The sequence below is a fragment of the Rutidosis leptorrhynchoides genome, chromosome 10 (genome assembly GCF_046630445.1).
Source record: "Rutidosis leptorrhynchoides isolate AG116_Rl617_1_P2 chromosome 10, CSIRO_AGI_Rlap_v1, whole genome shotgun sequence".
NCBI classification, from domain to species: domain Eukaryota; kingdom Viridiplantae; phylum Streptophyta; class Magnoliopsida; order Asterales; family Asteraceae; genus Rutidosis; species Rutidosis leptorrhynchoides.
Genome location: NC_092342.1, coordinates 283,432,378 through 283,493,325, shown reverse-complemented (window position 1 = coordinate 283,493,325; position 60,948 = coordinate 283,432,378). Strand labels below are relative to the sequence as shown.

General features: G+C 37.1%; 2 protein-coding genes across 2 annotated transcripts; both read right to left on the bottom strand.

Moving 5' to 3' along the window:
- Positions 1 to 9,144: 9,144 nt before the first annotated feature.
- LOC139871096 (uncharacterized) lies at positions 9,145 to 10,341 on the bottom strand. The gene has a single exon (XM_071858838.1). The coding sequence runs from the start codon at positions 10,339 to 10,341 to the stop codon at positions 9,145 to 9,147; it is 1,197 nt and encodes a 398-aa protein (XP_071714939.1).
- Positions 10,342 to 11,473: 1,132 nt separating this feature from the next.
- On the bottom strand, positions 11,474 to 28,294 carry LOC139872169 (separase). The gene is made up of 27 exons (XM_071860005.1): positions 27,633 to 28,294; positions 27,146 to 27,323; positions 26,947 to 27,054; positions 26,383 to 26,517; positions 25,911 to 26,284; positions 25,586 to 25,691; positions 25,327 to 25,452; positions 24,807 to 25,100; positions 24,507 to 24,623; positions 23,883 to 24,104; positions 23,668 to 23,778; positions 23,098 to 23,235; positions 22,656 to 23,012; positions 22,116 to 22,205; positions 21,415 to 21,678; positions 21,186 to 21,309; positions 19,663 to 20,394; positions 19,338 to 19,575; positions 17,809 to 17,911; positions 17,175 to 17,372; positions 16,090 to 16,130; positions 15,755 to 15,984; positions 15,436 to 15,682; positions 13,737 to 14,112; positions 12,658 to 12,897; positions 12,357 to 12,444; positions 11,474 to 12,258 (listed from the first exon to the last, which is right to left on the bottom strand). The coding sequence occupies exons 1-27, from the start codon at positions 28,292 to 28,294 to the stop codon at positions 11,741 to 11,743; spliced, it is 6,417 nt and encodes a 2,138-aa protein (XP_071716106.1). The 3' UTR covers positions 11,474 to 11,740.
- Between the last annotated feature and the right edge of the window lie 32,654 nt (positions 28,295 to 60,948).

Here is a 60,948-nt window from a genome sequence, read left to right as displayed (position 1 = left end):
GGGAAAGTATCAAGAGTAGATTCGATAATCAAAAGGAAATATTACTCCCAGCTGCGAGGGAAGAATGGAGAAATCTAAGGTTCCAAGACTTCAAAAAGGTAAGTGAATACAGCTCGGCCATGTTCAAGATCCGTTCAAAGCTCCAATTTTGTGGTCAAGAAATAAGTGATGCTGATATGATGGAGAAAACTTTCTCCACAATGCATTCTGCAAACATAACTGTGCAAGAAAACTTAAGATTACAGAATTATAAAACTTTTTCAAAACTTCAAACTTATCTCTTAGTTGCAGAAGTTAATAAAGAATTACTGATGAAAAATCAAGAATCTCGTCCTACTGGTGCGCTAGCATTTCCTGAAGCTAATGCTATTAACAATAATAATAATAATAATAAAAGAAGAAATGCACATGGACGAGGCCGTGGGCAAGGTCGTGGTCATATTGGCCAAAACCATCATCATGGAAATTACCATAACAATAATAAAAATCATAACTATGTTCGAAATCACCCTTATGGTAATGGTCGTGGTGGTGGTCGTGGTCGTGGACAAAGAAATAATAATCCACAAAATTATAAAATCCAAACACCATACAATCCCACAAATCACAATGTTGAAGAAGGCTCTTCAAAGAATGTTGAAGATTCTTGTTACCGATGTGGTAAAATTGGCCACTGGTCTAAAAACTGCCGAACAAATCAACATACTGTTAATCGGTATCAAGAATCCCTAAAGGGAAAAGGAAAAGAAGCAAACCTTGTGGATGACCTTGATACAAAAATCACTGAGCCAACTTGTGACTACTTTAATGAATAAATTTCTAATATATATATATATATATATATATATATATATATATATATATATATATATATATATATATATATATATATATATATATATATATATATATATATATATATATATATATATATATATATCCTATTATATGTTCCCGTTAAATAAATAATTGTAGATTTTCAATCTACACCACATCTAGTTTACTACATATTTCCTTATTATGTGCTATCGTTTGTAACATGTTTTGAATGTAATATATTGATGAATTATGTACTCATTATTTGTTTCTCATATTTTTTTGAAGTTCATGATGTATACTGCTGGAGTAAAAAATCAGTCAAATGGTGGAGATATTTTTATTGCAGACAGTGGTGCCACTCACACCATACTCAAATCTAAAAAATATTTCACAGACTTGAAAGCAACGGAAGGAACTATACATACTATATCAGGTCCTGTGGACTTAATAAAAGGTTTGGGAAAGGCAAAGTTCATGTTACCAAATGGTACGAATTTTCTGATAAATAGTGCCTTATTTTCTCCCATGTCAAAGAGAAATTTGTTAAGTTTCTCTGACATATACCAAAATGGATATGATTATCAGTCAGTGACAACAGAAAATGAAAAATATTTAAGTATCACTGATAAGAATCGTGTAATTAAAAAACTACCAAGACCTCATTCTGGTTTACATTATATACATATAAATGTACCTGAAATAAATGTGGTAGTTAAAGAAAAATCATGTGATCCTGTAATGATCAGTTTGTGGCATGAGAGATTAGGCCACCCAGACTCAACAATGATGAAAAGAATAATACAAAATACACATGGACATCCATTGACGGATCAAAGGATCCCTCATGATGCACTTATCACATGTACATCATGCTCACTTGGAAAGTTGATAATAAGACCATCACCTCTTAAGGTTGAAAAAGAATCACCAATGTTTCTTGAAAGAATTCAAGGTGATATATGTGGACTAATTCATCCACCATGTGGACCATTTAGATATTTCATGGTTCTAATAGATGCATCTAGTAGATGGTCTCATGTTTGTCTATTATCAAGTCGAAATATGGCATTTGCAAAATTTCTTCCTCAAATTATTAAATTGAGAGCACATTTCCCTGATTATACTATTAAAAGGGTGAGACTAGATAATGCCGGTGAGTTTACATCTAAAGCATTTAATAATTTTTGTATGTCTATTGGGATTGTTGTTGAACATCCTGTTGCCCATGTGCATACACAAAATGGTTTAGCTGAATCATTAATTAAACGACTGCAGCTAATAGCTAGACCATTGATAATGAGAACAAAACTCCCAGTATCTGTATGGGGCCATGCAATATTGCATGCTGCATCATTGATTCACATTAGACCAAGTGCAAGTCATACATATTCTCCCTTGCAACTTGCTTTTGGCCATCAGCCAAATATTTCCCACCTTAGAACATTTGGTTGTGCAGTTTATGTCCCTATCGCACCGCCACAACGCACTAAAATGGGTCCTCAAAGAAGGATGGGAATATATGTTGGATATGAAACATCTTCAATAATAAGATATATTGAACCCATGACGGGTGATGTTTTTACAGCACGTTTTGCTGATTGTCACTTTAATGAAACATTGTTCCCTAGATTAGGGGGAGAAATGAAAAATAAACAAAATGATGTTTCATGATGTGAACCACAATTAATGTATCTTGATCCTCGCACAAAAGAATGCGAGACTGAAGTTCAAAAAATAATGCATATGCAAGAACTTGCGAATAAATTGCCTGATGCATTTACTGATACAAAAAGAGTGACTAAATCATATATACCAGCAGCAAATGCCCCAGCTCGAATTGAAATTCCAAAAGCTGACAATAAAGTCACTCTGGAGTCTTTGCCACGCCAGAAACATGGGAAACCAATTGGTTCCAAAGATAAAAATCCTCGAAAAAGAAAATCAGCTGATAATGAGGTAAAAGAAAGTGTTCAAGAAGAACCACAAATCAATACTCCTTCTGCAGAGGAGACTGATGATGTAAATATGGAAATTGCAATCAATTATGCACACTCAAAAATAATATGGAACCGAAATGAAATGAAAAATCTTGATGAGAAATTTTCATATAATGTTGCATATGACATCATGAATGATGATGATGATCCAGAACCAAAATCTGTCATTGAATGTCAAAATAGACATGACTGGAATCAATGGAAAGGAGCAATACGAGCTGAATTTGAATCGCTCAATAAAAGAAAAGTTTTCGGATCTATTGTTCTCACACCTAAAGATGTGAAACCTGTGGGGTATAGATGGATTTTTGTACGAAAAAGAAATGAGAAAAATGAAGTTACAAGATATAAAGCCAGACTTGTAGCTCAAGGTTTTTTCTCAAAGACCAGGAATTGATTATGAGGAAACTTATTCTCCTGTTATGGATGCAATTACTTTTAGATATTTAATCAGCCTGGCCGTTTCTAAAAATTTAGAAATACATCTCATGGATGTTGTTATTGCTTATCTATATGGATCACTTGATAGTGATATATATATGAAGATATCCGAAGGATTTAAGGTATCAGAAGCATCGAATGAAAAACCCAAGGAAATGTATTCGATTAAATTACAAAGATCTTTATATGGGTTGAAACAATCGGGACGTATGTGGTATAACCGATTGAGTGATTACTTGATAAGCAAAGGGTATACAAATAACCTTATTTGCCCTTGTGTTTTCATTAAGAAAACAACATCCGGATATGTGATCATAGCTGTTTATGTCGATGATCTTAACATCATAGGGACAAATAAAGAGATTAATGAAGCCATTCAACTTCTAAAGAAAGAATTTGAAATGAAAGATCTTGGAAAAACCAAGTATTGCCTTGGTTTGCAAATTGAGCATATGCCTAATGGTCTACTTGTACATCAAACCACTTATACCGAAAAGGTTTTAAAACGTTTCAATATGGACAAGGCAAAAACATTAAGTACTCCTATGGTTGTTAGATCACTCAATGTTGACACTGATCCATTTCGTCCCCGTGAAGAACATGAAGATGTTCTTGGTTCAGAAGTTCTATATCTTAGTGCAATTGGAGCTCTTATGTATCTTACAAATTGTACAAGACATGATATTTCTTTTGCAGTTAATTTGTTAGCAAGATTCAGCTCAGCTCCTACCAAAAGACACTGGAATGGGATCAAACACATATTTCGATACCTTCAAGGAACTACTGATTTAGGATTATTTTATTCTAACAATTCAAAACAAAATTTAGTTGGTTATGCAGATGCAGGTTATTTATCTGATCCACATAATGCTAAATCTCAAACTGGATATGTATTCCTAAATGGAGGTACCGCAATTTCATGGCGTTCTCAAAAACAAACACTTGTTGCAACATCATCAAATCATGCCGAAGTGATTGCATTACATAAAGCTACTCGAGAATGTGTTTGGTTGAGATCAATGACACAACTCATCATTGATTCTTGTGGGATATATCGCGATAAAAGTCCAACAACTATCTATGAAGATAATGCAGCTTGCATAGCACAGATGAAAGAAGGGTATATTAAAAGTGACCGAACAAAACATATACCTCCTAGATTCTTCTCATATACTCAAAACCTCATTAAGGACAACCAGATTGATATGAGATATGTTCAATCTAGTAACAACTCTGCTGATCTTTTCACCAAAGCACTTCCCACTGCTATTTTCAGAAAACACGTTCACAATATTGGCATGAGGCACGCTCAAAAGATGTAACAGCTCAGCAATATCTATTTGAGGGGGAGTCATTTCTATGCTGCACTCTTTTTCCCTTAGCTAAAGTTTTTTCCCACTGGGTTTTCTTTAGCAAGGTTTTTAACGAGGCACTACTAGTTGTTCTCTAATAAAATTGTCATTCAAGGGGGAGTGTTATAGAAATGTCAATATATGTACAGGAAGTAATAAATGTGGATGGCAATTTTTCCACTCTTCAATAGTGAATATTTGTAGTATATATATGTGTCAAAATGTAATCACTGATGGACACACCAATTCTTATATTGCTATTCCTCTCTGCAATTATTCTTTCATACTACAAACAATATATCAAAGCTTAGGCCAAAGGTAATTATAAACTGCTAACTCTTAACAAAATTTATAAGATGTTTATTATTGTAATAATAACTTAATCTGGAAATCTTGTTATCCCATTTGTAAACCTAACTATATTTCAAGGACTCAAAATGTAACATCATAACATAATTGGTGTCATCTTCATCTCTTTCGTTATGTACATACAACAATTTAGATTCAACCAACTTCTTTTAATTTTAAGCAAACTTGATTATAAGTTGTTAGAAAACAATATAATGGAATACTAGTTTAATTCCAAAGAACTCGATTCAATGATTTTAGTCCCGAACCCTCCCGATATTTCCATCGAAACCATAAGTTATATACGAGTTTACGTAAAGATTCTTAAAACAAACGTAAAGATTCGTTTAAGGATTTGTTAACGATATATAATAACTCTATTATATTATGTTAATGGATAGAAAAATACCTCATAAAGGTTAGCAAATTCAACAGGAACAAACACGTGAAATTAAGCTTCGTGTTTTTTTTAGCTTTCTGACCAGACCCTCTGTTGCTCTACTTGTTTATCATTCTTGAGTACTTAATAATTTGGTTTGTGTATATGAAATAACAACCGAAGAGGTCAGTTATGTGTAGCCGTGTATTAAAAGGCGTTTCCATTAAAAGCACATCAATTTGTGACTATTTCTATTCATAACGGAAAGATCAATTATAGCTTAGATGATATGATAACAATAATATATTTACAATGAGTTGTGTAATAATAATAATGGAGTAATAAAATAATAATGAATTAATGATGACTATTATATCAACTACAGTTAAAGTTATCGTATTAGTACTATTAGCTAATTAGTTATATTCAATATTAATACTAATATATTAGTTATACATTTAACTAAAACATATCAAATATTTTTGGGTATTACAGTTTGAGTTTTGAGTTCGTGAAGAACACTCGCTACCTGTTCATCCTTTGATTTTGAGTTATATTGATGTTTTGATCGAAATTAATTCACAAAAAGTTGTTATTCGCCACCTTTAGAGTATATTGCAGCTACTTTTGTGCTTCAATTCATTCGAACTATTAGATTGAAAAATCACAGGTTCATGAAAAACGAACGAAGCATATGCAATTCATAAAAAACAAAAATTATCATGTCAAAATTAGTTAACAGGTAAAAACTATAAAATGTTGATATTAGCCTACTTTTTACAAGTTTGTAAGCGACAGTAGGACACAAATGGGTTTATGGATGACATGGGGACATTTTTGTAAGTATATAGCCAATTTATAGCTTTAACCCTTAATTAAAATCTCTCATTTAATGAAGGGAAAATTAGACGATTTAATAATATATCTTAAATTTAATAAAGAGTCAAATCAGACAGTTTTTCTGGGACGGAAGGAGTATTACTTACGATTGATATAAGGTAATTTTGTAATCGTCTACAACACACTTATTAGCCACATATTGGCTCAACGTGAAGTGACCCAGCCCTTACAAAGATACCCGTTTTACTAAAACGTGTTTTGAACCCTTACACAACACATCCAAGATATAGTTTGACAATATGCATCTAGATTTCGAGTATTTTACTTTCACGTATGACAACATGCACTTTGACATCTTCATTTGACATTATTATGTGTAAGATTAGTTGTAGAACACTTGGTTATAGTTGAAATTGTGTATGATATTTTTTGGGTAGATAGATTTTGTAACTTTTCCTTGTAGAATTTTTTTTTGAACAGCCAAATTTTATAAACTACTCACTCTAGAAAGAAACTAGAAGAGCAACCACAAAAAACTTACAATGGCTTACAAAGCCAATCGTTCTTAGAAATATTACATTTGCTTCTATATCTAATCCAATTAAACGAAAAATTACATATAGAATCAAAAAGATCTGCTTTCTTCATCTTGTTTTCACCAAAAATCACATTGTTCCTGTATCTCCACATAATCCACATATAAACAGCCATAATAATAAACATATGGTCCTTCACTCTTGCCGTAAAATTCCAATTGTTTAACCAAGCCAAAACTTGATTCCAAGAGCAAAAGTGTGGCATATCTACATTAGTCCAAAGTTGCACTCTGGACCACACTTGAGACGCGATCGGACATTCAAACAAGACGTGCTCTGTTGATTCGACGCTGAATCCGCATGAAGGACAATCAATGTGCATAATTTCCAAGCCCTTTTTTGAAAGATTGAGACGAGATGGAAGTTTATTCAACTCCACCCTCCACATAAAAATATTAACTTTGCGAGGAAGGGTGTTAATCCAACGAGTAGAATGGCCATTCGAAGGTAACAAGATATTATCTATCATCATTCTACCATCTTTAACTAAATAACAGCTTTGTTTCGAGATAGTGCAAGCCCACGAATCCATTTGATCCCCCCACACGAAAGAATCGATTACCAACTTTAAATCTTGCAAAAGAGCCTGATGACGACAAGAAGTTAACTCCCGTGACCAGTCCCAAACCCAAACCCCATTGATGAACCTGTCTGCAATAGTACAATCACCATTGATATCAAGAGAAAAAATACGACCAAACCTGGAAGCAAGCGAGCAATCACCAATCCAAATATCTTTCTAAAATTTAGTGTTTGCGCCATTTCCAACCTTTCTCTTGAAGACATTATTGAGAATTATATTTCGAGTATGTAGATCAGACCAAGTAGAAGTGATGGAACCCCATGTACCACGCTTATTATGTCTGATCTGAGCGAATGAATTCTCATCACCATGAATTACCTTGATTACTTTAACCCATAACGCCTTGTTATCAGTCAACAATCGCCACCTCCATTTTAACAATAAAGCCAAGTTGAAAGCTTTTAAGCTCCCCACATTAAGGCCACCTTTAGAATATGGAGCTAGAACTTGTTGCCAATTAATCCACGTCATCTTTCGCCCTTCTTCACCACCTCCCCAAAAAAATCCCCAAAAAAATCTAGAACGTAAACTCTCCAATTTTTTAAGAACACCAACTGGGCATTTATATAATGAAAAAAAATAAATGCCCAAACTACCTAAAACAGATTTGATGAGCGTTAGACGTCCTCCCATAGATAACAAGTTACCTTTCCATCTAGATAATTTTTAAACAAATCGATCTTCCAACACCTTCCAGTTTTTCACTAACTTCATGTTGGCACCAAGAGGTAGCCCTAAATAATTAAGTGGAAAAGCACCAGCCATACAGCCTGTATGTGTAGCCATGATGCGTAATTCCACTTCCATAACACCCACACCATAAACATTGGACTTATCTATGTTAATCTTCAATCCAGAAATATCATGAAACAAAGAGAACAACCTTATAATGTTCTCCATGTCCAAAGTATTCCATTCTGAAACAATCATAACGTCATCGGCGTAGAATAAATGAGACACGATAACCTCCGAATTAGCTATTCGAGCTCCCTGGATGAGACCTGAAGAAACATACTCATGCAATAAAATGTTTAGACCCTCCATGACAATTAAAAATAAAAAAAGACTTAAGGGATCCCCTTGTCGTAAACCCCTTTGAATAGGGAATTCACGAGTAGGACTACCATTAATGATAACTGAAGATCTGGCCGACTTGAGACACATAACAATCCAAGCAATCCAAGTCGAGCCGAAACCTAAACGCATCATCATATAATTCAAAAACTCCCAATTAACAGTATCGAATGCTTTCTCGAAATCTACTTTAAATAACAACATTTTCTTATTATTCTTCTTGTACCACTCTATGATTTCATTAAGAATCAACGGACCGTCTAGAATTTGTCAACCTCTAATAAACGCCGTTTGTTCAGGGCTTATAATTTTATCGTTCACCTTAGCAAGACGAAGAACTAACAACTTAGCAATAATCTTATGAAATGCACCAATTAACGAGATCGGTCTAAAATTGTTTGGGTGCATAGGCTTGGTGCTTTTCGGGATTAGAGTAATAAAGGATGAAGTCGCACCCTTAGACAACGACCGACAATTAAATGCATTATTTACAGCTGATATAATATCAGCCTTCATAATCTCCCAAAAATATTTGATAAAATGAAATGAAAACCCATCGGGCCCTGGTGTTTTCTGACTCCCACATGACCACACCGCCATTTTTATTTCCTGTTCCGTAAACTCAATTTCTAAGCTGACAACATCATCTCTATTCAGTGTAGAAAAAGGAGTTAGATTCGGAAACAGAACATCAGATTGCAGGGATGAAAACTTGTTAGCGAAGAAATAAAAAAAAATGATCTTTAATCTCTTTCGGGTTGGAGTTCCACATACCATCGATGAAGATACCTTTGATTAGATTATGTTTTCGTTGATAATTAACCAAACCATGAAAAAATTGTGAATTTTCATCCCCCTCGATGTCCCACTTGATCCTTGATTTTTGTTGAATATCTAGATCATCCAGTTGAGAAATCTCTTCTACCTCAACGAAACTCTTTGTCCTCTCGTCTAACTCCTCGAGAGAGGCACAAGAGTTTTCCATTTTACATTCGATCTCGTTAATTCTCTCCTTTAACAAGTGAAGACGACTTTTGTCATTTGATCTATTTGCAACAACCCACGCCTTAATCTTTCGTTTTAACCTTTTCATTTTCTCAAATAACCCCATGTTCATATCATGTTCTTTCCAAGCCGTGTCTACGAAATCTTTAAAACCATCTCTGTATAACCATGAGTTGAATACTTTGAACGGGATATGACCGAAATCCTTTCTATCCACTCGAAGAAATAAAGGAATGTGATCCGACCATCCCCTATTAAACGCCTCAACAGATAAATCCGGAATAGAGAGATTAACTTCTTGGGAAACAAAGAATCTATCAAGTGAACTCATCTTCATTCCAGTTTTATTCATCCAAGAATATCTCCGATTGGCAAGCGGTAATTCAACTAGACCTGCATTAGCAATAAAACAATTGAAAAGTGAAGCCCCGACGTGGTTAAAATGAGACCCGAATCTATCCGCCTCTTCTCGAACCTCATTAAAATCACCGAACATGATGTAAGACCCCGTGTGTTGAGATCTAAAATCAACTAAAAAATCCCAAAGATGAGCTTTGTCACGAATGTCTTGAGGGCCATAGACATTGACAAGAAAAAAAGGATCTACCAACCCCGAAACTCTTCCTTTAACGATCACATAATGGTCATCGCACCATATACGCTCCCTACAAAAAAAAGAAGGATCCCATATCGACACTATCCCTCCCGAACGACCTCTCGATAGGGAACAAGCAAAATCAAAAGTCATATTACCCCACATCGTTTTTAAACGGAAAAAATCTAAATGCACCATCTTCGTTTCCTGGAGACCCAAAAACATAACACTATTACGAACGCAAAGGTCTTTGACCCACAATAGTTTTCTCCTCTTTCTACACCCCCGCACATTAAGAGAAAGAATCTTCATTTATCCACGTGATAAGCTCCAATCCTGTCAATCAGATTATGGAAAGCATTCTGACAATCTGAGACATCAACTCCCATTTTCTCACCCAAGTCCATCATCTTTTCAAGTTCGCAAAATATGGATCCACCATGAAATTTATGAAATCCTTTATATTTGTTACTTTCGTCAGTAGCTGAAGGAACTTTTTTTGGTTGAAAGGAGTTCGATCCAGAGTTAAATTCTTTACCACCTACACCTTTTTGAGTATCACAACTTTGGTGAATCCCAACGGAATCGAAAACTGTTTCTTCCACCGCTTCGTTTTGAACAAAAGTATCATTATTCTCTTCTTCATTCAAATCAGAATGAACTTCAAAATTCTCCTTGACCATATCCGAATTAATTGAATTAACTTTACTGTCATTTTCATCATCCTTATCATTACCTTCTTTTTCCTTATCTAGAATCACATTCCAATCTCCAGTTTCATGCACTAATACCGCAAACTGTTTACCTTTCACTATGACCTCAACTTCTTCATTTATCATAGATTTCTGTTTGGCTGCAACACATACTTTACCAACAGACATAGTTGCATCCTTGCCTTTTTCGAAGAACATGAATTTTCCGAATAAACCTGCTACCTTTTTATATGCAATTGTACCCCATGCACATAAAGGAAGGCCAACAATCTCAATCCAACAATCTCAATCCAGACAAATCTCTCATTGGGAATAAAATGTTTGTAAACAGGTCTAACAATAGCATAAAAGTTCTTAAGAAAAACATTTTCCTTGAACTTGGTACAATCCTTAACTGAATCGAAATGTAACCATAATCAAAAACCTCCCACATGATGAATTGACACATTATAAAAGCCTTCTTCTTTACATATTCTATGAAAATTCAACATGGATTCAACTTCTTTCACTTTAATCAAGATAGCTTCCTGAGAATCAGGAAAGGTGACCACATCTTGATCAATTAAAGTAATTTTTTTGTGGATAATACCTGTCGTGCCTTTAGACTGATTACCTCCCGTCGCAGCTTCAGCAAAGTTCAAATTACCAGTATTCCCCGAATCTATCTCCTTGTTTACTGAAGCCTCCTCTTTGTTATAACCAGTGTCGTTTTCCTTGTAGAATGCTCTAAGAACAATCTAAATGTGTAATACATGTAGTTGAAACTAAAATTATCATCCGTAGAAACTTTTTTTTTCTTAAAGAATAACAAATGCAGTGAAAACTTAGACATAACTCATGGTAGCAAACAATGATTCATAAATATACATTTCTTTTGATTTGTTTACGTTTATACTCGCGCATAAATAAAAAATTTGTTCTACAATCTATTGCTCTTGCTACAAATTTGATTTTGCTTCAAATTACAGAACCCGACACCTACACAAAAAAACATCATGTTACAATGTTTTCTTTTTGATACCTGTTGGAACACCATAACATACTGGTGCAGCTCCAATCAGAAATGGGAGTGTGCAAGCTCCACGAGCTTGTCCCATAAATGACCCAATCTTAGGTCTGTGTTTACAACCAGATACAGAAGTATTATTAACCACACTAATTTCAACAGATGTACTTGTAGATGGTTTTCTCTTTGCTTTTCTTTTACCTCCATCTATATTCAACTCTTCTAATTTGTCTGAAATTTCAGTGCATTTTTCACAATCCACCGAGTTAGTTGATCTGACCTTGATCCACGAATCAAGCATTGTTTTGCCAAACCGATCAATATCCTTGTCAGTTACATCCCATAAGTTGGCAATTATGACAGGTGAGCCTGCAAAGAGATAATATAATGGAGCACCTTTTGGGGTGTATGGTCCATTTAGTGATAATGATCCGCTGCTGCAGCCCATAAGGAGAGTAGCTGCACACCTGTCAAGTTTCTGTATCTCGCCACCCGAAATATATTGTATCCCTAAAACAGCATTATAAAAAAATCACAATTACAAGTAAAAAAATATTAATATTGATAAAATTAAGTATGAAAAGATGCAAGTTTTCAAGTAGGCATACCACTTCCATGGCCCAGGTAAATGAACAAGTCATGGTTCTTTAAGGCCATACTCAGCTCATCCACGGAAGGTGAGGTCCCAGTAGTCCCCTGTATACAAGTTTAACTTCAGATTTAGATCTAGATAAACATTCGATGACGAAAAATATCTGCTTTTTATAGTTAATAAGAGAAGTCAAAATGATTGACTCCTTCAGAAGTAGATTGATGTGCCACCTTAAGCAAAGTAATCAGTAGATAATGATAGAGGTTTCTTTTCTAGTCATGGTGACAATAAACAGATTGAAATTTGAAAATACATACCTCTAAATTTTGATCTTTAAACCAGTTACCAAATTCCGCTTCAGTGCTGCAAAGGTCGCCACCTGGATTTAGCAAATAGTAGGCATCAAGCGGATCAATCATAGGGTAAACTGCAGGATCTTTATTAATTTTGTCCTGAAAATGGCAGGATCTGTGATATGTGCATGAAATGCTGGCAACAGAAGGCATGCGATACACCTCCTGGTTTCGTAGTATCGGGAGACTTTCCCAAGGCAGCATCTGCAGGTTCAGCAACAAAGCATGTAACATTTTTATATAATCATGTTACACAAAAGATGAAACATCAATAATTATATAATGAAACATATATGTTCAATCCAGGAATGAACTATATACATTATGTCATATAATGGGTTAATTTTGGGTATACTTCATCCCTCCAAATAATCAAACAGGCAAAACTTAGCTAAGAGAAGAAAAATAATCATGTGGGTTAACCAGGACACACTTGATTAATAAATGACATTAAACCCAGAGTTCTTTTAGATTTAGTTATTACGGAGTATTATTATTATTATTTTGGCTAAAATAACGAATACTACAATGTTCTTTTAAATGATTAAACCCTACCAATCGCCTGATTGACAACATAGGTTTTATAATCACATAGTTAATACACATCTGCCCTACTCACTTACCCCTAAAGTAGTCCTCACTCGGTCCCTAATTTATTGTCCAATATTCCTTTATGAGATGTCCCAAATTAATTGTCCGATTCTTAATAAATAGATAAAAATAATGAGGTAAAGATCTTTTATGTCCTTAATATATGCATTTAAGACAAAAAGATAGATAAAAAGTAAGAGATAAAACTGTAAAGATGACAAAAAGTACCTTGTAATAATGATGTTTCAACTTTGTGTTTTTTGTCCGGTGACAATAAAACTGAGACAGAGGGAGTAACTTATTTTAACACGTTACCCAATCTTCCCTACCCACCCGTTCTCCACTTACAAGATAAATTGTATTTAAATTATTAATCGAGCGGGTATTGCAACATAGAAATAGCATGTATAACAAGTTAATAAAGATAATACATCGTATATAACAAGGATTACCTGGATGTCAAAGTCTGGCACCAATATAACAGGTTCTCTATCTAAATCTTCATCTCCAATTTCTCTAACAGCATTTGATATCAACTCAGAAGCTACAGAGGATAAACTGTTAGAATACTCCCCGGGACTTTCGCATCCTCTTCCACCAATGTAACATCCTTTTTTCAAAAATATCTTTCCAAGGCATTCTTCACGTTGAGAAGCATGCACACCGCCACCTATTACAACTTTGATAATGTCTTCATGCACATTAAGTTTACACTTAGATCTTAAATCCTTCAGCAGTTTCTTTTGTACAGAATCAAGCTGCTTTTGGTTTGATAATTCGCCCAAAAGAAGGTGTTTCCAAGGGCCAAACCATAAACTTTCCACGTCACTGAGAAATACAAAAACTTTGATAATCCAACTAAATATTACAGAGCAACAAAAGCTAGTAGATAGTAAAATTAGGTGTATTATCTATTAGATTAATTATTTCATGTATACAATAGAGGTTGGGCAGCTATTAATCTATCACGAAACAAAAGTAGAAATTCAGCACCATTAACATGTATATAGTTTATAGTTTATTTATAAGTATGTATATCGGTAAATTTACACCTTGCACAAAAACGACCAGATCAAAATATATGATTATCAAAGGTGACAGCATAGGCAGGTCAAATTGGTTGGGTAACGAGTCACAGCAGATTTGGGTTACAGCTGTCTATTATAGGTATGCCTGGCAAACGGGTCAGGTTGAGTCGGTTTGGATAACGGGTCAAAATGGTTTTGAGTTGAAATGGGTCATAGGTCAAACGGGTCAATTTTTTAAACGGGTCTAAATGGTTCAGGTTGGGTCGTTTGGGTAACAGGTCGACACGGGTCACAAGCAAATTGGGTCAAATGGGTCAAACAGGTTACATCATTTTTTTACATTTATTACATTATTTAAGTTGATATTATTTATTATTTATTATTTATTATATATGCATAAGAAATATTAATATATACATAATAAGTGATAAAACCATGTATGCTTTCATAAATTTTTGGCGGATGAAACTTTTTATGCTCGACCCATTTGACCCACTCACAAAGCCCATTAGACCTATTTCTATTTATTGAACTTTGAGAATTGATACCCATTAGACTTATTCCTTTATTTTTTGTACAGGACTCAATAGGTTGGAGAGAAACCCATTTGGATCTTTTTTTAAGTTTTGATTTACATTGCTAAGCCTGATTTTTTCAAAACCCAATTGACCCGAAATCTTGACCCAATTGTTCCAAATTTGAGAGTATGGGTCTCAGTTGGTATAATTATAGGGCAGCTCAAACAGGTCAAACCGGGTTGCCGTGACCAACAAAAATTTTCTGTCCACTTTTATAGTTAGTTTATTCATTGACTCGTCCTCCCGGGTAACATGAACATGAAAAACGTTAGAAAAAAACATAATAAAAAATATTGATATACTAAAACCAATGTTATTGCAATAATACAATAAACATATTACGGTAAATAGTATGAATTGTGGAATATCCTGGCAAATTTCAGCCCGATTGGCCTTTTTATTTTTTATTGGACTGATTTGACCCATTGAACAAATGATAACCCAAATCGGTCCCTTTATGAGTAAATGAGTTAAGATTTCAACCATTAATGATAAGGTTCAAAAGCAATAATATAAGGTGCAGATAATAGTAGCCGAAGTCTAACCTCAGAAGATCACTGAGCCATTGATCAAGCTTTCTCCTTTGATTCCACCATAATGATCTGTTTTGTTTAGTATCTTCCTCCAACGTGTATCCCGATGACGACAAGTAATTTTCCTCTAAAATTGTTCTAAACAGTGGTACAACTTCATCGATAATACTTTGGCCCCAAGGACAGCACCATAACTTGTCACAACTCCTTTTGTCATGTAACATACTAGAACTTGAACCTTCATCATCGTTTGAACTTCCTAAAGGTTTTAAACATAAAATCTTATTAGTTCAGATGCACTTTTTATAAAATTGTAAACGTTTTCGGTTACCTGATAAGATTGGATCAACAGGCAGAACAACGACAACTGGTGCACTATCTGAATTCATACGAGAAAACATTACACATGCACGGGTAGAAATATTATAGGACAATAACTCTCTCAGCAAGCTGACATAACTGTCTCCAAGAAAGCTAACACAAACTATTGTCACACAGGGAAGTTTTTCAAAAAACTTCAATATGAATTCTTCAAGTTCCAGAACAGATTGTGGGGCCAGCCTGCAGGGAGGGGTTGGCGGTTGGCGGTTGGAGGATGTTAGATAACGAAATGAGCTAGTGTGCTTTACGTTGTCAAAAGTATCAATAAAGAAGGGATACACATACCTATGCAAACTGAGAAAAGATGAGCTCGGAAGGCATAATTCCTGAAAATGAAAGATGTGGACAAAATCAAATGGAGAGTATACATGTGCAATCTAGAAAAATGTGGTTGCCCAATTGTGAGTTGGATCCAGAATCACTATTCTGAATTTATAAATGATGATCACTATAATATAGTGACATTTTACAATTTACAACTTATATATTAAGAATGAGTAAAACACAAAAGGTGGGATTCTAGAGATGTGAACACCAAAATGTACAAATAAAAAACATGTAGATTAGATAGACTGTTCGTTCATGATTCATCCACAAAAAGAAGTACAAAAGAGAAGAAAGTTAAGAATTTATGTATGTATAATGTGTTTTAATTCACTAACATGAGTGTCGTTACTATAAAGTACTATGATTAAAATAAAGCAGACGGTGAACATTCTAGTGTTGCATAGATGACACTACAAAATCAAAACACCGCATATATCCATGTGGTTACCAGCAAGTTTTTATATGTTTTTTACTCGCTCACATAAAGATTGATACATACATAACTCTGATTTAAGCTAATGTGAATTGCATCATTTGTCATAAACACCACCAAAAAGCATATCCATGTTACGTTAATTTCATTAACTAGCATACTTACTTTAATCATGCAAGATACACAAGACTTTATCATAAACGACTTTTATGTAAATTTGTTAGGTACAAATAATAGTAGAGTAAGCTTAATAGATGTGCTCTTTAAGCAATTGCCAACACAGATGTTGGTGATGAAAATACTACTACTCATAAAATATGTATGAATACAAACAATGATATTGACAACATTTAAAAAAAAAGATCCCCAGTAACTATATACGAGAAAGAATTGCATCAGGTTAGAAAAAAGGTATCACCAGTTAAACTCGACAGCAAATTATTATATACAAACTTAACAAGAAGTTTAAGCAAAAGGCTAACTAGAGACAGGATATACTGCACCTTTGATGAGTGACAACAACAGAATAGATAATACTCGATCAACATGTGATTATATAATAATGGTGTTAAAGATATATAAAATAACAATTGCAGTTTGATATACTTACATCAACATCCATAGTGCTGTCATCTTTTTTTCTGCCAAGATGAGAGAATAACCGGTAAGTGAGATGAGTACCCAGAGATGCTTGATGGAAATAAGATGCCATTTGGCTTTCTGATAGCGTATTGCTAGAAGACGACAACATCGAAAAAAAATTATTCAAGGGAGCAAGTGTATACAAAAGAGCAAGCAACCGCGAAACCTGTGACATGATCATTGACGGCCAAATTAAATAAAATCTGAATAGAATCTGACAGTTCACGGGAGTCAAACCATTAACTACTTCCAATAAATATAAATAATCCTATAATAAATGAAATTGTCTAATAAAAATCAAGAGTTTACATGACAGCAGAATTCATTTAGCTATATAAGATATAATTGTCTAATATAAATAAATTATGCAAATATCAGTTATAAAACTAAGCATTCTTTAGATTGATAATTCCATTGACACGATGGATAATAAAGATTAGTAAGATTCTTTCCTAGCTGATACATATAATAAATGAAATGAATTATAAATACATATAATAAATGAAATGAATTATATTGAGTAGATTGTTCGTTATTAACTTCTTTTAATATTGTATCGTAACGGAAAGAAGAATAACATAGATGTATCAAATTTCAATTACCTTTTGAAAGAGTTCAGGAAACTCACGGCCGAGTATGAAAGAAAGCTTTAATCCAGACACAACTAATGGTATGGGAATGGGCGACATGTCACAACATTGGTCCCTAAAAAACATATAGCAAAAGAGATGACACGAGTTAAATCGAAAGAGTAAAACACAGGTTGTAAATTTTCATATATAGAAATCACAGCTGATTTAACAAGAAAAGCTCACTGACAATGAGAAGGAAATATTTCTTGGAACAAGTTCAAATATATTACCAAAAAATATCAAACAGTCTATCTCAGATCATAAATAAAATAAAATAAAAAAAAATAAAAAAAAGAGAGATACAAATCAAATTTCAAGGGCATTAGTAAAAACGTTCATTGGAGAACATACGTGCCTTCCAATTTTAGATTCTAGCTAAGACAGAGCTGTGTTACATGTACTTATTCCTTGACCTTAAGGTCCGTAATATTTGGTCCTAGAATATGCTAAAATTAAACTGAACATACACACCAAAAGCATGGTATCATAAAAATTACCAGTAATTATGCAAAAACAGTTGATATTATTGTGAAGAATAGACAATTTGGTATTTAAGAAACAGTGAGCACTTTTTTCTGGCAAGATGACATGATATTTGTCTTTAGCAAGGCAATAAGTACTACATGAAGAAGGATCTCTAACTATGATAGGTTTCTATGATCTTTACGTAGGGTGGTCATATTGGTTTTACCAATACCTTGCTACTAGTAACTTTGACGCTAAAACGCAACTAAAGCAAATGAAAGGTAGCCGTCAAGGTTATCAAGGATAACTAGTAGTGGCACGACGGGCGGGTCATAAAGGACAGGGATTAAATGACTCGAGTTTAGTACATGCAGATTATGGCAAGACTGACCGGAAAACCAAACAGGTTATGTTTTTTTATATATTTGAACTTTTGAGAAAAAAAGTATTAGATATGATTATGAAACAATAGCATTACACTTAAACTCCAGGTCTTATAACTGAAGGATTTAGGAGGTTCCATTCAATAAAAAACACTTCGGAAGGTTTTCAACCCATTTGACCACTTGTGATTAGGTGTTTGCCATTCAAATTTTTTATATGTGGTATCTATAGCAAACTCATTTCAAGATTAACTTTCACATCTTACATGCTATGTTTACCTTTACATAACTCAAGGAGTACTTTCAAAAGACATTTCAGGTTCAAGTTAGAAAAATTGAGAACACGAGAAAAATGATACGGTGAGGTGAAACATACAAGAACTAAGAAGCAGCTGTAGAGAATTATTTTATTCAACTTAGGTTACATAAAATATAGGTTAAATAAAATGTTATGTAATGTATAGTAACCTGTAAAGCATCTAACTGTTTCTTCAGGCATAAGGTAGTGACGTGTAATAAGAATATGGAGCAGCTAACTCAAAACATAACATTAAGAAGCAAACGGAGCCTTACAGATAGAAACAGACATACACACACACCAACACAACCTAGTATGTTTGATATATAGCTTGAGCATATGTCGAGTAATACCTTGTAGCCTTGTCTGATGAGCTTTTTAAAGATAACCAGCATATGTTGTATAATATCGATGCTTGCTCAACTGCAAAGACATCTCCGGTTACATTCCTCTCAATTAACTCGGCCAAAAAAGTGACTGAAAGCAGAGAACATGATGCGCCAAACGTACTCCTGTTGACCATCATGGATATACCCTCCATAAATACTTCAAGCGCTCTATGAGTTTCATTACGGCCCATTAAGCATTTACCTGATCATATATAAGGGACTAATTTTAATAATTTCAAAGAATAGACTGAATGAATGTAACAACATAAGATAATGTTTTTCAAGTTACCTATTCCAGTGAGTAGTCTAATCAAAAAGCGCCTGCGTGTGCACTCCCATTTCATCTGTATAATACTTCTCAAAGATTTGGATTTCATAATCCCGGTAGGAAGACAATGCCAACAGTCTACATCGTCGCAAACACAAGCAATTTTACATCCACAAGCACCCGTACTAAAACCCTTAGACTTTTGTGTCCCCTTTGTAATTAGTGCAACATCACAAACATTTTGCTTCTCATTTTGAGCACATCCATTCTTTTGCTTAGATCGAGTAACTCTAGAAGTCACCCTTTTCTCTTGTGGTGGTAAAGACTTCACAGTTTTCCTTCCCTTCCTAGGTACTTTGGGTTGGATAGCTTTTTGTTCTGCCTGATTTGCACAACTAGATATATTACTTCCATCACTCGCACCAAACATAAAACTGTCACAAAACATTGTGTTTCTTGAACTTGATTCCTTAAAGTTGCTGATACAATTATTCCATTCAGAAAGTTTCAGTTTGTCCACAGCAGTCTGATAATATTTTTCAGCCTCTGATAAATCTTCTTGCAGTTTATTACCAGGTGAGTTACTAAAGCGACTTCTGGAGAGGTCACCAAGTTGTTGGTAAACTTTAACTTCCAAAATTAACTTGCATTTCGAACAAGAGATGTCAGTACCACTATCAGCCAATACATCTTTGGCACTTTCTAGTTCCTTTTCAGCTAAATGCCAGAGCCGTTGCTTTCGATATAGTTTTCCTGAAAAAGTAAACAAGAAACAATGTAACTTTTTAATACATGTGAATTGGATAGCCTAAAGTGAAACACATACATGAAAAAGGAACGACGATAGAAGCTTCAAAGAAATATAGGCTGGAATATATAAGTGGATATACCCAATAAATACAGATTTATATGTTGGATAGAAAAAAAGTACTTTTCAAGTAGTAGGTGGCAACTTTATCCCATTTACTTATGTGGGTCAAGTTCGATTATGTTTTTATCTCTAATGGGTCAAACATAAAGAGAAAAATATTGGCTCAAAGGAACAACAAAACCCAATACCACATAAGTGGTGTATTGGCTCAAAGGAAAATGAGTCATATACTCCGAGGTAATTTCCAGTTTTCTCAGCAATAATGGATATGGGGCAAACATTATAAATGTCCCATAAAGGGTATTTTTACAGTATGGGACCTCCTAAATCATCTAATTTAATAACTAGATTGTTATTGAGATAACATCATTTTAAGTGATCATATATAACACACGGATTAGTTGTAATATAATTGTTCTTTTGAACAAAGACAGAACTAGGTCACCATTATACGACCCATACCAGAACTACCCTTCATTACCCAATCCCCCCACCCCACCCCTTTTCGCCACCTCTACTACTTAGAGTCCGAGAAATATAAGTACATCTGTGATATGGAATACATACAAGGTGCTTGTAACTACGTATGCAGCCTAAGCTAACTCATTGGATGAATAACAAGATGAGGCTTGAGCAGACAAGAGATAACCGAAAAGGGAAAAAAAATGCATACCTAAAGAGGCTGAAAAGCTAACTAAAAAGATTGGTAGGTGTTGAACACAAGAGATGTTCTTCCCCCATAGTAAAAGAGCTTCAGCCTCGTGTCCATTTCCAACCATTTCTTGAATGGACCCCACCTGAAGTGCATCATCAAACATATAACAGGATATCTTTGAAATAAATACATAAAATAAACAAATAATACTTCAAAGAACATGTAAAGCTAAGTTAAAGATTGCAACCTGAAGGATGCTTTCAAGATAACAACGCAGTATGTTCCATGGAGTCAAAATGAAGTCCTCAAATTCACTTGAACTCTTATCATGAGACCAAGCTGTTGTGGCCACCAAAGAATGCATGTGAAAACTTGTAAGTTGGTATCCGCGTTTCTTTATGACTTCACCATTAGTATCCATGATATCATCGTGTTGCTCTATTGAGTAGGCAAAATGTTTTTTGAGAAGTTTAATGCGCAAGCGATGGGATTCTTTTGCATACATAAGAGCCTAAATATATGAAAACTTGTCAGAAAAGATTAAGTTGTAGGTGTATACAAGTAATCCACTAAGAATAAAATAAATTGTAAAGCCAAATACACAAGAGTCTATTACTGACCGGTAAATGATCTATTGAGTAATCAAATATCATTAATACTTCAAATTGGGCACCTAGACTAAAGGCATCCGCTTAGAAAGTTAGAATGTATTTTTGCATCCAAATCTAGAACTAAATAGAAATTTATTGTAATAAAAAGGTCTTTATTTCACACGCCCCACCACTAGTATTAACAACAAAGCAACAACAGAAATCCCCAAGGAAAATTATCTTTAGAAGCACTCGGTAACAGACCAGTATTAAGAAATGAAAGAAGTAAAAGCATATAGGACCTTCATCTGCATAGGAAACATCTATGAAATATAAGATTATAGCACAAATTGAGTACCTCAATCATTAATCCCCTTGCAATCAAACCTTCACTCAAATCATAATAAAGATATGCAGCTAAAAACAGTGATTTGCTGGACAGTGGAACCTAAAATAAGAAGTAATAGTGGATAAAAGATCAGCATATGTACAATAAGGTTTAGTTTAAATAATAAACTCAGCGGTGGTAATATTGACCCGTTTAATTACTTGGGTCAACTTGACTTATGTTTCATGTCGAACAAGTTAAAAGGTGAAGCGAAAAGGATTTAATAAAAAGAAAGCTGGTGAGAGGGGTTAATCCATTCAAAATGTAGTCAAATACATGAATCGCCTAAATAGTTCCGTTAACAAAAAATTAGAATATCACTGTACAATACGGTTTTGTTATTGCATATTAGCAAATATATTAATTAAGTAATGAAAGTCAGGTATACAAAAGTGTTTGATGACCTAACCCAGCCTCATGTTACCCAATCCATTTCGACCTGTTAAGAGACTAGCCCATTTTGCCACCTCTAACAGAAACCATGATATATAACCAATACAAAGATCATACAGTGTTAATAAGATCAGAAGCAGCTTTCTTGACTTCATCGATTGTTGTAGCAAGTTCTGAATTACAAGAATCGGGGGTGGAAAGAGTAGAGATGACCGAAAAACACTGTGAAAAACCAACATCTAGTGCTTTTGATCTCTCCATACAGCTTCTCCAAAACTCCTTAGATATGGACAAATTACAGTGATTCGACAATATCGTAAAGAATGTGTCATTCACAGGTGATGTGCAAAGGGCATGATTAAGGCTTCTAGATTGCCATAACATAGCTAGGCACTCCTCCAAAGGAACACTCTTCTTCTGTGTAATATATCTGATCAGTATTTCATATATGTCAGAATGATCTTCCACATAGCCCTGTAAGAAAATAAACATCGTAAATAATGAGGCACAGAAACAAGGAATTGCTAACAAGAAACCAAAGATGAACAAGATAATTAACCTTAAGTGATAGAAAATCCACAACATGATACAGCAAGGTGATTGTATTCTGAGACTCTGTATCAATCTGTTCAACAGATTGGGAGTGTTTTTTACTCAACCAAAGCCTTAAAGCATTGCCTATATCTTCAGAAAGAAACTGTTTTTACCAGAAAGAGTAAAACATATATAAGACACAAATAATAATAAGGCAAAAGTGAAAGGTCATATGAGTAACAGGTCAAAACGGGTTCGAGTTGAAATGCTACAAAATAAAACAGGCTGGTCGAGTTAAGTTGCTCACTAACACTTTTTGTTCATATTTATTAAACAATGTGTTAATTATGATTACCAAAGCCATTGTAAAACATTAAAAAAGTAAATAAATAAGACACTAGAAGGGCACAAAATGTAATATTCAACCAACTAGATAAGATAAACACATCAAAACTGACCCATTCAAAAGTGACCGGGCGATATATGCTCCCTCTAATAATAAGATTATGTATTGTGTATATATGAATAACAAACCAGCAACCTATAAAGTATACAAATTTTCAAGAGTAAGATTCGGCCTTCTAAAAAGTAGTACCTCTGATTTTGGCTCCACCTCTTGGGTAGACAATGCATGTAAGCAATAAGCCTCGGCTAATAATTGACAAACTGGACCACTGTCTTCCTTGTCCTTACTGCACAAGTCACTCTGGCCAAATAATTACATCAGTTTCATTATAAACCAAATAAATTTTAAATTAAACAAGCAATAAGAAGAGATATCATATTTTAATAAAAATTAGAAAAACTCACCAGTAAAGATATAGCATCAGACAAATTCTGACGACAGTCATTCAGACCTTCAACTCCACATGCTCGTGATTCCCTTGCATTAGCAATGAGAATCCTGGATTTCTGTAAACAATTAACGTTCGTTGTGCAGATCTCTTCAAATAGAGTCTTTGTAATAGTAGTTTGCATTAGTTTAGATAGATCTGGATTGAGAGACTTCATTTCTGTATATGCTTGAAGCTCCTGAATAGAGGAGAAAAGGTTCTTAAAACAAATTTATGCGAGTTGTTAAAAAACACAATTGGTAACTTAAAATGGACAAATAAAAAACATAAAAGAGGATTGCAATTTACAATATTAGACACATATCATATATCATATATGAATTGTATATATCTATATCTATGCATATGATTCAATGAGAAGCGTGAGAAGCCAAGTGATTTGCTACTTCACAATATTTGGTCGGATTCACACATGTGTGAATCAACGTTACAAAAGTAGTGTATCGATTTTCTTCTACCATTGATTTGGCTTCTTATTTGATCTGATTATACTTATATACTTATATATGTATATATGAGGAGAAAAAGAGACACAAAGATATATATATAGATGTGTGTGTAGTAAGAGACGAAAGAGAACCTGCTCTAATAAAATACCAAGAGTTTCCTTTAACATTTCCGAATCCTTTGACATTAACACATTTATCGTTGGAACCATACGCGCAGCTTCAGGGTCTTTCGTTTCTTTGCATTGTATCTGCAAGCATATGAAATCAGATAACCAAGGTGATGTACAGTAAATTTTAGAGGAGCCAATTTCAACTTGTCAACTTTTGAATGGATAATGTGCATTGTGTTTGACATCTAACAAGTCAAACAAAAGTAAATCAAATCAAATATATACTGTAGTAAATTTATCAAAGACATTTTTATTACTTACCTTTACCCATTGTTTAACCAGAGCTGCGGGAACCGGAATCTTGTCAAACAAGTTATGAGCAACAGACCAACTTTGAAGACAATCTGTAACAGTGTTACTTATATTCTTACTACCACACTGGTAAAGTATATCCAGTAAAAAAGTGCTTTTTGAGCATGCCTCTGTGACAAAAGCAGCTATGGAATCCTCTGTAAGATCACATGAAGACTTGTCTTTACTAGAGGCAGACGCCTCACAAAATTGTCGAATGCATTTCCATGCTGCTTGGCAACATAATTTAAATGACTCTGTAGCCTACAGGTAAAACACATTATCATTGGGAACCCAATATCATGAAATAAAAAATAACAAATGGAGCATGTGTTTTATGTACAAGTAGGATATACACATATCAGGAGGATAGAAAATAGCAAAGATAACTAAAATCAGACCAGTGGTTTATAATAACGGGTCCCATGTAACTGATTAATAATAAACAACTGAAGTTGGGTGGTATGACAGGTTAAATTAAATGCAGTACCTCTTTTATTCTATTATCTCTGTACAAAACTATACCAACATTGTGCAAAGAGGCATAGAGATATTTCAGCCCGTTAGCTTGGCCTCTATCTACTTTAATAAGATGCTTAAGAAAACTAACACTCTCCTACAATGAGTAAAACATAACATTAGTTCAGTATAAGTTTTAGAACAGCTAGCAGTATTGATGTAATCATCAGGGTAACAAACAACATAAAATGTAACTGTAATTGATATAATAGTGTAGAAAAGGCACGAACTTTAGCCCTTTGCTTTGTAGTAAAAGATAGTGTGAAAGCAGCAGTAGCTATAGCAAGTATAGTCCGGCTGTTGTCCTCATATACATCTATCTCCTTTTCTGATGCACTGTATCCACAAGCCAAAAGGAATGAAATTTGGTAAGTGGCTTTATTCATCAAATAATATGCAAGAAATACAGACATACAAAAGTACAGTAATACACTTGAACTTTTGGCTTCTCACATTGCTATGGTGGCATATAAACTTCAGTGTGAATAAATAAAGACTAAGCTAAAAGCAATTCAAATCTTATGCACCAATATGTCATATTACTCGTCGTATTACCTTAAAAAACAACGTCTGAACTGATGAAAAGTGTCCTCAATGTTAGGTAATTTGATAGGGATGTCTTCAATTTCACAAAGTAAGTTCTTACGCTCTGAATTTATCAGCTCGGAAAGTGGCTCACACAAGAACTTTAATGCATTAAAGCAAAGTGACATATAGGACTCCATATCAGTAGGCAGTATAGTTACTGAGCCGTGGACAGTAGTAAAACTTTGTAACTCATCCTCCAAATCAAGCAAAACTTTAGAGATATATTTGTCATTTACAGCTTTCGGCGTCTTTGAGTTGCACCCTCGTGAATAATATCTCAAATCACTCATAGATAATGTGATTGCATAAAGCCTCATGATCTTATCAACTAATAAATTTACCTACAAACTGACTGTTATTAGATTTGGAATCATGTAACTCAAGCCAGAAAATATTGTTAAAAAAATAATAAAACTGAAACATAAGCATATGTAAATACCTGAGACAAATCAGCTGCTAATTTGACAAAGTGAGTTGCAACTGCACCACAAATATTGACAGTTGCAAATCTACATTTTTGGGCACAATATTCAGCAAGTTCCAGAAAGTTTACAATAGCTGTTTCCTTACCAATCTGCCAAGCATAATTTATCAATAATATCCAATTAAGCAATCTCGTATTGTAATCATATGATTTAACATTTTATTACCATTTTATACACGAGATTAAAACATAACCAGAACCAAATAAAATGTACAACAATGAATGGACTAAATGCCTTGTTCTCTCTACTGACTCATGGTAAGCTTCCATTATTGACTTAATGTTACAAGGTCCAATGAGGGTTACACTTTGCAGGTGATTTTAGTACCATTTCAAATGTGTTTGGAAACTTTAACTACCTAGTGAAGTATTATACAAACCCCAACTCAATAGTGGTTCGCATACTCTTTATATTCAAGTCGTTGTTTGCCGTAGCATATTGGCACACTTCATAGTAGATGACAAAACTTCACGTATAGCATGGGAATTTAGGTTTAAGATTTGAATTTAAATGATTACCTTACATTCCTTAGCCATATTATCCAGCACACAAGTTAGTATGCCTACATTGGACAATAACTGATTGTCCAACTCCGAAAAAATCAAACTGCATATCCTGCGTCCAAACTGCAGAGGGAACATAAATAGAACTTCATGTAAACCTTATTAAACGTTGTTAAGCCATTGAAAAAATGGATTTTTATAGAATCCACTTCACCTTTGATGTTTGATCATTCACGGGCGATCTTCTATACTCCTTAAATATTACATCACAAAACCTGCGTGCCAGGTTTCTATCAAATAATGCATATTCACCGACCACAAACAGTGTACATCTGTTCAGATATGATACAAGCGATTTGTGCAACTTCTCATATGAATCCGCATCAATAACCCTGACATGTTACCAAATTAAAACTATATTAACCGTTACTTCTTAATAAAAAGGCAATCTTGCACACTAACCTAACACACAGTATATGTACATCAGTGCGCTCATATACACACATTCCTCTTGGTTGATGGACTCCTCATATACGGCTAGGACATAGGCCCTTCGGTTATAACCGTTTACTTAGAGTTAATTACATAAAGACTGATTCCACAGTTACACTAATCTCATTCTCATCTATTGTTATAAAATTATCATTATTGGTGACTTGACTTCAGTCATAAACTAGCATATGCAAGTGTGAAAATTATACCTCAACCATGGCTCAATTTCATCGACCATTGTAAGCACTCTCCTGTAATCTTCCTCCTTTTTACTTCGAGCATTCGCAGCACACTTAACAAGTGACACAACCACCTCGAATACCAATAACGCAACGTCCTTATCCCCGTTCTCTTTCCCTAACTCCGGAACAACTCGTTCAACTATTTTTCCATTTCGTTTACCCGACATATTCCCGATAAATTCGAGCACGGATAACCCCTCATTCTGTGCATCATTATACCTCCCCCAATATTCATAACAATGTATCAACCTAACCCTCTGAATTTGAACATGATAAGGTTTACATGATAACTGCGACGAAACAGCTTCCAGACAGCTTATACAAAGCGCGTACGTTTCAAAAAGTTCTAAAGCGTGCTCAGGATCGAGTTTAGGTGTTTCATTGAGGCGTTTAGGGATCAGAGTTAGGGATCTAGTGATAAATGAAAGGAACTGCTTCGCTAATGAACGAATTGTGGTTGTCGTTTCGGCGTCAATTTTGGTTGATTTCGAACGTTTTTTAGGGTTTTGGATAATTGGGGAAAATGGTTGGAGGTAAGAGGAAAATAGGTGGTGGATGGAAGATAGATCGGCGGATGGTTCGAGCTTCGAGAGGAGTGATGATTCGGTGGCGCCGCCGGAATCCGCCATTAGTGTGTGTGTGTGTGTTTGTGTGTGAAAATGGTGTAGAGTGTTGAAGAAGAATGAGTGGTGAAAGGGGCGGGAAAGGAAGGAAAATTTGGGTTGAGTTTAACAAATTGAAATTAAATTATTTTGAACAATTACAAAACTAGTCCCTGCATTATTATTACCGTATATTCATCCCCTTTTTGGCCGGGTGTGTGAGTTATGACTGGCAATGGATGTCTGATTCATCGGATATCCATCTGATTCGATCCATTTAAAATTAAATGAATATGTCTATGAATGATCTAAATAAATGATAAGCGGATATGAGTGTGGATGATATCAAAAATTGGTGGATCTGATATGTGTGACAATTCATCATCTACGGATATATTCATTTATCATCTGAAATACATATATACATATAAATACATATAAATATACATATATACATATGCATATATACATATAAATATACATATGCATTTGCATATCATTATGCATGTACATCATAAACTATTAAATTGGTATCGAAAATATGAATTGTGAATATTTAACTATGTGCATAATATTAAATTCATATATGTTTCATATATTACATATCTTTATTATAAATATTTTGATGATTTGAAGAATATCTTTAACTTAACATTCAATGGATATTCATTAACATGTTTAATCCAACAAATATGAATTCATAAATTATATTTTAATAGATATGGATTTAAAAAATAAAGGGATATGAATATAAGATCACCTGATCCATTGTCATCCCTTAATTACCTTATCTTCTATTACCGCAACAAAATCCTCCCCTCCTATTGGCTCAAAAGAAATTGTTCATACTATTTATAACCAATCCAAAGGCAAGTCAGTGAAAGTCAATAAGTCAATTGGTCAATGTATTATTATTAAACCCCGCATAGGAAAAAAAAACATTTTACTCAATGAGATAGCGTGAATGAATGACTAAGCCACCTTACCTCCCTCAACTCTGGGTATGATCTGCCCACCTTCTTCAACCATGTCCACCTTTCTTTAACTCCATTATGTTCTTTAGTTTTCTTTTTGTACCCTTCTTCATCCATTATTATTATTACCTCCTGCATCTTCAATTATTAGATAACAAAATTAGACTGAAACTGGAACCCTTTCTTAACTCCGATATATCCATTTGCCATTTATCAATATTTCCTTTTCTTTTTCCGACCCAAATCGCCGTTAGATCCAAATCCAATCTCCGGCGATCACGATGTGGTCCATCGTCCGTTCATCCGACACTATCACCTTTGCCGTCATTTCGTTCCTCATCATTTTTTCTCCGGCGTTCGCTTCCAACTACGACCACAAGGTTACATAACGTTGCAACCCTAATTTTGATTTATTTTTACTGCAAATGTATAGTGTTTAGATCTCTGATATTAAATTGCAGTTCTTGGTGCTTAATTGTTAGATCCATGTACAGAAGTCTATCTTTAAAATTGAGGTTTGTATTGTGTCTTGATTTTCGGTGGTCTCCTTTTGTATAAAGGTAATTGAATGTTTCATCCTTCTATTTTTCTATTGGTTTGCTTTTATGTTACTCCGTATTACTTTCTTTACGAAAATTCAATGTTCTAATTCACCCTTAACAGAATCAGACTGTAACACCCCGTTTTCCCATGCGCATCTAAAGGTATGTACTTAATCAATAGTACGCTTATAACTTATTCGTTATGTGATTAAATGAACTAAAGTGTTAGTTAGGTGTAAGTGCATATATATATATGTGTGTATATATATATGGGTATATTCGAATGCGAGCGTGTACGCGTATATGAATGTGACGTGATGGCGTTGAGTCGTGTGCGACTTAAGGTTGAAGTTTAGACGTGCATAGGAAGGGTGAATGAGGTGTGCTAGTTGTTGAACCCTTGATTCATGTTAAATTGTCGAAGTGACCAGACCTAGGCTAACGCCGCGCCGCGACAAACTTGTCTGCGCCGTGACCATTGAAGCAAACCAGAATCAGAACGAGGGTTAAGAGTGATCATTTTTCCTTCGATTCGTCGCGCCGCGACGAATGGCGCCGCGCCGCGGCATCCCTGCAGATCAGACTCCGAATTCTGCTCAAATTAAATAGGGTTTATGGGCAATTTGGTCTTTTTGCGTGTAGATCTGTTTGGAGCTTTTAATATCAGCCACTTGTTCTCCATTTCTTATTTCTTTTCCATTTTCTTTCACATTTTCCTCTCAAATCCTAAAACCCACTTAGATTAAACTCAAGATTTGAAGGTGAAGTTTTGTGAATCAATCTTAGAAGCAAGAATTAAAGTTGCTCTCCTTGTTATTAGCTACAAGAGGATAGTTTTGGTAAGTCTTAACTCTAAGTTTTGAGTTTCATTTAGTTTAAGCTAGGGTTTGGTTCATATGGAACTTGTGTGACCCATTTGAGGGTTAAATGGGTGGATTTTGGGTTGGATTGTTAAAAGGAAACCCTAAATAGCTATTATCTAGGGTTTGGTCTTGTGATTTGAGGTTGTAAGTGCTAAGTGATGTTATTAGTCACTAATGCACTTTTGAAATGATGAAAGAATTTTTAATGTGTAAGTTTGACTTGGTTTGTGAGTCAAAGAGTCAAAAGAGCACTAGTTGACCTAATCGGGTGAAATGGTTATGAAATACACCAAGTTTATGTTAGTTGATGTTAATAGACCCTAATCACTAGCCTTAAGTGATCTATGACGAGGCGTGGCCATTAATGGGCGGTTTTGGTGTAGTTGAGTCATTTAATGCAATCGGGTCATTAAATGCTCAAGGGTTAGAAGTTGGCATTTAATTCAACTAGATTGTATGTTAATAAAATGCATAATGTAATAGGTACGTTACATTGAAGGTTTGCAAGCTCGGTTAGCTTCCACAAGAGTCTTGAGGTGAGTGGAATGATTATGCATATGTGTATATACTGTATTTACTTGTACGAGATTCGATGTGGGTTTAAGTTCGGGCGGTCGATACCACATCGGGTCAATATATGATATGGGTTTAAGTTCGGGCCTTCGATGCCATGTCATATATGTGTGTGGGCATGTAGTGTGGGTTTAAAGTTCGGGCGTTCGATACCACATTACACGTGACGGGTGGGTTTAAAGTTCGGGCGATCGATACCACTCCGGGGTTAGTGTTATAATTTGTTGTGCACTAACGGTTGTTGGGAACACCAATGAGAAATTCGAAGTACCATTCCTTGTACTATTGGTTAACCATGGCTATGTGTTTGTTGTGTGGTGTTTTCACATTATTCGAGTTATATATGTTATCGTTGTGCTAGCTTGGGGTCTTGGAGATTTAGCGTTATGCCTTGCGTTGGTATGTCTTATAAATTGCTAGCGTGTATGAGGTAATTGTGTATGTGATTGCATGTAAGTAGGTTATATATGTATGTGTATAATTATTGCATTCACTAAGCATTAGCTTACCCTCTAGTTATTTATCTTTTTAGATGCAGGCACAGTTAAGGGCAAGGGGGTTATCGGACATTAGGTGTCCCGTGATGATGCTTTGTTGGAGTTTTGATGTTGGCCTAACGTTTTGGGTAGTTTAGTCCCAAACCATGCTCGAAGTGTCGTTTGGATTGTAAACTATCATTTGTAATGGGTTAAACTTGTACTAAACTCTATTCGTGGCCCTCGTGCCTTTTGTAAACAATTAATTGTTGTGCGTTTTAAATGGAACTGGTGAAATGGGTTACATATTTATTTGGCGTGTAATTGTGTTGTATAAAAAAAAAAATTATCGTATGGATTACAGGTTGGGTTGTTACAAGTAGTATCAGAGCATGGTCTAATGGATTTAGGTGACTTGAGATAGGCGCCTAGACTTAGACTTTTGTGTTGTGGAATTATATGCGGAACTTGTAGGACTACGGGTCAGTGCGGGGTTTGATTAGTTCTTTGATGCATAAGTGGACAACTGTGCTATGTTATGATGTTACTAATCATGTGTTGTTGTTTTGAACATCGAGCAAGATGGTTGTGACACGTTTGAGCATGGCACGGCATGTGAGCGTAATAGTGAGTCGCGACCACTATTACGGTTGTAAGTCAAGTCAAGCAAGGATGTGCGACAAGTATCGAGCTAGATGTGGTGTGTGTGCGGTCATATGCATAAGTATATATGTGTATTAAATTGTTGGTGATGTCTAATCCATTTTTAATCTTGAGAATGAAGACGAGAAACGGAACGAATACGAATGGCAATGGTGGTCCCTCTCATGTGGAGGAAGATGAGATGACTACCAAGATTGAGACCACTTTAGAAAACTATGTTTCGGTTTTCTCACGAAGGGTTAAACAAATATTCGAAGAGTCAGTTTCGGAACAAATTGTCGATATGATTCAAGAACGGATGACTAATGCCGTTAAAGAAGAAGTTGAAAGGAGGTTTTCTAGACCTCAAAATGTGGGCGAGTTGGAGTTTAGCTATAAGAACTTCTTGGCGACTAAGCCTCCTCACTTTCATGGGGATCCCGACCCCATGAAGAGTGCGGCTTGGATTTCTGATGTTGAAGGTTGTTTTCGCATGACCGAGTGCCCTCCCGAAAAGAAAACAAGGCTTGCTACTAGTTTGTTAAGGGGCCATGCTAAAGATTGGCTCGATGGCAAGATTGATATGGTGGGTGATGCGGCTTTTGTGGGGTTATCTTGGGCGGATTTCAAGAAGGAGTTTTTCCTTGAATATCGTACGCAAGCGGATCTTTCCAAATTGCGCAACGAGTTAAGGAACATGCGTCAAGGGTCTTTGGACCTAAACACTCTTAAAACCAACTTTCTCGCTAAGGCGCGTTTTTGCCCCGAGTATGTGGGGAATGATCAATTGTTAATGGAAGACTTTCATGCGACCCTTAGAGATCATTTGAAGGGTAAAATTAGTATTGGTCATGTTGAGACCTTTGCTAAGCTTTTGGCGGTGGCGAAGGGGTCTCCGGTTAGTTATGCGCCAAGTAAACGAAAGTTTGAAGCTTCTAATTTTTCGAACAAGAAGAGTAAGGGAGCATCCGAAAGTGTCGGTAGCGTGAAGAAAGGTGCTTCTAGTGGTCACATGGTCACTTGTTTCAATTGTGGGCAAAAAGGTCACTACTCTCGTGATTGCCCAAAACCGCGTACTAATGTGATCACATGTTTCAATTGTCAACAAGAAGGGCACCGAAAGTCGGAGTGCCCCGAACTCTGAAATGATCAAGTTAAGAGAATGGAGAAGGCGGTGGGGTCAGCTAGGGGACGTAATTATTTGATGACTAATGACGAAGCCAAGCAATCCAATGAAGTTGTTTCAGGTACTTTCATGGTTAACTCTAATCTGGCAAGGATTCTATTTGATAGCGGTGCAAATTTACCGTTTTTGTCTCCAAAATTTGTGCCTAAACTTAATAAACCGTTAGCTAAGTTAAGTCGTCTGGTAGAAGTTGAAATAGCGGATGGCAAGACGGTGCTAGTGGTTGATGCGTGTAAGAATTGTAATGTTGTGTTTGGTTTCGAGAACTTTAATATTGATCTCATTCCGATGACGTTGGGTGATTTTGATATCGTGGTTGGTATGGATTGGCTCGATCATAATAGAGCCGATATTGCGTGCCATGAAAAATCTATTCGTGTGAAGACCCCAAGTGGGGGAGAGTTAATTATTCATGGTGATAAACGTAGAAGACTTGTACCGGGATGCACTTTTGCACGGGCACGTCGTTTCCTTGTTAGTGGTGGCATGGCTTTTCTTGCCCATGTTGTTGATACTCGTGATGAGCCACCACCCATTCGTGAAATTCTGGTGGTAAGTGAGTTTGAAGATGTTTTTCCGGATGAGTTACCGGGTGTTCCGGCAGAAAGACAAGTCGAATTTCGCATTGAGTTGGTTCCGGGAGCTACTCTCATTGCTAAAACTCCTTATCGTTTAGCACCGACGGAAATGCAAGAATTGTTGAATCAAATTCAAGAGTTACTTGAGAAGGGTTTCATTCGACCGAGTGCTTCGCCATGGGGTGCTCCGGTTTTATTCGTTAAAAAGAAGGATGGAAGTATGCGGATGTGAATCGACTATCGGGAGTTGAACAAGGTGACGATCAAGAATCGTTATCCATTGCCTAGGATTGACAATTTGTTTGACCAACTCTAAGGTGCGACGTATTTCTCAAAAATTGACCTACGGTCCGGCTATCACCAAATGCGGGTCCGTGAGGAAGATATTGAGAAAACGGCCTTTCGAACGCGTTACGGGCATTTTGAATTTGTGGTTATGCCTTTTGGTCTTACGAATGCACCGGCGGCATTCATGGATCTTATGAACCGAGTGTGCCAACCTATGTTGGACAAGTCGGTAATTGTGTTCATTGACGATATTCTTGTCTATTCTAAGAGCATGACGGAACATGAACACCACTTGCGCGAAGTATTGAAGACGTTGAGAAAAGAGAAGTTGTATGCTAAATTCTCAAAATGTGAATTTTGGCTAAGAGAGGTTCAATTCCTTGGCCATATTGTGAACAAGGATGGTATTCAAGTGGATCCGGGGAAGATAGAGACGGTGAAGGATTGGGGACGACCGACTACGCCTACGGAAATCCGAAGTTTTCTCGGATTGGCCGGTTACTATCGTCGGTTTATCCAAGACTTTTCCAAGATTACTTCGCCCTTAACTAAGTTGACAAGGAAGAATACGAGATTCAATTGGGAGAACGAGCAAGAAATCGCTTTTCAATTGTTGAAAGAGAAATTGTGTAAAGCTCCGGTCTTAGTATTGCCAGAAGGTGTAGTTGATATGACGGTCTATTGTGATGCTTCTTTGAATGGGCTCGGGTGTGTTCTAATGCAACGAGGTAAAGTTATCGCTTACGCCTCTCGCCAATTAAAGGAACATGAAAAGAGATACCCGACTCATGATCTCGAATTAGCGGCGGTGGACCATGCTTTAAAAATTTGGCGCCATTACTTGTATGGTGTCAAGTGTACGTTTTATTCGGATCACAAGAGTTTGAAACATCTTTTTGATCAACGGGATTTGAATTATCGTCAACGTAGATGGATGGATGTGGTGAAGGATTATTATTGTGAGATACTTTATCATCCGGGCAAAGAGAATGTGGTCGCGGATGCGTTAAGCCGAAAGAGTTACCAATCGGCGTTACGATTGGGATTGTTACATATGATTATTACTAACGATTTTCTTGAAAAACTTGGTGTGATTCAAATAGAGGCTTACGTTCACAACAAGCATGCGGAACGAATTGTGGGGCAATCGGAATTCATTACGATGGGTTGGTGTGGTTTATTGTCTTTTCAAGAAAGAGTGTGGGTGCCTAAGATGGGTGATTTCCGAAAGGTGCTTCTTGATGAGGCGCACAAGTCTAAGTATTCCATACATCCGGGTGCGACGAAGATGTACCGTGATTTGAAGAAAGATTATTGGTGGCCGGGTATGAAACGCGACATTGTTAAGTATGTTGAGCAATGCGTCACGTGTTTTCAAGTTAAAGCCGAACACCAAAAGCCGTATGGTAAGTTGCAACCGCTATAAATTCCGATGTGGAAGTGGGAGCATATTACCATGGATTTTATTACCAAGTTGTCGAAAACGGCAAGAACCCAATTTGACACTATTTGGGTGATTGTCGATAGATTGACGAAGAGTGCGTTGTTTCTTCCTATTAAAGAAGTAATTTCGTCGGAGGCACTCGCGAAGATGTTCATTAAAGAGGTGATATCGAGACATGGCGTTCCCGCGTCTATTGTTTCGGATCGGGACACGCGCTTTACTTCTCGATTTTGGAAGAAGTTTCATGAAGACATGGGTACGAGGGTGAATATGAGTAAGGCGTATCATCCTCAAACGGATGGTCAAACCGAACGTACGAATCAAACATTGGAGGATATGTTACGTGCGTGTATTATTGATTTTGGCGGTAGTTGGGACGAACATTTGCCATTGGTGGAATTCTTGTACAATAATAGTTTTCACTCTAGTATTGGAATGCCACCATATGAGATGTTATACGGTAGGAGGTGTCGAACCCCGATTTGTTGGGGTGAAGTGGGTCAAAGGGAAGTCGGGAGCACCGACTTGGTATTGGAGACAAATAGCAAAATCTATATGATTCGGGCTCGTTTAAAGGCGGCGCAAGATAGACAAAAGTCTTACATCGATAAACGTAGGCGACCGATCGAATTTGAAGAAGGCGATATGGTGATGCTTAAGGTTTCGCCATGGAAGGGTATCATTCGGTTTCGAAAACGGGGAAACTTAGCTCCTCGGTTTATTGGGCCGTTTAAGGTTTTAGCTCGTGTTGGTGAAGTCACGTATCGCTTGGAATTACTCGAAGAACTTGCGGGGATCCATAACACATTTCATGTTTCCCACCTCCGTAAGTGTCTTGCGGATGATTCTTCATGGATGCCTTTAGACGAAATTGAGCTAAACAACAAGTTAGAATACGTTGAAGAGCCGATTGCTATACTCGATGAGAAGGTAAAAATGTTGCGTAACAAAGAGGTGAGGACCTTTAAGGTCCAATGGCGTCGTAGTAAAGGTTCTGAGTTTACTTGGGAGCCCGAAGAATTCGTGTTGGTTTACCTTCCCTCGTGTCATGCGGCTTGGATCGCGAGGACTCGCTCTGATTTAAGTGGGGGAGAGTTGTAACACCCCGTTTTCCCGTGCGCGTCTAAAGGTACGTACTTAATCAATAGTACGCTTATAACTTATTCGTTATGTGATTAAATGAACTAAAGTGTTAGTTAGGTGTAAATGCATATATGTATATGTGTGTGTGTGTATATATATATATATGGGTATATTCGAATGCGTGCGTGTACGCGTATATGAATGTGACGTGATGGCGTTGAGTCGTGTGAGACTTAAGGTTGAAGTTTAGACGTGCATAGGAAGGGTGAATGAGGTGTGCTAGTTGTTGAACCCTTGATTCATGTTAAACTGTCGAAGTGACCAGACCTAGGCTAACGCCGCGCCGCGACAAACTGGTCCGCGCCGCGACCATTGAAGCAAACCAGGATCAGAACGAGGGTTAAGAGTGATCATTTTTCCTTCGATTCGTCGCGCCGCGACGAATGGCGCCGCACCGCGGCATCCCTGCAGATCAGACTCCGAATTCTACTCAAATTAAATAGGGTTTAGGGGCAATTTGGTCTTTTTACGTGTAGATCTGTTTGGAGCTTTTAATATCAGCCACTTGTTCTCCATTTCTTATTTCTTTTCCATTTTCTTTCACATTTTCCTCTCAAATCCTAAAACCCACTTAGATTAAACTCAAGATTTGAAGGTGAAGTTTTGTGAATCAATCCTAGAAGCACGAATTAAAGTTGCTCTCCTTGTTATTAGCTACGAGAGGATAGTTTTGGTAAGTCTCAACTCTAAGTTTTGAGTTTCATTTAGTTTAAGCTAGGGTTTGGTTCATATGGAACTTGTGTGACCCATTTGAGGGTTAAATGGGTGGATTTTAGGTTGGATTGTTAAAAGGAAACCCTAAATAGCTATTATCTAGGGTTTGGTCTTGTGATTTGAGGTTGTAAGTGCTAAGTGATGTTATTAGTCACTAATGCACTTTTGAAAGGATGAAAGAATTTTTAATGTGTAAGTTTGACTTAGTTTGTGAGTCAAAGAGTCAAAAGAGCACTAGTTGACCTAATCGGGTGAAATGGTTATGAAATACACCAAGTTTATGTTAGTTGATGTTAATAGACCCTAATCACTAGCCTTAAGTGATCTATGACGAGGCGTGGCCATTAATGGGTGGTTTTGGTGTAGTTGAGTCATTTAATGCAATCGGGTCATTAAATGCTCAAGGGTTAGAAGTTGGTATTTAATTCAACTAGATTGTATGTTAATAAAATGCATAATGTAATAGGTACGTTACATTGAAGGTTTGCAAGCTCGGTTAGCTTCCACAAGAGTCTTGAGGTGAGTGGAATGATTATGCATATGTGTATATAATGTATTTACTTGTACAAGATTCGATGTGGGTTTAAGTTCGGGCGTTCAATACCACATCGGGTCAATATATGATATGGGTTTAAGTTCGGGCGTTCGATGCCATGTCATATATGTGTGTGGGCATGTAATGTGGGTTTAAAGTTCGGGCGTTCGATACCACATTACACGTGACGGGTGGGTTTAAAGTTCGGGCGATCGATACCACTCCGGGGTTAGTGTTATAATTTGTTGTGCACTAACGGTTGTTGGGAACACCAATGGGAAATTCGAAGTACCATTCCTTGTACTATTGGTTAACCATGGCTATGTGTTTATTGTGTGGTGTTTTCACATTATTCGAGTTATATATGTTATCGTTGTGCTAGCTTGGGGTCTTGGAGATTTAGCGTTATGCCTTGCGTTGGTATGTCTTATAAATTGCTAGCGTGTATGAGGTAATTGTGTATGTGATTGCATGTAAGTAGGTTATATATGTATGTGTATAATTATTGCATTCACTAAGCGTTAGCTTACCCTCTCGTTGTTTATCTTTTTAGATGCAGACGCAGTTAAGGGCAAGGGGGTTATCGGACATTAGGTGTCCCGTGATGATGCTTTGTTGGAGTTTTGATGTTGGCCTAACGTTTTGGGTAGTTTAGTCCCAAACCATGCTCGAAGTGTCATTTGGATTGTAAACTATCATTTGTAATGGGTCAAACTTTTACTAAACTCTATTCGTGGCCCTCGTGCCTTTTGTAAACAATTAATTGTTGTGCGTTTTAAATGGAACTCGTGAAATGGGTTACATATTTATTTGGCGTGTAATTGTGTTGTATAAAAAAAAAAATTATCGTATGGATTACGGGTTGGATTGTTACACACACGCCTGCTGCTGATGACGATGGGATTTCTCGAATTAAATAGTTCAATATATCAAGGTAATGGTTATCTTCATTGTTATGATGATAATGATATCGTATTAATATCGTGTATATATATATTTATATAACTAACATTTGATTAGTAATTACTTGTACTTGTATGTTGTTAAAAGTGTCATGGTATCTTACAATGTGTCAAGGTTATGGTTATGGACACGAACGAAAAATATAATGGATCTTCATCTGTTGATACTGTTGTCATTGTGGTTCGCAAGCGATACTAGTTTTTTTTTTTAAGTTTAATATGTTAATGCTACTGTTTTGTATGCGTATATGCCGTTGTTCGACTGTATTTATTTGTTCTTTTGAATCCAGTTATGATGCTCATGTTTGTTATGGGGTTTGTAGGTGGCTGCGTATTTTTTCTATCTTGAAGATCATCAATGTAAAGAGGTTTCTTTACTGCAAATTATCGTCTTTAGAAAATGCCTATATTGTTTTTTATATGTTGCTGGTATTGTGTTTATGTTTCTACGACGACCTGCGAATATATGTTGGTCTTACCTGCTATTTATCGTTGGTCTATGTTATATATGCGTTTGATATATAGCAATGATGCGTTCAGATCGTTTTTTTTGAATTTGCTAACGGTTTGTGTCGCAATTTATCGTTGTTGTATCTTTTAGGCAAATGGCTACTAGGAACATGTTGAGGCATCGGCAGCACTCCTGTTCATCGTTTGTCTGTTGTGGGTTAGTCGTCCTGTAACACCCCGTTTTCCCGTATATGATGTGTAGGTGTATCGGGTATGTACCACTAGAGTATAAAGGGATTGGAGACGTGATCGTGGGTTGGTGTTCATGTACACGGGAAAATGAATCAGACTGTGCAAAGGGTCGCGGCGCGACCAGGGGAGCCGCGGCGCGGCATTTCAAGTAAATTAGAATCAGACAGCGAGTAAAACAGCCACCAGACCGCGTGTAATCTCGCGGCGCGAGAAAGTGGGTCGCGGCGCGACAATACTGGCGGACTGGTACCCGTTTTCGTAATTTTAAAAGGATATTGAGGGCATTTTGGTCATTTCGCGTATGTGCCAGATTTGGGATCTTAAATCCCATCCACTCATCTCATTTTTTTATTTCTTTTTCCTTTTTCTTCCTCATTTTCTCTCTTTTCTTCATTTCTCCAAATCAATCAAGAGGGATTTGGGAAAGGAAGATTCGTGATTCGATCTTTGGCATAAGAGGCAAGTTTGTTCTCCTCGTTCTTAGCTACAAGGTGATACTAGCGGTAAGCTCTAACTCCGAATTTCTTTTTTGTGTTCATCATCTAAATTTGGGACTTTTGATTGTATGTTCATAAATGGAACCCCACTAGTTGTTAATGGAAGATAATAACTAGAGTTTGGGTTTATAAGTGATGAAGGCGGGTTTTGGGTTAGAAACTGATTTGGCCATGGATTTAGGACTTGGAATTGGGTTTAATCACTAGGTTTGGTGATTATGGAAGTGTTGGAACCATTTTGGGTGTATTTGTTTGACTAATTTTGAAATGGGTCAAAATTAGGGTTTAAGTGTCATTTTGGGCAAGATCGGTGTTTAACACCTATGATTCGCGTTTAATCGGTGTATTAGGACCATAATCACTTGTGTTAGTGATTATTGGTTAGTTTGGGCGCGGTTTGTGCTTGGGAGTGCATTTGGGTCGAAATTGCACTAAGTGTTAGTTGGGTTGGTTTGAAAGTCTACCTTAATTGGGGTTTGTACTGTGTTAATGGAATAGGTACGTTCCATTGACGTGTTGCGGATTTGTTCTGTTGCATCCATCAAGATTTCAAGGTGAGTGTTAATATCCTATGTGCATATGTATGTGTAGGATGGGTGCGGGTCGGATGAAGTAATTCTCGGCTATAGAGCTCAGTTCACATATAGGTGGATTTGATGGACTTGTGTATAGGTCCAATTGGCACGGTTGTGCGTTTTGGTTGACCACCTTTGGCGAGGTGCACACTTTGTGTGTACGTTATCACTTTGTGCTTGTGATGTGGATTACATAACCCCAATGGCGAAGGGTTGATATGGAGTTGTGAATTGGATGGCCCCGATGATGTAGATTTGTATAATCCCGGGATCGTGGGTTTTGATATTGGGAAGTGAGTGACGTGTGGATGCGGATTCACGATGATGCATGTAGTTCGGTCATCTTATTGAGGTAGTGATCTCGTGTGGTTGCGGATTACTGAGGCTCGTGTAGTTCAGCCAATCTTCATTTTGGTATTTGGTAGTTGGTTTTGGTATTGGGTTAACCTTGGACGTTTATATATATATATATATATATATATATATATATATATATATGTCGTCGTATTGTTGTGTTGTAGCTAACCCTCCGGGTGTAGCTTATCGACGTGGTACATATCGTCGTTGGTGTACTTACCTTGTTGTTATTATTAGCTTGTAGTATAGTGATCGTACGGTATGCTTAGCTTAGCTTGCCTTTATGTTTGGATGCTTCGGTATGCGTTATTTGTTTATTATTGTGTGGCGTGTCCATTTTATGCATATATATGTATGTAGTATATTCTCACTCACTAAGCGTTAGCTTACCCTCTCGTTGTTTACATTTTTATAGATTGGCTTGGAGGCGGTGACTCGGGTAAGCGTGGGAACTAGTGGACTTGCGTAGTTTGCTTTAGAGGTAGTGGACTTGCGTAATTTGCTTTAAAGGACATGCTTTTGGATGGATTAGGATTGGGTAGCGTATCCCCAATCACCATGCTCGGAAATTAAAATAGTCGGGTCGTGTTTTTCCGTTCGGATATTTAAACTATGAAATAAATGTTTTAAAAGTTTATTGAACTTATTATTGTGTTAAAGATGCTTTTGAAACATAAATGGGACCTAAATATTAATGTAATTAAGAAAAAAAAATTATGGGCCGGTTTAAATACGGGTTGGGTTGTTTCAAGTGGTATCAGAGCATGGTCTAAGAGATTTAGGTGACTTGAGATAGGTGCCTAGACTTAGACTTTTGTGTGTGCTTATTTGTTGAGGGAGTTGTAGGTGTACGGGTCGGAATGGGAACTTGGTTAGTGCCTTAGTATGTAGGTGAGCTAACGAGGGTATTGGCTTATGTTGTGACATTATTCTTGTGTGTGTTTATGTCGCGTAGAATATTTGGTTGGGTTGTTTATATCATCGAGCGAGGCGGTCGTTATACTAGCAAGTTGATACGGCGTGTGTGCGTAATAAGGACTTGCAAACCTTATTATGGGTGCAAATCGTATCTAACAAGTGATGTACGACGAGTGTTGAGCAAGATGGGGCGGTGTTGTGCGTGTGGTTTTATACATTCTTGATCTAATCACTTTGCATTCTTTAGAATGGCGACGGGAAACGGGATTGAGATGAATGATGAGGAGTTTAATGCTAGAGTTGCGGCTGTCGTTGCGGAGCAAATGGGTGCGTTTCGAGAAGAAATGGATATGAAGTATTTCGAATTTTGAAGTAGTAGTGAAATGGAGCGTTGTCTTAAGAGCTTCATGAGGACTAAACCCCAGATGTATGACGGGAAACCGGATCCTTTGGTAAGCACCACATGGATCTCGAATGTCGAAGGATGTTTTCGTACTATTGAATGCCCTCCCGAGAAGAGGACAAGACTCGCTACTAGCTTGTTGCGGGGTAGGGCGAAAGATTGGTTGGACGGTAAGATTGATCTTGTCGGTGGTGAAGCGTTTATGGCGTTATCGTGGGATGAGTTTAAGGAGGAATTCTTTGAGGAGTTCCGGATATCAGCTGACTTGTCGGAATTGCATAGTGAGTTGCGAACTTTGCAACAGGGTTCCATGGATTTGAATACTCTTAAGACGACCTTTATGGCGAAGGCTCGTTTTTGCCCGGAGTATTTGGGAAATGATCGTTTGTTGATGGAAGATTTCTATCAAACTTTGAATGAGGACTTGAAGAACAAAATTAGAAGAAGTCAGGCGAAATCGTTTGCGGAATTATTCGTCGTGGCTAGGGGTTTCGAGTCGTATTCGCGATTAAAGATTGGTGAACCTTCAAGTAAGAGAAGAGTTGTTTCGTATGGTGCTCCAAGTAAGGGTGCAAGTGTGAGCACGGGTGGTACACGGACAAGTATATCGGATTCTAGTGCGTCTAGATGTTACAATTGTGGCGTGAGGGGTCATAAGTCTTGGGAATGTTCGGTGCCAACGGGTGATGGCACGGTGTGCTTCAATTGCCAAGAGGAAGGACATCGTAAGTCGGAATGTCCCGAGTTAGCGGGGATGGGTGCGGCAAGGAGACGTTAAGGTACGTTTCATTTTAATAAATATGTCCTTTGATTATTTATTTTGTGACGATGAGTTCAGGTTTGTTGAATGCATTGCGTTGTGCATATTTTGCTATGGGTGACGTTCCTAATGGAATTAACCTACGGTGGCGTTTGGATTTACGGATGAAGGGCGTAAGACTTGGTGCAACCAAGCGTTCCTTATGTTGGGAAATGTTTCTACCAAGTCATGGGTATGGGCTTTGGTGTTCGGTTGTTAGAGCGTGTTCGCTCTCGTGTTGAAGTTGATGAACCGTGTGGTTCGTCGGGTGGGTGAAACCCTTGAGGTCGAGTGTTTTGAATCTCGATGAACATTGGTAATGGAGTCTGCGGGACGCAACGATAGGTGCCTTTTTCATACCTACTAGCGTGGTATTCGACTCCGATGGTATTACGGTTACATTGTACTTAGGGTACCGGAGAGAAACCCTTAGGTATATGAGTGACTAGGTGGAATTTGACAAACTATAGCAATTGGATGATTGCAAGAGTAAAGTTTGTGTAATTTGTGGTGAACTCTTCGTTCGAAGTGTTTAAGAATAGGTTAAAATCCTTCGTATACTTAAGGTTGGAGCAAGACGTGGTGATGGGTCGTGTGAACCCAATTGTTAGTAAAGTCTACCTTTGGTAGCATTGTATTGTTGTACAAGATGCGGTTATGGAACGTAGGACCAAGTGGGGGAGTTACATTTCCACACGAGGAGGTTTTAGTGTGAGATTTCGGATAATGCTCTTAGTAGATCCAGAATTTGTGACGGGACCTAGATTTGGTCGATTTGTGGTAGAGTACAATTTCGATTAAATTGTACTTATGATTTTGGATTTAAATTATCACCGAGGTGGTAATGTGGTGAATCTCGTTGAGAGATAATGGACGTGTTTGGCGAGCAAGGTGAGATCCCTCGGTTAAGGGATGTGTGTGTCAGTTTCTTTTCCAGAGAATTATTGTTTTGTGCCTATGTGCGATATAGGTGATTCTTGCTAGATTGTGGTGGCGATGTGTACACGTACATGTGATGGGTGTGCGAGGATTTCCAAGTGAGTGGGATAAGTATACATGTATGTGTATAATGTATTTATTTGTACGAATGGATATGTGTTATCCGAGTTAGTGATATATGTCGTTGTACACTAACGGTTTTTATGAATGGATATGTGTTGTCCGAGTTAGTGATATATATTGTTGTACATTAACGGTTGTTATGAACACCGGTGGGAAATTCGAGTACCATTCCTGTGTTGAGATTTGAGAAGGGAGTCGCGTGTAGTTCGAATTCACAATGACACGTGTGGATGCGGTCATTCTATTGGGATAGTGACTCTCGTGTAGTTCGGATTCACTAGGGCGCGTATAGTTCGGCCAATCCTGATTGTTGTTGCGGTGAAGGTAGTGAGTCACGTGTGGTGCGGATCCACTAAGGTGCGTGTAGTTTCGGCCAGCCTTCATGTTGTTGGTGTGAGAACTATTGGTTGTTTTATACGCCAATGGTGGGGTCGTGAGGACCAAGTTGTGTGATTAGTGATGCGATAGCCGTGTTTCGCTCACATGTTGTTACGGGTGTGACAATAGTCAATTTTGTACACCTTGGGTTTAGCGTTGCCATAGTCGTTTTGGGGGCTATCGATTTTATCCGTTGCTTATGAGGTTGCAGTAGTTACGTAATAGCCGTGTTTGAGCACTACAAGGGTTGTCAAGTGATAAGTGTTATCCGTAAGGGTTCGCTTTTGTTTGGTCTTCATCGGTTTGATTGTTGACCTTATGTTGAGACGTGGTTATTTTCAGCATTGTACTTGGTAGGGAACGCTAAAGGGTGATATCTCGGTACGGGATTGGTTTAGTTTTCCCGATGTGAGGGAATGAGCAAGTTCTTCTGCACGGATTTGTGGATTTTAATAAATCGCGGGTGACGATTTAGTTGTTAAGGGTAACTCTTTGAGAAGAATTGCCTAGAGGAGTTGGAAGAATACGTGGCGATTTCGCGTATTCTAAGTGATCGTTGTAGACTTCAGTTGTTGCGTGTATTGCACATCTCGGAATGCGTGCAAGTGTGTATTTAGTTAAGGGATTAATCTTTGGGTTAATGGGAAATGTGTTGGAAGTCGGATTGAAACGTTTAGTTGAGAACCATAACGTGTAGGTTCGGATTGGTTAAGTGATTAGGATCATGAGGACTTGATCGAATCTAAGTGGGGGAGAGTTGTAACACCCCGTTTTCCCGTATATGATGTGTAGGTGTATCGGGTATGTACTGTAACGACCCTGGATTTTCCGACTTTATTTATTAATATTTATTATTAATACTTGCGCTTTAATGAATGTATTTTTATACATTTACTTGTTATCGTAATTGACTTTACATGGCCCGACTTGTCTTTGTGACACACGTACTTTTCACGAATAATATTTTGGGTATTATTTACACTCATGGTTAATTATTATTAATCATTTTTAATTAACTAAGGTTACTAGTTAATTACTTGGGCTTTATTTATTTAATTGTTGCTTACTTACTTGGACTTGGGCTTTTATTAATGGACTTGAACTTGGAAGGCCACCCTACTTTCTTAATGGACTAGTTGTAAGCCCACTCTTATGTTAATGACTTATTAAGACTAAACTTAGATTAATTAAGCTAAGTTGGAGACAAAACCTTACAAGCATGCTAGTAACTCTTTCCCATACATATAACTCTATCTATTCTAAGCTTACACCAAGCTCCCATGCATGAAAGTAGCACTTGACCTTTCCCCTTTGGTGCTTGGAAAACTGTCGGCCATCAAGGAGTGGAGGGAGAGTTCAAATTTATTTTTTGGTTACTTATTTGCAAGTATCATTTCATTTTTACACACACAACTTACTTGCACTTTCTTTCTCTCATCTTTTTCTTTCTAACTTGTAAGTAACAAAGCTTTAGTTTCTCTTCTTTTTCTTCCATAAAACCGAATCCCAATCATCATCATTTACTTGATTTATTACTTGTTGTTTGTTGTTATTGTTAAAGATCAAGTTCTCTAACTTGTATCTTCATGTAATCTTGGTTACTTCCATCCTTTGTTTGATGAAAAACCAAGAACAAGAACCTAAACTTGTTAGTTTATGGTTCTACACTTAAATGTTTTCAAGATCTAAAGTTCATAAACTTGATGATCTTCTTTGTGTTCATGTTTTGTAGACTTGAAGTTTATTTCCTTAAGATCCAAACTTTGATTTGAATCTTCTCAAGTATGAAACAAACATGAACATAATACTTTTAACTTTAGTTTATTTCTTTCTTTTGTAAGTACTTTAAAGTTGTGATGTTGTTAAATTGGTCAAGTATTACTAGTTAAACTTGATCTCATATTTCTTGAAACTAAAGTTAACTTTATAAGTTCAAGAACATAGAAGTATAAATTTCTAGTTATAACTTCATACACTTGTGTTGGATCTAAGTTTCTATAGCATATGGTCTTCTAATTTTGTTGTAAATAAAAGCTTATAAGCTTACATACATTCTACAAGTTGAAAATCTAAGTTTCATAACTTATGGTTTCATTAAAGTGAAGATCCAAGTTCTATAACTTAGGATCTAACTTAAGAACACTAGATCTAGACTTTCTAGTCTAGTATCTTTAAGATCTAGCTAAGATCTAAGTTCTACAACTTAAGATCTTGTTTATTTAGTTTACTTTCAAGTTTATAGCTTAATATTACTATTATAACTCATGTATGTGTCGGATCTAAGATCTTGATGTAACTTTGGTTCATCAAACTACTTACAACCCTTAATTGAGTTGTGCTATATATCTTAGACTTACACTAGTGTTATGATGGTCAAAACTTGGTAAAGATGATGCAAACACATCAAAAAGTTGTACACTTGAAGCTATACACATCAAGGATGAAAACCGTGGTGAGCATCAAGCACCGAGAACCCACCGGAACACATTTACTTACTGTTTCTGGAACTGATCAGTAACCTTGTGTAGTGACCCGAACTTTTCCATGTTTATATATATATTAAATGAAATTGTTATTTACATGATTAAGTGTTTTCAACATGTTTAGCAATCAAACTTGTTAAGACTTGATTAATTGAAATAGGTTTCATATAGACAATTGACCACCTAAGTTGACCGGTGATTCACGAACGTTAAAACTTGTAAAAACTATACGATGACATATATATGGTTATATATATAGTTAACATGATTTTATTATAAGTATGTATCTCATTAGGTATTTTAACAATGAGTTATATACATAAAAATGAGACTATTAATTTAAGAAACTCGAAAACGATATATATAACGATTATCGTTATAACAACGTCTTACTAGGTACATATGAATTATATTAAGATATTGATACACTTGGTTAATTATGTTAAATGATAAGTAAATATATTATTAAGTGTATTAACAATGAAATACATATGTAAAAATAAGACTACTAACTTCATGATTTCGAAACGAGACATATATGTAACGATTATCGTTGTAACGACATTTAACTGTATATATATCATACTAAGATATATTATATATCATAATATCATGATAATATAACAATTTAACATCTCATTTGTTATAATAAATAATGGGTTAACAACATTCAACAAGATCGTTAACCTAAAGGTTTCAAAACAACATTTACATGTAACGACTAACGATGACTTAACGACTAAGTTAAAATGTATATACATGTAGTATTTTAATATGTATTCATAAACTTTTGAAAGACTTCAAGACACTTATCAAAATACTTCTACTTAACAAAAATGCTTACAATTACATCCTCGTTCAGTTTCATCAACAATTCTACTCGTATGCACCCGTATTCGTACTCGTACAATACACAGCTTTTAGATGTATGTACTATTGGTATATACACTCCAATGATCAGCTCTTAGCATCCCATGTGAGTCACCTAACACATGTGGGAACCATCATTTGGCAACTAGTATAAAATATCTCATAAAATTACAAAAATATGAGTAATCATTCATGACTTATTTACATGAAAACAAAATTACATATCCTTTATATCTAATCCATACACCAACGACCAAAAACACCTACAAACACTTTCATTCTTCAATTTTCTTCATCTAATTGATCTCTCTCAAGTTCTATCTTCAAGTTCTAAGTGTTCTTCATAAATTTCAAAAGTTCTAGTTTCATAAAATCAAGAATACTTCCAAGATTGCAAGTTTACTTCCAAGTTTTCTAAATCCATTCCAAGTAATCATCCAAGATCAAGAAACCTTTGTTGCTTATAGTAGGTTATCTTTCTAATACAAGGTAATAATCATATTCAAACTTTAATTCAATTTCTATAACTATAACAATCTTATTTCGAGTGGAAATCTTACTTGAAATTGTTTTCGTGTCATGATTCTGCTTCAAGAATTTTCAAGCCATCTAAGGATCCTTTGAAGCTAGATCTATTTTTCTCATTTCCAGTAGGTTTATCCACAAAACCCGAGGTAGTAATGATGTTCATAACATCATTCTATTCATACATATAAAGCTATCTTATTCGAAGGTTTAAACTTGTAATCACTATAACATAATTTAGTTAATTCTAAACTTGTTCGCAAATAAAAGTTAATCCTTCTAACTTGAATTTTAAAATCAACTAGACACATGTTCTATATCTATATTATATGCTAACTTAATGATTTAAAACCTGGAAACACGAAAAACACCGTAAAACCGGATTTACGCCGTCGTAGTAACACCGCGGGCTGTTTTGGGTTAGTTAATTAAAAACTATGATAAAATTTGATTTAAAAGTTGTTATTCTGGGAAAATGATTTTTATTATGAAGATGAAACTATATCCAAAAATTATGGTTAAACTCAAAGTGGAAGTATGTTTTCTAAAATGGTCATCTAGACGTCGTTCTTTCGACTGAAATGACTACCTTTACAAAAATGACTTGTAACTTATTTTTCCGACTATAAACCTATACTTTTTCTATTTAGATTCATAAAATAGAGTTCAATATGAAACCATAGCAATTTGATTCACTCAAAACGGATTTAAAATAAAGAAGTTATGGGTAAAACAAGATTGGATAATTTTTCTCATTTTAGCTACTTGAAAATTGGTAACAAATCTATTCCAACCATAACTTAATCAACTTGTATTGTATATTATGTAATATTGAGATACCATAGACACGTATACAATGTTTTGACCTATCATGTCGACACATCTATATATACTTCGGAACAACCATAGACACTCTATATGTGAATGTTGGAGTTAGCTATACAGGGTTGAGGTTGATTCCAAAATATATATAGTTTGAGTTATGATCAATACTGAGATACGTATACACTGGGTTGTGAATTTATTCAAGATAATATTTATCGATTTATTTCTGTACATCTAACTGTGGACAACTAGTTGTAGGTTACTAACGAGGACAGCTGACTTAATAAACTTAAAACATCAAAATATATTAAAAGTGTTGTAAATATATTTTGAACATACTTTGATATATATGTATATATTGTTATAGGTTCTTGATTCAGCCAGTGGCCAAATCTTACTTCCCGACGAAGTAAAAATCTGTGAAAGTGAGTTATAGTCCCACTTTTAAAATCTAATATTTTTGGGATGAGAATACATGCAGGTTTTATAAATGATTTATAAAATAGACACAAGTACGTGAAACTACATTCTATGGTTGAATTATCGAAATCGAATATGCCCCTTTTTATTAAGTCTGGTAATCTAAGAATTAGGGAACAGACACCCTAATTGACGCGAATCCTAAAGATAGATCTATTGGGCCTAACAAACCCCATCCAAAGTACCGGATGCTTTAGTACTTCGAAATTTATATCATGTCCGAAGGAGGATCCCGGAATGATGGGGATATTCTTAAATATGCATCTTGTTAATGTCGGTTACCAGGTGTTCACCATATGAATGATTTTTATCTCTATGTATGGGATGTGTATTGAAATATGAAATCTTGTGGTCCTTTATTATGATTTGATAATATATAGGTTAAACCTATAACTCACCAACATTTTTGTTGACGTTTTAAGCATGTTTATTCTCAGGTGATTATTAAGAGCTTCCGCTGTCGCATACTTAAATAAGGAAGAGATTTGGAGTCCATGCTTGTATGATATTGTGTAAAAACTGCATTCAAGAAACTTATTTCGTTGTAACATATTTGTATTGTAAACCATTATGTAATGGTCGCGTGTAAACAGGATATTTTAGATTATCATTATTTGATAATCTACGTAAAGCTTTTTAAACCTTTATTGATGAAATAAAGTTATGGTTTGTTTTAAAAATGAATGTAGTCTTTGAAAAAAACATCTCATATAGAGGTCAAAACCTCGCAACGAAATCAATTAATATGGAACGTTTTTAATCAATAAGAAAGGGACATTTCAGTTGGTATCCGAGCGTTGGTCTTAGAGAACCAGAATTTTGCATTAGTGTGTCTTATCAAGTTTGTTAGGATGCATTAGTGAGTCTGGACTTCGACCGTGTTTACTTGAAAAATGATTGCTTAACAAATTTTGTTGGAAACTATATATTTTTAACATGTGTATATTATGTGATATATTAATCTCTTAACGCGTTTGATATTATGTGATAGATGTCTACCTCTATGTAACAACCCGACTTCAAAAACTCAAAACGCGTACCAAAAAATTTTTTTTATGGCAGTGCATCTGGACAGCGTCCAGCTCAGAAAAATGGGACGGCGTCCAAAGTTTGGGACGGCGTCCAGCTCAACACAACTGGGACGGCGTCCAATCAATTGGGACGGCGTCCCAATGGCCTTCCAGCTACTGATCACGGGTCCAACTCACACGAGCGGAAAACCCGCTTCCCGACACTCTCAAACGAAAACCTTTTTTACCACAAGTCAATATAAGTGAAACTAAGAGATTTTCATCATCAAATCAAGTTTTACATCAACGGCCCACATCGTCCATTTTACGAGTTTCGTTCAAAAATAAAAGTTTCGACCAAATATAAGTTTAAGTTCCAAACGACACTAGAGCATGGTGTTTGGGGTTAAACTACCCAATCTTGGTCGAACTCCAAAAGCTAACACCCAAAAGCATCCCCTAACAAAACAAGCGGGAGATCACTAATCCAATTGAACGCTCTTACCCTTGTCAACGCCCGCGCCTATAAAAAAAAGGTAAACAACGAGAGGGTAAGCAAAGCTTAGTGAATGCAATAATTATACGAATACATATATAATTATACCTACTTGCATACACTTACACAACCACAAACATGCTAGCAAACAACATTAGCTTATCGTCGCAATAACAAGCTATAATTCACCAATACCCCCAAGCTAGCATAACATCCGCATATAAATATAACTCGAATAATATAATATGCTTACAACACAAATAACCATGGTTAACCAATAGTACAAGGGAACGGCGCTCGCGAAAACGCCATCGGTGTTCATAACATCCGTTAGGGCACTTAACACCTCGCACCACTAACCCCTAGGGTGGCACCTTAACACCTCGGCACATCACCCCGAGTGGCATCTTAACACCTCGATGCAACACTCATTATTTTACGGAGTGGTGTCTTAACACCTCGACACTACACTCCTAGGTGGCATCTTAACACCTCGATGCTACACCCGAGTGGCATCTTAACACCTCGATGCTACACTCTTCACGTGAAACGTGGTGTCTTAACACCTCGACACTACACCTTTCACGCTACAACAAATAGATACATTATATACATACGCATATAATTATTCCACTCACCTCAAAGTCTTCGTGTAAGATAACCGAACTTGCAACGTCAATGTAACGTACCTATTACATTTTAGCACATAATCAATTCACAACTCAAGTCGGTCAAGCAACTCACTTAACAATCTAGAGTCTTTTGACCCTAAGTGCAATCCCGACCCATTTTGCACCTTTAACCCTATTAATGGGTTATCTTCACCAAAAACCCTAACTTTAGCCAATTAAGGTCTTAACACACTTTTAACCACAAAGTTAACTCGTTTTCATACATGCAAGATAACCTAGGTCATCAAAGACCCATTTGACCCATTTCTAGGTCAACACACCCATTTGGGTCACCCACAACCCAAATCACACCCACTAACATTAACTATAAGTGTATTAGTATTTACTTAGGTCTTTAAGACCCATTTACACCATTTACCCTTTCAAAACCCTAGGTTAGTCACCATTTGGGTCTTCATGACCCAAACTTACCCAAAACCCCCAAATCACTCATACATGGGTTTTATGTACAACATTAACCCAAACCCTAACCCTTAAACATATTTACTTAGAGAAATCAATTTTAGGGCTTACCACCACAATCAAAACGAAGCTAACGAGGAGATGAACAACTTCAATGCTCGAGCTAGAACCCGAAACAAGCTTCTTCCTCTCCTATTTGAGCTTTCTCACACTTAAGAGCACTCTCTCTCTAGAATTAAAGTAGATGATGTTTGGTGGTTGTGAATGGAGTAATGAGACTCCCAAAACTGATCTAGGGCTTTAAATTTCATCCAAGAAGTGAAATTACCAAAATACCCATCTAAAATAATTAATAGCAAAAAGACATGCCTGCCAGCCATTCTGGAAGGCGTCCAAAATGTTGGACGGCATCCAAAATGTTGGACGGCGTCCAGGTCTTCAAACTGGGACGGCGTCCCAAATGTTTGGACGGCGTCCAAACCCAAAAAGAAAACAGGATCTTACAACTCTCCCCCACTTGAACAGGATTGCGACCTCGCAATCCAAGCCGCATGACACGAGGGAAGATAAACTAACACGAACTCTTCGGGCTCCCAAGTGAACTCGGAACCTTTACTTCGCCGCCATTGAACCTTGAAAGTTCTCACCTCTTTATTCCTCAACATTTTCACCTTCTCGTCAAGGATAGCAATCGGTTCCTCGACATATTCTAACTTGTTGTTTAGCTCGATCTCATATAAAGGCATCCAGGAGGAATCATCCGCAAGACACTTACGGAGGTGGGAAACATGAAATGTATTATGGATCCCTGCAAGCTCTTCAGGTAATTCCAATCGATATGCATCTTCACCAACACGCGCTGAAACCTTGAACGGCCCAATAAACCGAGGAGCTAACTTTCCCCGTTTTCGAAATCGAATAATACCCTTCCATGGCGAAACCTTAAGCATCACTATATCGCCTTCTTGGAACTCAATCAATCGCCTATGTCTATCGGCATACGACTTTTGCCTATCTTGAGCCTTCTTCAAATGTTCCCGAATCAAATCGATCTTGCTATTTGTCTCTAAAACTAAATCGGTACTCCCGATCTCTCTTTGACCCACTTCTCCCCAACAAACGGGAGTTCGACACCTATGCCCATAAAGCATTTCGTAAGGTGGCATCCCGATACTAGTATGATAACTATTATTGTACGAGAATTCCACCAAAGGCAAATGCTCATCCCAACTACCACCAAAGTCAATGATGCACGCCCGTAACATATCTTCCAAAGTTTGATTCGTACGTTCGGTTTGACCGTCCGTTTGAGGATGATACGCCGTGCTCAACTTCAATTGTGTACCCATATCCTCATGAAACTTTTCCCAAAATCGGGATGTAAAACGGGTATCTCGATCCAAAATAATAGATATAGGAACCCCATGTCGAGCGACCACTCCCTTGATAAACAACTTAGCCAAGGTCTCCGACGATATCGCTTCTTTAATGGGAAGAAACAAAGCACTTTTCGTCAACCGGTCAACTATCACCCAAATCGTATCAAATTGGGTTCTCGCCGTCTTAGGTAACTTTGTTATGAAATCCATGGTAATGTGCTCCCATTTCCATTTCGGAATTTCTAACGGTTGCAATTTACCATACGGCTTTTGGTGTTCGGCTTTTACTTGCAAACACGTGACGCATTGCTCAACATACTTCACAACATCACGCTTCATGCCCGGCCACCAATAATCTTTCTTCAAGTCAAGATACATTTTCGTCGCGCCCGGATGAATGGAGTATTTTGACTTATGTGCTTCATCAAGTAGCACTCGTCGGTAATCACCCATCTTAGGCACCCACACCCTTCCTTGGAAAGACAACAAACCACGCGGACCCATAGTAATAAACTCCGATTGGCCCACGATTCGCTCCGTATGCTTGTTGTGAACATAAGCCTCTATTTGAATCTCACCAAGCTTTTCAAGAAAATCGTTGGTAATAATCAAACGTAACGACCCCACTTTTATCGCCGGATGTTGACTCTTTCGACTCAACGCATCCGCGACCACATTCGCCTTACCCGGATGATAAAGTATTTCACAATCGTAGTCTTTCACCACATCCATCCACCTACGTTGGCGATAATTCAAATCTCGTTGATTAAAGAGATGTTTCAAACTCTTATGATCCGAATAAATCGTACACTTGACACCATACAAGTAATGGCGCCAAATTTTCAACGCATGCACAACCGCCGCTAACTCAAGATCATGAGTCAGATACCTCGTTTCATGTTCCTTTTATTGTCGAGAGGCATAAGCGATGACTTTACCTCTTTGCATTAGAACACACCCGAGACCATTTAAGGAAGCATCACAATAAACCACCATATCTTCTACCCCTTCCGGCAACACTAACACCGGAGCTTGACACAACTTCTCTTTTAACAATTGAAAAGCAATCTCTTGCTCGTTCTCCCAATTAAATCTTGCATTCTTTCTTGTCAATTTCGTCAATGGAGAAGCGATCTTAGAAAAATCTTGGATAAACCGACGATAATAACCGGCCAATCCGAGAAAACTTCGGATTTCCGTAGGCGTAGTCGGTCGTCCCCAACTCTTCACCGTCTCGATCTTCCCCGGATCTACTTGAATACCGTCTTTGTTCACAATATGACCAAGGAATTGGACTTCCCTTAGCCAAAATTCACATTTGGAGAACTTAGCATACAACTTCTCCGTTCGTAGCGTCTTCAATACTTCACGCAAATGATGTTCATGTTCGTTCATACTTTTCGAGTAGACTAGTATGTCATCAATGAACACTATTACCGACTTGTCCAACATAGGTTGGCACACTCGGTTCATAAGATCCATGAATGCCGCCGGTGCATTCGTAAGACCAAAGGGCATAACTACAAACTCATAATGCCCGTAACGCGTTCGAAAAGCCGTTTTCTCTATGTCTTCCTCACGGACCCGCATTTGGTGATAGCCGGACCGTAGGTCGATCTTAGAGAAATACGTTGCACCTTGAAGTTGATCAAATAAATCGTCAATCCTAGGTAATGGATAACGAATCTTGATCGTCACTTTATTCAACTCCCGGTAATCAATGCACATACGCATACTACCATCTTTCTTCTTCACAAATAACACCGGAGCGCCCCACGGTGAAGCACTCGGTCGAATAAAACCCTTCTCAAGTAATTCTTGAATTTGATTTAACAACTCTTGCATTTCCGTTGGTGCTAAACGGTAAGGAGTTTTAGCAATGGGGGTAGCCCCCGGAACCAACTCAATGCGAAATTCAACTTGTCTTTCCGTAGGAACACCCGGTAATTCATCCGGAAAAACGTCTTTAAATTCACTAACCACCGGAATTTCATGAATGGGTGGTGGCTCATTACGAGTATCAACAACATGAGCAAGGAAAGCCATGCCACCGGTAACAACGAGACGACGTGCCCGTGCAAAAGTGCATATCGGCACCGGTCTCCTTCGCTTATCACCATGAATAACCAACTCTCCCCCACTTGGGGTCTTCACATGAATAAACTTATCATGGCATGCAATATCGGCTCTATAACGATCGAGCCAATCCATACCAACGACAATATCAAAGTCACCCAAGGTCATTGGAATAAGATCAATTTTAAAGGTTTCGGCACCAAAAACAACATCACAATTTTCACACACATCAACCACTAGCACCGTCTTGCCGTCCGCTATTTTGACTTCTATCAGACGACTTAACTTAGCTAACAGTCTATTAAGTTTAGGCACAAATTTAGGAGACACAAACGACAAATTTGCACCGCTATCGAAAAGAATCCTTGCCGGATTAGAATTAACCATGTAAGTACCTGAGACAACTTCGTGCGATTGTTTGGCTTCATCATTGGTCATCAAGTAGTTGCGACCCCTAGCCATACCCGCCGCCTTCTCTAACCATTTCACATTGTCGTTTCGCAAGTCGGGACACTCCGGCTTCTTATGCCCCTCTTTGCCGCAATTAAAACAAGTGACTTTGTTTCCGGAAGATGCTTTCGGACACTCACGAGCCATATGACCCGGTTGCCCACAATTGTAGCATGTATAAGAAAACCCGCCGGTAGTGCCCTTCTTTGCACTATTGACACTTTCGGCCCCCCTCTTGCTCTTGCTCTTCTTGCTTGAGGCGTTAGAGTAACTAAAACCTTCAAATTTTCTTTTGGAAAACATGAAATCACTCTTTCTTGGAACCTCCAGCTCAAAACCCCGAGCCAACTCGAACAATTCATCAAAAGACTTTGCCATACCCCGACTAATCTTCCCCTTGTACTCATCATTCAAAGTACGGTAGAAATCCTTCATGAGCTTATGATCATCACCCACATATTCCGGGCAAAAACGAGTCTTTGCCAAGAATGTAGACTTGAGGGTAACCAAATCCATGGAACCTTGTTGCAAATGGTGCAACTCGTCCCGGATTCTATCGAGATCGGATGAAGTTCGGTATTCTCTGAAAAATTCTTTCTTGAACTCCTCCCATGTCAAGCCCATACATTGTTCTTCACCATACAAGTTGATTTTATCGTCCCACCACAACTTAGCTTCTTCGCGTAACATGCTAGAACCATACCTCGTCTTCCTTTCGGGAGGACATTCCGCGGTACGGAAAGCTCCCTCAATATCGGAGATCCAACATGTACTTTTCAAGGGATCTCGCACCCCATTAAACATCGGGGGTTGAGCATCCTTGAAGTTCTTGTAGTGGAAGTCCCGCCTTCCTTCGCCTCCTTCACCGCGAGGATAGATATTCCTAGCGTCAAGGGCCTCTTCGATAGTGGCCTTCATTCGTTCATTTATCAAATCGGTCACCTGCCCATCGACCGAATCTTGAAAGACCTTTCGGACGTCCGTAAGAAAATCCGCTTTTAACTTTTTAAAGATGGCCTCAACCTTGGTTGAGAACACGGCGTCCCCGCTTGTACTTCCATTATCAAGTTCAGGACCGTTTCTCGTCTTCATTCTATAAAACGAATTAGGTTAAACCACAAAACGGAAGGACAGATTACATATATACATACATATACGCCACACTACTCCATCTCGCTCAATAATCGTCGTACATTGCTTGTTTAACACGATTTGCACCCGTAACAATGGTAGCTACTCGTTGTTACGCGAGCACGTCGCATTCACTTGCTAGTACAACGTCCGTCTTGCTTGATGATTGCTAAACACAACACAAAACAATTAGCACAAGGTTAATTCTCATAAACCAAAGCACTAACAATTCCCGATTAGACCCAAAGTCCTACAAGTCCCGCATAAGGCGCTCACACAATAAAGTCTAAGTCTAGGCACCTATCTCAAGTCGCCTAAATCCCTTAGACCATGCTCTGATACCACTTGTAACAACCCGACTTCAAAAACTCAAAACGCGTACCAAAAAAAAAAAATTTATGGCAGTGCATCTGGACGGCGTCCAGAATCCTGGACGGCGTCCAGAATCCTGGACGGCATCCAGCTCAGAAAAATGGGACGGCGTCCAAAGTTTGGGACGGCGTCCAGCTCAACACAACTGGGATGGTGTCCAATCAATTGGGACGGCGTCCCAATGGCCTTCCAGCTACTGATCACGGGTCCAACTCACACGAGCGGAAAACCCGCTTCCCGACACTTTCAAACGAAAACCTTTTTACCACAAGTCAATATAAGTGAAACTAAGAGATTTTCATCATCAAATCAAGTTTTACATCAACGGCCTACATCGCCCATTTTACGAGTTTCGTTCAAAAATAAAAGTTTCGACCAAATATAAGTTTAAGTTCCAAACGACACTAGAGCATGGTGTTTGGGGTTAAACTACCCAATCTCGGTCGAACTCCAAAAGCTAATACCCAAAAGCATCCCCTAACAAAACAAGCGGGAGATCACTAATCCAATTGAACGTTCTTACCCTTGTCAACGCCCGAGCCTATAAAAAAAGGTAAACAACGAGAGGGTAAGCAAAGCTTAGTGAATGCAATAATTATACGAATACATATGTAATTATACCTACTTGCATACACTTACACAACCGCAAACATGCTAGCAAACAACATTAGCTTATCGTCGCAATAACAAGCTATAATTCACCAATACCCCCAAGCTAGCATAACATCCGCATATAAATATAACTCGAATAATATAATATGCTTACAACACAAATAACCATGGTTAACCAATAGTACAAGGGAACGGCGCTCACGAAAACGCCATCGGTGTTCATAACATCCGTTAGGGCACTTAACACCTCGCACCACTAACCCCTAGGGTGGCACCTTAACACCTCGGCACATCACCCCCAGTGGCATCTTAACACCTCGATGCAACACTCATTATTTTACGGAGTGGTGTCTTAACACCTCGACACTACACTCCTAGGTGGCATCTTAACACCTCGATGCTACACCCGAGTGGCATCTTAACACCTCGATGCTACACTCTTCACGTGAAACGTGGTGTCTTAACACCTCGACACTACACCTTTCACACTACAACAAATAGATACATTATATACATACGCATATAATTATTCCACTCACCTCAAAGTCTTCGTGTAAGATAACCGAACTTGCAACGTCAATGTAACGTACCTATTACATTTTAGCACATAATCAATTCACAACTCAAGTCGATCAAGCAACTCACTTAACAATCTAGAGTCTTTTGACCCTAAGTGCAATCCCGACCCATTTTGCACCTTTAACCCTAATAATGGGTTAACTTCACCAAAAACCCTAACTTTAGCCAATTAAGGTCTTAACACACTTTTAACCACAAAGTTAACTCGTTTTCATACATGCAAGACAACCTAGGTCATCAAAGACCCATTTGACCCATTTCTAGGTCAACATACCCATTTGGGTCACCCACAACCCAAATCACACCCACTAACATTAACTATAAGTGTATTAGTATTTACTTAGGTCTTTAAGACCCATTTACACCATTTACCCTTTCAAAACCCTAGGTTAGTCACCATTTGGGTCTTCATGATCCAAACTTACCCAAAACCCCCAAATCACTCATACATGGGTTTTATGTACAACAATAACCCAAACCCTAACCCTTAAACATATTTACTTAGAGAAATCAATTTTAGGGCTTACCACCACAATCAAAACGAAGCTAACGAGGAGATGAACAACTTCAATACTCGAGCTAGAACCCGAAACAAGCTTCTTCCTCTCCTATTTGAGCTTTCTCACACTTAAGAGCACTCTCTCTCTAGAATTAAAGTAGATGATGTTTGGTGGTTGTGAATGGAGTAATGAGACTCCCAAAACTGATCTAGGGCTTTAAAATTCGTCCAAGAAGTGAAATTACCAAAATACCCATCTAAAATAATTAATAGCAAAAAGACATGCCAGCCAGCCATTCTGGACGGCGTCCAAAATGTTGGACGGCGTCCAGGTCTTCAAACTGGGACGACGTCCCAAATGTTTGGACAGCGTCCAAACCCAAAAAGAAAACAGGATATTACACTCTAGAACAAGTCCCATTGACTCATCTAATAATAATAAAGAGTCAAATGTAAATTGGAATGATTCGTGGACTGATTCACACGTTCCCGAAGAGGAACCGGAAGAAGAGTCGAAACCGGAAGAAGAATCGGAACCGGAAGAAGAATCGGAACCGGAAGAAGAAATAGAACCAGAGGGGAAAATAATAAAACGGTTAAGTAGAAGAAAATCCTCAACCAACCGACCAAAGTTAATTATGGTCAATGGTGTTTCCGCCAAGGAAGCAAAGTATTGGGAGGATTACCAATTCTCCGATGAATCGGATCCCGACAAGGATTCCGATGATGTTATAGAAATTACACCAACACAATTTAATAAGGCAAAAGAGAACAATAAGGGAAAGGGCATAAAAATAGAGAAATTTGATTCCAAACCCGATGAACTTTATATGTATCGTCAACACCCGTATTTCTTAAGTTGTGACAATAACCCGGGAACCTCTAAACCACCAGGTTTTTCTAAACCAATATGGAAAACGACGGCTCGTATTAGGGGAACATCATATATCCCTAGAAACTTGGCAAAATGAACCAAAACCGAAGAAGAAGAAACTAGCGAGTCGGAATAAGATAGTTGTATTCGTGTGGTGTAATATATGTAATATAGTGTGCTTATGCTTTATGATATATGTAAAAATTGCTTGTATTAATAAGTATTTTTTTTATGAATCTAACTCTTGTCTATTTTACAGTATAAAAACACAAAATGGATAGACAACCTAATATTTTAAGAGACCTATCCGGAGAC

Coding starts and splice junctions, on each gene's coding strand:
- LOC139871096 (XM_071858838.1), bottom strand. CDS start 10,341: ATGAAGATTCTTTCTCTTAATGTGCGGGGGTGTAGAAAGAGGAGAAAA.
- LOC139872169 (XM_071860005.1), bottom strand. CDS start 28,294: ATGGCGGATTCCGGCGGCGCCACCGAATCATCACTCCTCTCGAAGCTC. Junction 26,285..26,382: donor TAGCAGCTGATTTGTCTCAG/GTATTTACATAT, acceptor GTCAGTTTGTAG/GTAAATTTATTAGTTGATAA. Junction 25,101..25,326: donor GAGATAATAGAATAAAAGAG/GTACTGCATTTA, acceptor TTTTACCTGTAG/GCTACAGAGTCATTTAAATT.